The sequence below is a fragment of the Gymnodraco acuticeps genome, unplaced genomic scaffold (assembly GCF_902827175.1).
Source record: "Gymnodraco acuticeps unplaced genomic scaffold, fGymAcu1.1, whole genome shotgun sequence".
Lineage (NCBI taxonomy): Eukaryota > Metazoa > Chordata > Actinopteri > Perciformes > Bathydraconidae > Gymnodraco > Gymnodraco acuticeps.
Genome location: NW_022990316.1, coordinates 13270 through 85358, shown reverse-complemented (window position 1 = coordinate 85358; position 72089 = coordinate 13270). Strand labels below are relative to the sequence as shown.

At 42.7% G+C, this 72089-nt stretch overlaps 1 protein-coding gene and 2 long non-coding RNA genes across 4 annotated transcripts; 1 reads left to right on the top strand and 2 right to left on the bottom strand.

The window, feature by feature from the left end:
- Positions 1–31102: 31102 nt before the first annotated feature.
- LOC117550613 (general transcription factor II-I repeat domain-containing protein 2B-like) lies at positions 31103–33238 on the bottom strand. The gene is given in 3 exon segments (XM_034223046.1): positions 31103–31352; positions 31466–32649; positions 32651–33238. Coding segments are annotated over 3 exon segments (1773 nt in total). The 3' UTR covers positions 31103–31351.
- An 829-nt stretch (positions 33239–34067) lies between these two features.
- LOC117550609 lies at positions 34068–36316 on the top strand. Of its 2 annotated transcripts, none has more exons than XR_004569662.1 (3): positions 34068–34122; positions 34661–34766; positions 35389–36316. It is a non-coding gene; the product is annotated as an uncharacterized LOC117550609 (long non-coding RNA). The 2 variants fall into 2 exon arrangements; XR_004569663.1 differs by having other exon boundaries at positions 35101–36316.
- A 764-nt stretch (positions 36317–37080) lies between these two features.
- LOC117550610 lies at positions 37081–38330 on the bottom strand. The gene is made up of 3 exons (XR_004569664.1): positions 38033–38330; positions 37706–37817; positions 37081–37592 (listed from the first exon to the last, which is right to left on the bottom strand). It is a non-coding gene; the product is annotated as an uncharacterized LOC117550610 (long non-coding RNA).
- Positions 38331–72089: the final 33759 nt, after the last annotated feature.

The window sequence follows — 72089 nt, the reverse complement described above, 5'->3', positions numbered from 1 at the left end:
AGTGCCATAGTAAGATGTGAGCTGATTCCTCACCAACATTGTTTTTAAATGAGATTTAAAGGTCATCTATTATATTTTTAGGCATCTAGTATATGTCTCAGACAAAATGTTTTGCTCAAAATACCAAACAGATCACCCATTCTAGCCATGCCTCATACCCCTCTATTTCAGCCCTGTTACTAAAGTGCTGTTTCTGGGTCCATAGCTTTAAAAAAAAATAAGAGGAGGGGGAGCTCATGCAGGAGAATTCTATCCAGATACTCAGCTAAATGCTGCCGTGATTAAATGCCATATCATGTTCAAAACAACATATCCTGCTTTTTTACACTTACCGTCTCCAGTACAGCGTTAGCTCTGAGCGTTAGCGATGCTTGCTAATGTAAACAAAGACCATACTACTTCCAAAACACGTCGCACATTGTTTCTGATATTGACTTTTCTGATCGGGCCGTGGGTGTAAAGCCAGCCCACATTTCTGATATTACGTCATATCGGCAGCAAATCTGGATCAGCTCCGTTGTACCCCTGTTTTTAGAGATTGAGTACGGAGGAAAAGAGAGAGGGTTTTGTTTCCTCACACACCGGGGACACATATTTATGTTTAAAAGAAATCAAAAAGTGCATTTTGCATGATAGGAGACCTTTAAATAAACTGAATGTGTTTTGTTCTCCGATTGTTGCTTAGATTGAGTTCCCTATCAACATAAAATATTTGAGGTCACATAAACTACTGATTATGTGTTTGAGGTAGTGCAGTATTCCGTTTCATACCGAATACCGTGAAATGTATACAGCATGTGAAACGAGTCCCCAAATGCATGCTGGGGTACAGTGCCAAGCGTAGAGTGCCTTTTTGATGTTCCTATCGCAGCCATTTTGGATGTTAATGTGTTAAACGTGTGTTAACGTGGGATAATAGTGCAGTGCCAACCAAGTTGTAATAGTTGTATTTGTTTAAATACTTGAATATTGTCTGTGTCGTCTACCTTGGCTTGAAGCAAGGTTTATTAAAGTTTTTAAGTTGCACTTTATTTTTTTATTCTGAAGCTAAGTTTGAAGGTCAATGATAAATCATCAAATACTTAAATATGCATTCTGCAGTTTCAGGGAAGGGGGGGATTTGTTTGTATTTTTCAAACAGTGCTTTTGTTGTTAGTTGTTATGTGGTAAGTTCAAATGGTTTAAATGTTGCAGTTGCTTCAAGACTCATGAGGGCCACCACTGATCTAAGGTTTTTTTTTGTTGTGCCAAAACATATAAATGTAAATACATTTCCAATGATTGAAAAATGTATAGATACTGTGGTATGAGTTGTTTGTCATACCACACAGCCCCAGTCTGAGGGTCTCATTTTGAATGAACTAATGGATCAAACTTCAGCTCCACTGCACAGTAAGTACTCTATTGGCTACTAACAATATCAGTTAATCTTTTTATGTATTTATCATATTGCACATGACAGGGAATAGGAATATAAAAATGTTTACAATGTCTAAATATTTATTTGCAAAACACCTTTTTTTTCTAAAAGCAAATTTGTTCACCGAGAGCTAGCAAGTATTTCATTGAATCTCAACATTCAAAAAGGTGTTTTCATAAAGATCTTCTTTCAAAAATGTTTAATTAAATTTCTCCAACACGTTGTTAACATGGTTATGTACTTGTATGAACATGCCAGGAGGTTGCACACATGATTTCAGCACCAAGGACAGCTCCTTCAGTAGTCTGCTCTCAGGAACGTGGATTTAGGATTGTGTGATAACCTCAACGCTGCTTTTGAGAAATGCTTTATGTCAAGAGGCCTCGATGATTAACATTCAAATTTACAGTCTATTTAGCCGCGATAAAATCACCTTGAATATCAGCGGTGCTCTCCGTGATGTTGGGAGTTTTGGCACAGCATATAGGAGCCACTTAATTCTTAATTTCCTCTGCAGGTTCATTACTCATTTCCCAAGACGCTTGTCAGAGCTTTTTCAATTTCTTGTGACCCTCAGCTGTCACAAAGAACCTCATAACTATCCACACATCTTGTTACACAACTCACAGCACTGTGGAGTAACACAATTAACTGGAAAATGACTTGCATATGTATTTAATCGCTCTTTTTTCTAAGCTTTTTAAACAGATTGGCCAACTCCTGCCTAACCATTTCTTAATCAATGAATGGTTTGGTCTATAAAAACATCCAAGTTCAACGATGTCTTCAAAATGTTTTGTCTTTCCAAAACATAAAGATATGATGTTGTATCGTCCATCCCATAACGGCACTGACCTCCCCACCTTCAGGACACTGACTAAAACTCACCTTTTCAGACTGACTTTAATGCCATGTGTGTTTAGTGTTATGTCATTAAAGTTTCTACTAGGGGTGTAATGGTACCGTACCAAAATTATTCGGTATGGGCCCTTCGGTTCGGTACACGTGTGTACCGAAGTGTACCGAACGAATATAACGTAAAAAACGTAAAAAATTGAGAACGTGAACAACTTTTTGGAAGTAATCTCAGGTGCTGCGTCGCAGCATTCAGAGTAATTTGCTCACATTGGGTTCAACGCGTCATAGAGTGACCAAGTCATTTCATTGGACGAGAGGCATACTATGAGAGCTGGTCACAGGGATGCGTTCAAATTTAGTCAGTAATTTGAGGAACTGTCGAAATGGCGAACGCAGATAAAGTTGAGCTCGAAAATCCTCCAGCATCATTGAAGTCTCCGGTTTGGGAACATTTTGGTTTCGTAGTTACGTACAAGGATGACGGACAAAGACAGGTGGACCGAACCAAAGCTGTTTGTCGGCATTGTTCAACTAAAATTGGTTACGCGGCTGGCAATAGGCCTACATCAAACTTGCACACTCATTTGAAAAGGCATCACCCGAACGTGAATATCACCGGTACCAAAAGAAAAAAGACTGAAGTGCAAACCCAACTCCCGCTAGCATTTAAGCCTCCACCACACGCAAAGAGTTCAGACCGAGCCAAAGCTATTACAAATGCCAAATATCCTTATGTTGCCATGTTAACAAAGCGCTACCTGGCTGTATCTGCTACCTCTGTCCCTAGCGAGAGGGTGTTCTCCACAGCAGGAGACATTGTTAGTGCCAGCAGATCTGCCCTTTCAGCAAGCAATGTGGATAAGTTCATCTTTCTTTAAAAAAACATGAAAATTCAATGACAAGCAAGTCATAATGTCAAACTGGCTGCTTAGGAACTAGTACAGTACAGTTCAAATACAGATTATTTCAGTTCATCGAAATGCTGCACCTTAACGTTTATTTTATTTTGTATTTATTTGAGTGAATACATTATTCACAGTTTAATAATAATACAAAAAAAATAAAAAATATGTTATGTTTTGTGATCATTTGTTCTGCTGTACCGAAAACGTACCGAACCGAACCGTGACCTAAAAACCGAGGTACGTACCGTACCGAAATGTTTGTGAACCGTTACACCCCTAGTTTCTATTAACTCGATGTAAATGTATTTATATTTCTAATTTCTTTAAAGTGTCTTCGAGTACCTTATAAAGCGTTTGATGAATATAATTACATTACATTACATTGCATTTAGCTGACGCTTTTATCCAAAGCGACTTACAATAAGTACATTCGACCAGGAAGACACAACCTTGAAGAAAACAGAATCATATAAGTACATCAGGTTTCATAGAGCCAAACATTTCAAGTGCTACTCAACTGGCTTTAGATAAGCCAGTCCTTTATTAGTATATAAGTGCTTTGTTAATAAATCTATCGCTCGAAGTGGAGTCGAAAGAGATGAGTTTTCAGTTTGCGCCGGAAGATGTGCAAGCTATCTGCCGTCCTGATGTCAATGGGGAGCTCATTCCACCATCTTGGAGCCAGGACAGCAAACCCACGTGTTTTCGCCGATGGGAACTTGGGTCCCCCTCGCAGCGAGGGCGCAACGAGTCGTTTGGCTGATGCAGAGCGTAGTGCACGCGCTGGGGTGTACGGTTTAACCATGTCCTGGATGTAGGAAGGGCCAGATCCATTCGCAGCACGGTAAGCAAGTACCAGTGTCTTGAAGTGGATTCTAGCAGTTACCGGAAGCCAGTGAAGGGAGCGGAGGAGCGGAGTGGTGTGGGAGAATTTAGGAAGGTTGAAGACCAGACGAGCCGCTGCATTCTGGATGAGCTGCAGAGGTCGGATGGCACATGCAGGTAGACCAGCCAGGAGGGAGTTGCAGTAGTCTAGGCGTGAGATGACGAGAGCCTGGACCAGAACCTGAGTCGCTTTCTGAGTCAGCTGGGGACGTATCTTCCTGATGTTGTAAAGCGTGTATCTGCAGCAACGGGTTGTAGCAGCTATGTTTGCAGTGAAGGACAGGTTGTTATCTAGGGTCACACCCAGATTCCTTGCAGTCTGAGTCGGGGAAACAACTGAGGTGCCGATGTTGATTGTTAGGTCAAGAGTGGGACAATCTTTTCCCGGGAGGAAGAGCAGCTCAGTCTTGTCAAAGTTGAGCTTGAGGTGGTGAGCAGACATCCACTGAGAGATGTCAGCTAGACAAGCAGAGATGCGTGCCACGACCTGGGTCTCTGAGCGGGGAAAGGACAGAATTAATTGGGTGTCGTCAGCGTAGCAGTGGTAAGAAAAACCATGCGGGCTAATGACTGATCCGAGCGAGTTTGTGTACAGGGAGAAGAGGAGGGGACCAAGAACAGAGCCCTGAGGGACCCCCGTAGTTAATTGACAAGGGTGGGACTCAGACCCTCTCCAAGTCACCCTGTAGGTACAGTCTTTCAGGTATGAGGTGAGGAGGGAAAGTGCAGAGCCTGAAACTCCAAGTTTTTGGAGAGTGCGAAGGAGGATCTGATGATTCACCGTGTCGAATGTAGCAGACAGGTCCAACAGGATGATGACAGAGGAGAGGGATGCAGTTTTGGCAGTGTGCAGTTCCTCCGTGACAGCAATGAGAGCAGTTTCTGTGGAGTGACCTGCCTTGAAACCAGACTGGTGCGGATCCAGAAGGTTGTTCTGATGGAGATAGCAGGAGAGTTGTCTAAAGACAGCGCGTTCAAGTGATTTAGACAGGAACGGGAGGAGAGAGACAGGCCTGTAGTTTATAACATCAGACGGGTTGAGAGTGGGTTTCTTTAGGAGAGGGTTTACTCTTGCCTCCTTGAGACTGTTTGGAAAGTGACCAGAAGTTAGAGAAGTGTTGATGAAATGGGTGAGAAACGGTAGAATATCAGGAGCAATAGTCTGAAGGAGGTTTGAAGGGATAGGGTCCAGAGGACAGGTGGTAGGGCGGGCAGAGGTAATGAGGGTAAGAACCTCACTTGGAGAGAGAGGGGAAAGGAGGTTAGTGTGTGGGTGAAAGGAGGGTCTGGTGACCCAGCGGTGAGTAAAGGTGAGTCAGAAAAAGAAGAGCGAATATCATCAACCTTTTTTTCAAAGTGGGTAACAAAGTCGCTTGACAGAAGTGAGGAGGGGGGAGGAGCTTTTGGAGGGTCCAAGAGGGTGGAGAAGATGGAAAATAGTTTTTTAGGATTGGAATAGGAAGATTGGATCTTATCTTGAAAGAAAGTGCTTTTTGCCTGAGAGATCGAAGCAGAGAAAGAGGAGAGGAGAGCCTGATAGGTTAGGAGGTCGTCACGGTGTTTGGATTTCCACCATTTCCGCTCTGCTGCCCTAAGGACGGTTCTATTAGCACGCAGTAATGTATGATACATATTATTTGTATTATTAATATGAATCCAAATTAAAACAGAGAATGGTTTAGAATATCTGAATTTTTTCAAGAAGATTCATCTATTATCAAAATAGTTTGTGATTATTTTCAGACAATTCACTGGATTAATGGACTAACTGTTGAAGCTCCAATTTGAGTTATTCTTTATGATCAAACAACTCAATAAGCGCTGATATCACACTGGAAATTGAAAATAAGCACATTTCTTTCTTTGGTGTGGGGGTCATAGACGTATACAAACACTTTATCAATAAGTAGCTCTTGAATCTCAAGTATCAGCTAGTTGAAAAGCAGGCTTAACAGCATCCCACAGGAATCTCATTAAGTCTAAATAAGTATACATGTGACACCACGTCTTCTTTCTTTTTTTAAATCAAATATAGATTGCAGATCCTCATGCAACATATAGCCCAGCTTTCTGTTCAACATTGCAATGTAAAAGCAAAAAAAAAAAATAGCTTATACACAACCATTTATTCTGTATTTGTCCAAAAATGCAGCTATTTTTGACGGCAGTATTTAAAACCAGACTATGTGATAGATTAAGATGAAAGCAATCATATATTTAACTTGTGCAATCTGCCGTTAAGAATACCTTTAGCGTACGGTATGAGGGGGTTATAACTGAGAGAAACGTTGAACAGCTAGGACAGCGAGGATATGCAAATATCATTTTTTATATAAAAAAAAACACCAATTAGTCTATCACAATGCACACTTGTTGTACATTGTGATAGACTTGTAACCAAATAATTTCTTTAATGCAAATTAACATAACTAAAAGGCAAACAATTATATTTGTTGAGCCATTAGACTCAAAAAGGAAAATAAATCACCTACAGTATAGCTTGCACAGTTTTAGGGATTAGTGACAAGTGAAAGTAAACTTGATGGTGTTCTGCTCCACCGCCCAACTGCATTACCCAGATCCCAGATTGATGACAAGCAGCATTTACTGCCTGTTTGTGTCGGAGACCCATTGCATCTCATTATTGCCTGCCGTAATAAAGGCATCAACTAAGTTAAATATAGGTTCAGCTCTGAAGTTTGTAGCACAGCCATGGTAATTAACTAGACAATAAGAGTTATTTTTACAAGAGCTATTGCTGGCATTTCACTCCTGTCTTCTTACACACCTGCTCAGATAGAGACTCCTTTCTGAACTCCAATTAGTGCAGAATAAAAGAGAAAGGTCAGAAATCCAGTGCGTTGGCTGTTCGGGGGTGAGTGCTATTAACTGTGCTATCTGCAAATGTGTGATCATTTGTTTTTCATCTGATGCTGAGAATGACATCAATTCAATGTCTTCCCATATCTACAGAAAGCCGTTTGATTAGAGGAATGGTAAGCAAGATATCATCTGCTCTGTTGCAGATTAACTCTCATCATTCAGAAGACATTACTTTCCAGGTGTAAACCACTTTTTCGCATACTACAAAGTTATATTCTCTTTCATCCCAGGCTGAGAGTCTTCACATTAAGAACCTCGAGTCAAACGGAAATCAAAGCTTAAAAAAACAAAACATGAGGACTGTAGAAGCAGTGCTGCTTTTTTCCCATGATGCATCCCATAATTCACCATCATCGTGGTGGGAGTAGCATGTTTGTTACGCCGACATTTCGATGATGTTTACAAGAACAACAAAACAAAACAGTGTTGCTTGAGAGGTTTCTTTGCAGCGAGATATATATTATATAATTTCACAAGGTTCATTACACACAGATATTGTGTAACAATGCAGAAGTGCAATGCCACTGATAATCTACACGCACACAATGGCTATAAGGATATTATTTGAAATGTATTTCGTTTTTCTTTTAAAATATAGAAAACCTCTGAAACGTGCGCCATTTGTTGAACCAGTTTGCATCAGAGTCTAATCAAAAACACATCTATGCTGTCCGAGTTGTGTAACAATCTCACGAGAATATATCCAGTGTGATATCAGCCATGATGGATCTCAGTTAGAGTGTTTGCTCATTTGGAGAATCTCTCAGAACTCATTTTATGATACATTTTTAAGTTGTGGCACGCACGGTTTTAGGAAATGTAATCCTGTTCTTCCAACAGAGACTGACTGATTGTCTTGGGCAGGTTTCTGTTGATTTAAACCGCATAGTTCGCTTTGCTTCTCGACCTCAGAATAACCGGACTGCGGCTGAATACACTTCATAATTCATTACCTTTTTTCTGCTGTTATATTTAACCAACCTGATTGTATTTGATCTCATTTCCTCTCTGATTTTGTTTGTTGTAATTAAGTGACATGTGAAGTGATTTGTGGTTAAATAATTTAACATCATTATTTTTTATAATTGTAGCTGTTGTCATTATGGCCTCAGCTTGTTCTTTCTCCGCGGCTTAGCTATTGGTTTTTACACCATTGAGTATTCACTTCATCACCCTGACAGTCCTTTGCACTTATTTACCGCCAAATCACAAGCAACCTCTCAAATAAAGTACCATTTCACACTCTTCTCATATCCCTTTTTTATTCTGCTACTTTAGAGCACCGATTTACACTCCGGATCTTCAGCAATCATCAGATGTTGTTGTCGACGGCCATAAGGCAATCTCATCTGCCTGTCGTCTGCTGCCCTAGTCGTGTATTCAATTCAATTTCACAAACTTAAAACAAAACTAAGCACATAAGACAGAGTGGAGAGTTGTGAAATGGAACACATTTCAACAAGCTATCTGAAGCATTATGCTCTGGCAGTCGCCCTCTCCAATTCATTGTAGATTTCCCGGCAATTTACATTTGTAACGCTTTTGTCAGTGTTTATGTCATTGTTTTGAGGATTGTTGTTGGTGTTGTTAATGCTATCATTGTTTGTGGGGTCTTCATCTTTATTATAGTTATTATCGTCATGTTGCTATTTATCTTGTTGCTTTTGCTGTTGGTAATGTACCATTGATATTGTCATTATTGCTGTGAGATGGCAAGTAGGTTATAATTTGTTGGTGAGTTGAAAATGTCCACTTTGTACTTGTCACAATTTCCAACACTTGACTTTAAACAAACAAAAGAGACCATTTATTTTCCCTTTCTTCCACTTCTTTACAAGTAGTAAGTATAACGTTTAACTGCTCTAGCTAGAGGTAAGACACATTAATTGGAACACACTCTGTGCACACCAACATGAGTGAATATTGGTCCCAATCTTCACAAACTGCCTCATTAGTATCATACACCACAGAGGCATAGCGGGACCAAAGTGACACCCTGAGGCATGCCAAAAACATTGCCCACATGAAAAGCTTATACATATGCTGCAGTATACAACACAAGTCTAACTGGTGAACAGAATATTATACAAAACCCTAATCTTATACATAGTTCCTGCCTTTCTCAATAATGCATCACCTAGCCTAATTAATTCAGGAACAGCAAGGAAAATAGGATTTCTATGTTTATGAGCTTTATAGGGGGTGAATTTCTTCACATTCAAGTTACTTTTTCGTAATGATGGACTACTATAATGGTCACATTATGGAAACTGAAGCAAAATGATAAACATCAGAGAACGCCCCCAGGGTAATATATATTCCATTGTGTTACTGCAAAATAGGTTGTCTCTCTTCTCGTTGACTTTGCACTCTAAACTGGAGATGAAGTCGCATGTGTCGCACACGTATTCAGGGTGTGTGACTGAGGCCTGCCATGCTTGCAAAGCAGGTAGCACCAGCTCCTCACAGGGAGACGAAACAAAATAGAATTATTTATAGGGGTGAAATATTTATTTGGGATCCATCTCTGCCCCCATTGCTAAAATATAGCCTAACATAGGTTATTTAGCAGAAGACCCTGTGGGCTTGAACATTCACAGATTAATTTCTCCTCATATAAGTGCCAACATGAAAACATAGTTGATGGTGTTGGCCACGTATAACCACAAGTAATTAAATTAAAGGTGTCATTTATGTAAATAAGTGTGTGGTACTTACTGTGTCAAAGCCAAGAAGGGTTACTATTATTAACATCTAAGGAACATAGTAAATGACACTGCTAGACACTTTTGAATATACGTACATATTCAAAAGTAAATATTCATATAATGGCCTTGTTCTTGAAAAGCCTACCGCTGTGTAGAGCGAATACATAGCACTCTCCTAGAAGTTCCAGAGGAGATTTATCAAGGGGTTCATAGGAGCTACTAAAAAGTGAGACATCAGTATGGTATTTTATGTTCCACTAAAAGGGCACTGGACTTTTCTGTATGACAACCTCTATGTCAAAGCAATTGTATGACAGAGTAACACATTGAACATCCTAATAAGTATTTTGTACTCTCTATTTAAGTATGTGGGCCTCACACAAAAGCAATTGATTATGTAAATATGAGTATTGTGCAGTTAAAGAGGCCCACTGTGCTTTTGGGGCTTTTCCCTTTACTGTAGTCTGTTATAGAATTTTTAGTCAAGGTTAAAATCCTAGAGTTCCCCCCCCCCCCCCTGTCTGAAACATTTCTGTTGGACTCTATGTTTACTTATGTAACATAATAACATCACAAAGTAACACTTGTGCTTCTATTGGCTAGCGCTCTAACACATTGTACGTGACAGGCCCGTCCACACAGCGGCATGCGTTGACGCTTGGAGTCAGCTCGCCCACTCTGTTCTGATGAGTCCACCTCCGTTCCAGCGGAACATCAGTGATTATGTGTTACAATGGCGTTAGCAACCAGAAAATGACACCAGTAAGGACAAACAGATGAGAATGCTGCGTGGGGTCTGGGTGCCGTGTTGGCGGGACGTTGCGCGGCTCGCTGCGGCGAGGAGCGGACAGTTTGAGCTGGGTTCATTTCCTGCTTATTGCGTGGGGTCTGCGAGACAGCGAGACATCGCGAATGGACGCGGGAAGGAGGGGATGCTGAGGGGGATGCAGCACCCCCATCTGCGAGGCTCCACTAGCACCCGCACCCCCAAACGCGGCGCACCTACAGTGTAAGCCTTTTCAGTTCATGTACCACCTTTTAGTGAGGTTTTTGTTTCCCTTTTGTACTGATTATTACTGTGTATAATCTGTTAAACTCTCTTTTGGAGTCTCTTTATTTTGGTTGTTGTCAACCAGCATTTGGCCCTTTGTTTGTGCCAAGCTTGCCTTATTATTTTGTTTCACGACTATAGTTATAATTAGGGATGCACGATATTGGTTTTTTGAAACCGATACCGATAACTTCCTGCTTCTCAAGACCTATACCGATAATAAAAAAAAATGTACGCCACTAATTATTTTAACGCGATTAACGCATGTGTATTTTTTTTCCTTGGCCGCCCCGTAGTTTCAGAGCGCATCGAGTTTAAAATACCATCTACAAGCTGATGCTGACAGCCCCGCTCCTGCCGCCCGCTTGCGGCAGACCACACTTCCACGCTCACCGGCAGGCACCGACCATAGACTGTATATATAAAGGCACCGACTGGCCATCTGGAGGACCGGGAGGGTGTGTGTATGTGTGGCCCGAGCGAGCGAGAGACCTTACGTGCATTGTTGTTGTTAGCATCTGGTGCTAGCTAGCTGCGCTAACGGATAAGGAGCTGTTTAAATGAAAACAGAGGAGCGGCATTTCGCCACAACTGCGTCGAGCACTTGACTTTATGCAGGAAGCCAGACAGTGGGACATTGTACGAAAAGACAGCACACTCAGCACGGATAGTGCGCAACATGATTGCAGCGTCCAGGCAGCTCCGGTTCGAGCATATGCCTTGAGTTGCACATAGCTCCAACGCCCATACCACCGACAACATGTTTGTTTACTGTCCTGGCTTCACGGCCGCACACCATTTACGTCACAGCCAGGCATGAGTTAGGGAGCGCTGGATTTGTGAAGAACTCCCCTCTTCCTAAACCACTAATACCACAGTACTGGCAAAACGGGAGGAGCCGAGTGAAAAACAAGCTCCACTCATCCCAATCCACCCACACCGCAGTATTTTTTTCTTTTTTTTTTACCCAAAAAATATATTGTATATTATCGGGGCTATTAATACTGGTATCGGGTTTATCGGGATGACGTCATAATTCCTAATATCGGACCGATAATTATCGGGCCGATAATTATCGTGCATCCCTAGTTATAATAAAACCACTTATAACTTTTACCAATTCCACTCTGGTTTGTGTTGCTTCCCTTTGGTTCCCCTAGCCCAGTAGGGAACGTAATACATGGGGGGTCGTCCGGGATATTTAAATTAATTCCTGGGGTTATGGGTGGTTTTCTTATAGCTGTAAACATTTTGTAAAACGTGTGGGCGGTACACCTGAGAATGGCATCCTTCACCTTAGAGTCGTTCTTAGTTTGGCCGTCCTATGCGGAGCTGGACCGGTGTAATAAGGACGAGTTGATGGAGATAGCGCGGCACTTCAGTCTTGTGGTGAGTCGGCAGATGTTAAAAAAAGAGTTGAAGGCATTGGTAGGGGATGAGATGGTGAGAAGGGAATTACTAGTACTGGCTGTACCTGCTGAGCTCCCAGTGTCCAATGTTTTAACTGAAGACCCATTAAGTCAGAGGCAGGCGGCGGAGTTTACATTTACCCAAGAAAAGAGTGGTGGCAGCGAGGGGGGCGAGCCGTGTGAAGCACTGCTCATGGCGCCTCGCAAATGTTCACCCTCTCCTGTTGGCAGTACAGATTCCCGGGAAGGGCATAAACTCAAAGTCTGTCTCGCCCGGCTTCAGTTGGAAGCTAAAGACAGGGAGCAAGAGAGGCAGTTTCAGTTAGAGATAAGGAAAATCGAGGCAGATAAGGAAGTCCGGATCCGGATACGGCAGATGGAGCTAGACTCCGAACTGCGCGCATCCGGTGTTGTTGGCAATACTAGAGAAAGCTTTCCACTTCCTTCTCATCCACCTGCCTTCAATGTAGGGACAAATATTACATTAGTGCCGGTTTTCTGTGAGACTGAAGTGGATGCATATTTTGGTGCGTTTGGACGCATTGCGGCGGCACTACAGTGGCCGGCTGAGGCCTGGGCTCTGTTAGTGCAGTGCAAACTTCACGGGAGAGCTCAGGAGGCGGTTGCTGCTCTTTCGCTAGAGGACAGCCTAAGTTACAACCTGGTAAAGCGTGCCATACGAGCTAGTTCCCGAAGCTTATCGGCAAAAAATGTAGGAACCACAGGAAGGGTCTTAATCAGACACATGTCGAGTTCGCCAGGGAGAAGGGAATGATGTTCACTAAGTGGGTTGCTTCATGTAAAGGGGCGGATTATGCTGCTCTGAGGGAACTGATCATGTTGGAGGAGTTCAAGAGATGTTTGCCTGATCGTATTGTGGTATACTTGAATGAACAGAAGGTAAACTCTCTCTCTGCTGCCGCTGTGTTAGCTGATGAATATGTGCTTACGCAAAAATCTGTGTTTTCTCCTGTTTATACTGAGAGGTCCCGCCGGGTGTCCGATGCCCCAGTTACTGGGCCGGTGAATGTGCATGACGTAACTACAGAGGAGAGAGAGTGCTATTATTGTCACTGTGAAGGTAAACTTCTGTTGTTGCAATGTTGAGGTAGAATGAAGGAGTCTGGAACGTTGATTAGCCAAAGCACTGAGAGTTTATTGATCACAGTACATTAATTACATACGGCCGGGAGATCATCTTAGTTTCCCACCGTCCCGTGGTCCACCTTGCTTATCTCTGCCCCCAAAGCCACACACATCGCTGCTACACGAGGAGAGGCCGGCCCACAGAAAGCCCGCATATACCTAATTAGCTATTAAATGCGAGACAATAATCTCCTTGTCTCAAAGAGATGCAGCTAGGTCTCAACCCTCCCCCACGGATATAGGAGAAGCGTTTGACCTGTGACCTCAACTTACAGAGGAGTCCTTGAGTGACTACAAGCAGATGTTTGCAGTATCACAGATTCTAAGAAACAATAAGAAGCTCTATAAACAGATCAGATTAAAATATTCTCTTACAGATTCACTCTTTTTATCAATCTATTGATAACCAATTAACATTAGTCTAAGAATATTTCAGTCAATACTTAAAATCAATAGGCGTCTTCAGAGTTGGGTGGGCTCAGATACATTCATTACATTAAAAAGTAGAACAAGATTGAAAACATTTCAATCACCATGATTGAACACAGTCAATCATAATAAAAATCATCACTCTTCAGTGCTTGGCATCTTTTGTGAAAAGGCACAATAATAAACACATGGGATACAAAATATTACAGCAAAATATATGTTTCAAAAATAAGATCTTTTATCATTTATCACTCAGTTAATCTCATTCATCAAACACAAATTCTAAATCAGCTTACATCTCAAAGATTTACTTTAAGGCAATTACTTATTAAAAACACAATTAGAATTTAGGATTATAAGAAATCACTTGAGGTATAATTTAGGATTATGAGAAATCCAATTGAGGTATAAATCAGAATCATGAGAGATCCAGCTAAGGTTCCTAGTTTAAGGTATAAATTCACAGTGATGAATCGATCAATCTGTAATCTGTAAAGTTACAGTGTCCTCAATCTTTAACATTACTTTACGTTTACTTCATTACGCTTTATTCAAGAGTAAGGCACTTAGTAATACATTTATTTCATTCAAATACATTTGTTCAAAATCTGAAAAGGAAAATCAGACATTTTATTTGTATAACAACCTGAAAAGGAAAAAATCAGACATTTGTCCTTTAATCCAGTGTATCAACTGTAATCAATTATCAAAACATCTGTTCTTTATTCAGAATATCAACTTTAAACAACATCTCAATCGCTGAATGGAGGTACCCACGGGTCGGAGATCACGATGGAGACCCAGAGGTCCGGAAGCTCGGCATTGTACATTAATATTGTGTCCTTTACAGTCGAATGTCCAACTAGCCTTTGTGGGGCCTGGAGGGCAGTCTTAGCAACCCTTCGTATGGCTAATTTAACCACAGTGATCAAACAGATCACTAGGATCAGCACAACCAAGATAAACACTGAAACAGTAACAACACATTTAACCAGCCCCGCTCCCCAAGATCCAAAAGTTCCACTTAATTCCCCAAATGTAAACCCATGAGTTTCATGCAATTCTTTTATTCCCCTGGCAGTATCATGAGCCATGTCCATAACTTCAGGTGTGGCATCAGATATGAAAGAACAGCACTCACTTCCTATCACCTTGCATGTTCCTCCTTGGGCAGCTAAGAGGAGGTCAAGCGCCATACGATTCTGTAGTGCTACTGTCCTAACTTCCTGCAATTCTTTGTGTTCAGCTAACATCGCTATGTTGGATACATTTAAATGATGTTCTACCACTTTAGACAATGCGACAATTTCCTGCTGAGTAACATAAATACCGTACCAAGGCAAGAATAGGCTAGCTATCTGTTGTCCTTGTGTAATTGACCTGCTGTTCCTGTGTAGAGAGGGAAGTATTGCTGCAATCTCAGTAGCCTCTACTTTACGGATTAAAGGTATTAGGTAGGCTAGATAACAGGTACCATAAAAAACATCATATGGCACACAGCCATAGGCCCGGTCCCCACAAACTAAGTAAACTCTCTGTGGGAGGGGAATTCTGGCTAAATTTACTCTCACTATGGCGTTACAGTCGCTGTGTCCCACATCAGGAGAGGTGTGAGATCCTACTGCATTCTGGAAACAGATGGACACATTCTTCCATTCATGCACAACAATTGGGGGAACATATACTGAGCAGTCACGTGTAGGGGGCTTGCCTAAGGGTATTGGCTGCGTACAGTCATGTATTTTAACCTCAACGGAGTCCACTGTCCTAGAGCCGAACCAGGGCACCACTGTTACCAACGCTTCAACTAACAAAGCGGGTGTGTGTGGTTGCATTGTACATGTTGGACTTGTAAAGTTAGCTGAACAATTAGTCTGAGCTAGAGCTAACTGGAATCTGTATTCAAAAGCTAGGTTAACGTATTTCTTCATATATATTAGTTTTAAAAACATCAAACGTTTGAAACCGTCAGGCAGGTAATCTTTATTTACTGTATCAACAATGAGAGAGACTAAGCCCTTGTACTGTAAAGGTTTTTCAGAGTCTATGGGGTAGGAAGGAGTATAACAATCCTCAGCCTCATCGCTAATTCTAGATGCTATGTCATTCCAGTTTACTAAACCGTAATCAGCTTTTGTGAAAGGAATTGGGCTAAACATAGGAGAATGCATTGATTCTGGCATATTTTGGCACAACCAACAGTTGCTAACATTAGGTTCATGTGCGTAGTCTAACATTAAACTTACTGCAGAATTAGTTTTAGTTTGTTTAAAAGGAGTAATTAAGGCCTTTTTTGAAGAATCTACCTCGCCTCCTGATTGTTTAAGTGGAGTAGATGGAACATTTGTTTTGCTATTTGGTCCAGTAAATGTGCATGCAGTATCCCCTAGATTGGGAACGCGGTAATCTGGCTTCCGCACTGTACATTTTACCTCATTCCTTATCAGTGTCTCGAACTGTTCTACCGTGCTACACCACAGTTCTGGGGGCATTTCTTCGATGGTGTTAAGAGCCATCCTTACCCACCCGGTGGTGCGAACCTGAACCAAAGTACTGGCTTTTTGGATATATCTCCCATGTTGGGTAAACTGAGGACACAGGAAACACAATAATACAGTTAGATGAGTCACATATTGAACTTGGGCAGTTAAAGGCAATATTAGTCTCTGACTTATGATCAGGGAGGGAGACAATCCTCCTTATTCTCCCTCCTTTTCTCTCTCTTTGTGTCTCTTGCACCATACTGAATGTCTGTGTGGTGTTTGGATACAACCTGTCCTTGTCGCTAGGCACTTCTTTGCCCGTTGGTGTTGTTTTGCCCTCAGGGTCTGGACCCTGAGTGGTCAAGTCGTCTGCGCTCTTAGATAAGAGCACCTTATTTTCTCCCTCAGACGGGAGGGACCTGTCGTTGGGATTTTCACAGCTTCATCTAGCAGGGCGTTCTTGGCCAGGTACAGTAAACCCAGAATGACGATGATGGTGACTGCCTTCACACGCCAGCATCCGGTAGAGGAGAGAGACGACATCTTGAAGCGTGAATCCACTCCGCTCTACCTTGTACTCTCAGGGCTGTTCTGGTCACTATTAATACCTGGAAAGGACCTTTATACCTGGGAGACAAAGAATCTTTTCAAGCGATTTGATTAGTACATTATCACCAATCTGAAAAGGGTGGGTGGGCTCCTCACCAGGCTGGGGGAGCCTGTCAGCCCTATGTCAGATATTTGACATAGTTAGTCATGTAATCCTCTGTCCACAAAAGAGTGAGTCTGTGGGGCCTTACTGGAGGACTAGATCCTGTGAACATTGGTCTTCCCATCAATACTTCGTGTGGGCTGAGCCCTGTCGTTGCATTTGGTGAGTTTCTGATTGAGCACAGAACTAGCGGCAGCGCGTCTACCCATTTTAGTCCTGTGGTCAACATTGTTTTAGTGAGTTTTTCCTTTATAGTCAAGTTCATTCTCTCAACCTGGCCTGAGCTCTGTGGATGATAGAGAACATGCAATTGCCATTTGAACCCTAACACTGTAGCTAGACTCTGGGTTATCTTAGAAATGAATGCTGGACCTCTGTCACTGTTAATCCCTGCTGGAACACCAAATCTAGGGACAACATCTTTGAGAAGACACTTTACAACTGTTCTGGCGTCTTCTTTTCTGGTAGGGTAGGCCTCTACCCATTTGGAGAACTGGCACACTATTACCAAAATATATTTGAATCCTTGGCATGGTGGCATGTGCGAAAAGTCAATTTGCATATTTACAAAGGGCCCCGAGGGGGGCGGTAAATGTTCATGCTGAACTGGACCTTTTCTTCTTCTTGTCTGCTGGCATATCATGCATCTATCTACAAGGGTCTGTGTAGCTAGTGTAATGCCTGGAGCAAACCATTGTGACTTTATAATCCCATTCATCCCTCCTTTTTGTGAAGGTAAACTTCTGTTGTTGCAATGTTGAGGTAGAATGAAGGAGTCTGGAACCGTTGTTAGCCAAGAGCACTGAAGAGTTTTATTGATCACAGTACAGACAATAACGGCCGGGGAGATCATCTAAGTTTCACACATGCCCAGTGCTCCACCAGCGATCTCTGCCCCCAAAAGACACAAAACATCTAACCAACACGAGGAGAGGCGGGCTTCCAGAAAGCCTGCGTATAATCAATTAGCCGATGCAAGACAATGATCTGCTTGTCTCAAAGAGATGCTGCCAGGTCAACCCTCGGACATAGGAGACGCGTTTGACCTGTGACCTCAACCCACAGAGAAGTCTCTGACTGACTACAAGCAGATGTTTGCAGTATCACAGACTCTAAGGAACCATAAAAGACTCTATAAACAGATCAGATGAAAATATTCTCTTACACTTTTCCTACATGTGATTTGCCATGTGCAACATGGAGGAATGAACGGGGACAGACCATCCGGCCGTCTGGGTGGAGCCACAAGCTGGACTCAGCGTCAAGTGTACAACCTCATCTTAGCCATAAATCTTTCTCCCTAACATCAGCGCGGGCTTGCATGTCCGCGACATCATTAAAGGAAGGCAAACAAATGGTTTCTGCGGGTTGTGTCGAGGGGCATTGGAGCACCATAGAAGAGGAGGAAACTGCTGCTTGTTTAGCCGCGGTGTCGGCTAACGCATTTCCACGCGAAATAGGATCATTAGAATTTGTGTGAGCAGCACATTTAACTACTGCTAGCTGTGCAGGGAGCAGGATAGCGTCTAATAGCTCAGCTACTAACGCATGATGTTGAATAGGCTTACCAACCGATGTTAAGAAACTGCGCATTTTCCACAAGACACCAAAATCATGGCACACACCAAATGCATACCTGGAGTCTGTGAAAATGGTTGCAACTCTACCTTGAGCCAAAATACACGCCCTGAGCAGAGCATACAACTCTGCAGCCTGAGCTGACGTGCCATTTGGCAAGGCCCGGCTTTCTAAAACTTCCCAGTCATTCACAACAGCGTAGCCTGCTAAGTGTACTGTGTCAGACGGCCTGCTTGCAGACCCGTCTGTGTTTAGAATCATATCTGAATTAGGGATAGGAGTTTGCAACATATCAGCTCTGGGGGAGGAAGACATGTCAATCGTTGTGACGCAGTCATGTGTTATTTCAAAATCTGGAATTGGCACCAGTGTAGCTGGGTTTAGGGGGGGGGAACGTTTAAGAGTGATGTGTGGACTTGAAAGAATTACCGCTTCATAACCAGATCGCCTTGCTGCCGTCATATGCTGAGTAGCAGAGGTGTTCAGAATATGCAAAACTGCATGTGGGACATGTACTACACAGTCACTGGCCAGTACAATGGGAGAGGATTGTTTTACAACTATCGCAACTGCGGCCACAGCCCGCAGGCATGAAGGCATACCAAGCACCACAGGGGAGAGTCGGGATGAGTAGTATGCAACAGGCCGGAAATTAGAGCCATGCTTCTGCACCAAGATGCCCGTTGCAAAGCCCCCCTTCTCATGGACGTGTAGATGAAAAAGTTGATGGTAGTCAGGGAGCCCCAGGGCAGGAGCAGATGTGAGGGCCTGCTTTAAGTCCTGAAAAGCTGTGTGCATGTCCTCAGACCATTGAACAATGTTAGGGGCAGCCTGCAGAGTGGCAGCACGCAGGACAGAATCCATTGCAGCGTACTCAAAAATCCAGTGTCTGCAATAATTTGCCATGCCCAAGAAGGAAAGCATGTCCTTCTTTGTGCGAGGTGGTAGTACTTTGTTCAACAGACAAATCCTTGCTGGCGAGAGGAGACGGTGTCCATCCCTCAGAATGTGACCCAAATACGTGACCTCAGTCTGGCAGTATTGCAACTTGGCCAGGGATGCTCTGTGTCCGCATTCAGAAAGTATTTTCATGAGCAGAATGGAGTCGATGCGACAGGCGTCTTTATTGGGAGAAGCTAACAACAGGTCATCTGCGTACTGAAGCAAGGTACTACCTCCTGTCAGGACCAAAGTGTCCAGATCTCTCCTCACAGCTGCTGCATACACTGTCGGAGATTCAACAAACCCCTGTGGGAGGCGCGTGTATGTGATTTGTTTACCTTTAAAAGTAAATGCAAACAGATACTGGCTGTCTGGATGCAGAGGAACAGAGAAAAATGCTGAACATAAATCAATCACTGTGTAGTACTTAGAGTCCGGGGGCAGAGAAGCTAAAATCGAATTGGTGTCCGGCACAATTGGAGCTGTCGGAATGACAATAGCATTAATAGCTTGCAAATCTTGGACAAAGCGCCACTCATCAGGGCGATTGTGTTTAGGTATGGGTAGAATTGGAGTATTACAGGGACTAGTTGTGTAAATTAACACGCCCTGATCAAGCAAAGATTGGATTACTCCTTCAATCCCCAAAATGGCTCTATGGGGCAAATTGTACTGTCTGATAGCTGGCAATCTGGCGTTGGCTTTAAGTGTTACTCGATGTGGAGGCGCTGAGGCAACAAAACCCACATGATTCTTGTGTTTTGCCCATAATGTAGCCGGGACTTCTGAAAAATCTGAGGGGGGGCCATACTCTGTGGGGGGGTTTGGTTGTAAATGAAGGAAGGTGCTTTGGGAAAGAGCAATCGGCTCCGCGAGACGCAGCAGGAAATGCGCCTCTCCAAAGTTAATTACGTTAGGTGCCTGTGTGTGTGTGTGTGAGAGAGGGGAAAGTGAGGCTTCCAGCTGGGCCTGGCAGCGGGCTGCCATGGCCCCCACCTCCTTTGGGTTACTGCCTGGCGTAACAGCCACCGTTATGTAGGAGAGGGTTTCTTCAATATGATAGCCGTGTTGTGATTGTGTCAGCCTTAGTGGTAATACACATCCTTGTCGGGAAATGAACAAATATTGTTCACTTGTCAACCGATCTGATTTGTTGCAAAAACCTCTTACTGATTGCGCGTAGTCATCTAACGGATTAAAAGCTGCTGTGCAATGACAATTCAACACAGGTCGCATAAGAGACATTAAAGACGCACAAACCGGAGAAATGCTAGCAATCTTCTGAATCCCTGTTGTGGAGAAAACAGAAATCATGTTGAAATCTGGAAATGACCAACAATAAAGGTTGTCTCGCGATGATTGAATAAATTGGACTTTCTGATAGACCTTACTGTCAGGAATTGTCAAAAACAATCCGTCTGAAGTGCAATGTATTGTTGCCTGTAATTTACATAGTAAGTCCCTGCCCATTAAATTAATAGGACTTCCATCTGAAATAATGAAAGAGTGTTGCACATTTGATCCATTAATTGAAACATTAGTGGTCTCTGAAATGGGTTCGGACATAGAAATTCCTGCAACACCGATAGTTGTGACAAATGTATTGGTTGCTTCACACACTTTCTCCTTAGTACGCACGGCAGACAAGGTGGCTCCGCTGTCAATCAAAATATCTACAGCCGTACCACTAAAATCAACGGGCATAATCGGATCTTCACGCGGGTTATTGGAAAGGCGAATTGTTGCTGCTTGAATGGGGAAATGCTGTGAATCTGATCCTATATCTTCCTGGCACCCCTATCTTCTATTAAATCCACTTTGTTGAGCGTTCTGCTCCTGCTGAGTTTGTCTGTCATACCGTGGAGGCTGCGTTAATGCCAGATGTCCGGACTGCTGGGGAAAGTTAGGAGGAAGTGCGGGCTGGGAAAAGGGGGGCTGGGTGAGGGGGGGCTGTGTGTGCTGCTGGACCCCCCACCGCTTACCACACTGTCCTGCCCAGTGATCCGTTGCTCCGCAAACATGACATGGCATCAACTTTTTGGGATTTTTGTTCTGCTGCTGTCTGCTCTTATTATGATAATCCTGTGATCTCCCCTGATTTTGATACTGCTGTGTGTGGTTTTGTTCCTGAGTTTGATAAGCCTGGGTGTTTTGAGGAAATTGTTGAAGCAGTTGTGAAATTCTGGGAGTAAGAAATATTTGGCTCCTATGCAACGCACGCATTGTGGCGATAGTCATTTTCCAAGATTTAATTTGCCAATCCGGAGTTGACATCATGTAGGCTTGAGCTGTCTCTGGGATTAAATTATGTAACAAGGTCTGTATGGCAAACAAATCATTACCCTCTCTTTTAATTCCCGCATTATTGTCCCATACTGTCATGAAACGCTGGATAAATTCTGGGACATTTTCTGCTGGGTCTTGTACACAAGCCGTCACTTGGGAGAAATCTGTGTGAGTTTTAGCGCATGCTCTGATAGCCAATGCATCGACGCTTTGTATCCACATGTCTCGCGTCTGTGTCGGGGGCCAGTCCCCTGCGGCTGTACACTCAGGAAATTTAAACTCGTCTCTGCACGTGGGCCAATCTGCTTTGTATGTTAAGATTATCAGCTGTTTAACATCATGAACCAAACAGTTATAAACTGAACAAACATTAGTCAACCATGACAGATACTCATCTGGACTTTTAGTGGGACTGGGAGCGTGGTTAGTGACATCAATGACCTCAGCGGGTGTCCAGGGTTTGCAAACTGGAACATCTCCTATCAGAATTTTCGGGGCGGTCACACTTTCTTCAGAATTATTATCCTGAGATGTTTGCTTTGTCGTGTACATTTTACGCTGGACATGTTTTGGAAAACTGGTGCCGTACGGCGAACCTGTGTAATCTTGTAAACGGAGTGGCGGAGTGCCAGGAGTGGGGGTCAATAGCGGACTGCCATGTGAAACATTCCCCTCCCCCGCTGCTGCACTCTGCTCGGCGTGTGCCGAATCTAATTCGCTATATTGTTCTGTGTGATATCTCAAACCATTTTTATTCATGATAGCTGCAGCTGTCATTAACAGATCATCATCGGAGTTTCTCGCAACGGGATTTGAGAGTTCTGTCGCGGGAATTATTTTCGTACAGAGAGATACAGCCTGCTCTCCGTCCAACAGCCCTGCGTCTGTCAAAATACAAATGAGCTGAGATGGGGTTGGAGTTTTACCACATCTTTTAATCCAATCAAAAAATATTGATTTTGCAATGTCTGGAACATTCTCACCGTGTCTTTCCCTGAATCTGGACATGTTTTCTGATCTTACATCAAAAGCAGCCTCTAGGCTAAGCAAATGACAACTTTTTGCACATTGAGAAACGTTATCAATCAGCGCCTTGAGCTCAATGGAGCCTCGCTCGCTGCTAACAGATTTTGCATTCTTCCTTTCTTCATAACCTCTTTTTTCTGCCAAAGTCATCCAGGCTTTCACACATTCTGTCATGTATTTCTGATCCCATGAACAATTTGAATTATCTTCCACCAGTTTAAATGCCTGACACAACACGGCCATATCAAAACTACCTGTCAGAGGCCAATCAAATTGAATAAATCCTTTCTGATTAATCTGTTGTGAGTGTTCACAAAGTAACGATGTAAACGGCATAACTTTAGACCAATCCAAAGTTCTTCCGACAATTCCAGACGGCATGTTTGGAGAAAACAAATGCGTGTAGTGCACTGGCGGCACATATCAGACCCGGGCCGGGGGGCGGGGCCACATGACCGGGCCCTTTAAACCCAATAAAGCTTGACAAAAATATCGGGAGTCCGGGGTGGTAATCTGACGCTCATGCGTAAAAAGTCGCTCAGTCAGTAAGATTACAATTTAAAACAATGTTTGAAAGAAAAGTAACTAAAGAAAAAGGTGTAATATTTAAAGGGATAGTGGAAATCCGCGAATTTTGGGTTTAACTTATGTATTTTTATTAAAAAGAAGCATATTAAACAATTTTTTTTAATTTCATGCGCCTAGTTTCATTTTATTTTCAATTTTACTGCGCCCTCTCAATGAAACGAAATACTTCGGGAATCGTCGGGAATCTTCGGGTGATGACGAGAGCTCAGGAAGACGGGCACAAACAATAGCGGACATTCAATAGCATTTGCATGTGAATAGCCGACCTTTATTATGGTGAATAGATGTGTTTTGTATGGCTGTAGTGCGACAGAAAAATTCTACGTGACACAACGACATTGGATTAACCTTGAGATGCGTTTTTATTCCGTTGAACACAACTTTTGATCACAAATCAAAAAAGGTAAGACATAATTATTGTAATATTTTTGGAACCGGATGTTGTTTACTTTCTCTTTTCTGGCTGATAGCTCCAGGAATTCGAGGTCTTACAGTGATGACATTACATGTGTGGAATCTGTGGAGTCTCAGCTTTAAATCGTATATCTTGTTTGTGCAGTTAAGATAGTAATAAGGGCATTTCTACCGTGTGTTGTGTGTAAAAAAGCGTTAGCATTAGTTAGCATTGTTTCGCTCAATGCTAATTCAAAGGCTTGGTATTACTCTTGTGTTTTTTCTAGCTAACAATTGTTCTTATTGTCAGTTAGCGGAGTTTCTTACCTTTAAAAGGGTATGAAACATTAATAGTTTCATAAATGTTAAGAAGCCCTGAGACATGTGAGAGAAAAAAAAAACGGTGGGAGGGGTCCACTGGGGGGACCTTCGGCCTTAACTGGTTAACAATGATTAATATTTGTAAAGGCTACAGGTGATCTTAAGATGCGTGAGCTATGCTTAGGGACCTACCAGTCAAGATTATTTGTGCGTAGGGGTGCATCATCTGGCGCCTGGTCCTGGTCATCCTCGCCATTGCCCATGCCGTGAACCATCACCTCGGGCTCGGGCTCGAACAAATAAGGACGTAATGGTCCATCTTCTGGCTCAATATTGTCACCATCGTCGCTTACTGAACCGGATTCAGATTCAGTTCCTAAAACGACATTTTCGTAGGAAAGCCGAGAGGATGTTTCTGACTCGCTATCATCACTGGATACCTCGTACAATCCTTCTTCTTTGTCTGGTATATTTGCCCTTCCACGTTCATTCTGCATAGACGCCATGGTTTGTTATCATATCGTCTTCCTGAGTTTTCGTCACTTCCGGTTAGGCTGAGAAACATTTCGTTTCTAAAAAACTTCGGGGAAGCTGCAATAAAGTGCTTCTAACATGCGTAAGGCAATTATTATATTTTTTTAATCAGGTGTGATTGTTTTGGTACGTAATTATGCTTGCATATAAGTTAAAACGAAACTATTTGAGGTTCCATTTCCACTATCCCTTTAAGATTTCGTTTTTACAAAGGGTATAGAAACGAAATATATAACAGAGATAATAATGATATAACATGACATAAAGTCCAACAAACCACAAGGACAATGAAAACATAGCCTAATAAAATGACTACATTTCTGACACACCATTCACCATGGACAGCCACCATGAGAGCAGAGCAGTGTAAAATTGGCACGGCGGCCCATACATTCACGTACAAGTAGGCTACTGTACAAATTAAATGTGAAGTGTACTCACCACTACTTGAAGGGTACTCGGCGAGCCTTGCGCTCCGCGAACTTGTCCACAATACGCTGTATGTCCAATTTCTTGGCTCGGTCACTTTCGATGGACAGCAAGAACAGTCCACTCAGTCTCTCCTGTCCCATCGTGCTCCTCAAATAGTTTTTGACGAGTTTTAATTTGGAGAAAGAGCGCTCGGCGGTTGCCACGGTGACAGGAAGAGTCAGAAATAAGATGAAGGCTGTGCAAACCTCACTGAATGTAGATGTTACTGCTGGGTTGTAAACAATGACCATTTTTACCAGATCCGCGACAGATTTTAGTTTTTGTATTTGGTCCCTGAAACAGGTTCTGAAAGAAAGCAGCTGGCCAGGGAAGCTGGCGGCGATGTCCCGACTGTAGTGCTCTCTAAGCCGCTGAGCAGCTTGGTGTAAATCCTCATCCTTTGCTTGCAGTAGTGTGTTGGGGTGAATTACCTCAAACATGTTCACAGTTTCATTTAAACTGGTGAATCTTTGGGACAGTTGCTGGATGATTATATCGAGACATGCATTGAAAACGGTCACCCGAAAGTTGCTCTCTGCGTCAGTGAGGCGGCTGTCTTCAGAAAGTTCATCAAAGTGTCTCTTAACTTTCCTGGCCCTGGTTGTTTCAAACTGTGTTTGACTTCCCCATTTAGTAGCCAGGGCAAGAGTGTCCGGTACTTCTTCACCTTGCGGCGCAGCCAGTAAGGAGCCGGAGGGGGAGGGGTGCGGCTGGTCAAGCGTCAGGCCTGGCTCTCCTCTAGACGAGCAGCTAGCAGCTAGCAGCTGCTGAGTCGTCCCTATTATTATTATTACTATTATCATCATCACTACAGCCGAGAGACAGAAAAGTAAATAAGCTAGGCGGCCGAGCTACACGAAGTAACAACAACCATATGATATCAACATTTACCACAAACTCACATTTTCTTGTTGACAGTGTGTGGCCGTGATTGTAGCCTACCTGTAAATCTGGCTAACCCCCACTAACGTTGTTGGCGGGCTGGGGCTCGGGGATGAAACACGGCTGGCGAAAAAAATATCCATCGAGCTTGGACAATTTGGCTTTTCCTTGGTCCTCCTTTTTTATCTTTTTCTTTGCATTTTGTAGCTCCACTTTTGTGTTTATAACTGCTCATGCTTAGGCAGTGCTCTGTTGAATGACAAGTGATTGATGATGACGTTGACGTTCATTTACGTATGGTGTTGATGGACGGCTGTTGATGACGATTTTACCCAAAATACATTTGGAGACAATAGAAGGGATTCACTTGCCATTTTTCATGTTTTAATGTTAAATGTGAGTGTGAAAATAGCAGAACAAGTTCAACTCATATTATAGGCTACAATGCTTTATACCTAATATGACCACGAACGTCAGTGCACTCAGTGGCGCGAGGCAGCAGGGCCCGCCCGAATATCTCGGGGGCGGAGCCTGCTGCCTCGGCGACGGGCCCCCATTGGGTCCCGACCATCCAGGGCCCGGGGAGCCCTGCCCCTACAGCCCCCCCTGAAGCCCCGCCCCTGGTGTAGTGGTTTTCTGCAATTGGGTGTTTTTTAAGTGTCTTTGTGCGTGAAATGGTTTTCCTCTTACCAACTGAATCGTTTGTGGAGGCAGTATTACCCATGTTTAACGGTTAGTACAATAAAACAAACACTGCAATTAGACAAACAAACATGTACTCGCAACAAAATCAGCGCCCTGGCCAAAAAAAATCATCCAGTTTAATTTAGTCCGAAATTACGGAAACGTCAACGGGAGCACTGAAATATCTGTTTAATATGGGCTCTTCTCAGCCATATTTACTAGTAATCTGTTGATGAGCAATAAACTACCTTATTCTCAATCAAAACCACTATGCAAATGTAGTGGTAAAACTGCTCAACCGACTGAGAGCAGAGATTGTTTTAATTAATTCAGTACTTTTTTTTTTTTAATTATTTTTTTTTTTAAACAACAGCCAATTCAATAATCCGTTAGTTTATTAAACACAGTGTGAATGTAATATTCTGCCACCACCCTTCCCATTTAATAGCTCAATTTAGTTATTGAGCTTATGGTGTGATTAACAGAAAATACAAGTCTGTGTTCTTAAACATTCCTCGTGTGCCGTTCACCACAGGGGGGAGGGGAATTCGCCCTCCCTCGTGCAGGACTGAGCAGACACCCGAAAACGGATTGGTCTGATTTAAACCCGTTGAAATCTCCAGAATTCGGCAATTTGTTTCAATTACAAATCCTCACATTGCTTTTTGAAACAGAGGTTCCACCTTGCTGATGCTTTCCTTAAGGTCTCTCCGAATATTTGCAGTGTGTGATTGTCCAGTAATTTAATTCTAGAAACCACACACAGCGGAAATCGTTAAAAGTCGATGTTCCGAGGTTATTTATTAGCCCCAAATATTCTTATTGTTTTATACATGAGCTGTGCTTGCTTTTGTTGGCACTTGCCCCAGCAGCAATCACAGGAAAAACCGGCCAGGATAGAATCCCCCTTAGACACCGATTCCTCAGGTTATGATTAAGCCTTCAAATGTACAGTGGAGAGACCAAAACAAATTGCACTCGCGCAGTTTCACAAGTAATTTTGATACCGTCAATCACAGAGTCTGGTAAGGCAGTTGTTCAAATAGATTTGAAAAAAAGCACTTACCAGTCTTCTGAAGAAATCTCGGTATCCTGTTCCGTGACGCCAAATTGTGAAGGTAAACTTCTGTTGTTGCAATGTTGAGGTAGAATGAAGGAGTCTGGAACGTCGATTAGCCAAAGCACTGAGAGTTTATTGATCACAGTACATTAATTACATACGGCCGGGAGATCATCTTAGTTTCCCACCGTCCCGTGGTCCACCTTGCTTATCTCTGCCCCCAAAGCCACAAACATCGCTGCTACACGAGGAGAGGCCGGCCCACAGAAAGCCCGCGTATACCTAATTAGCTATTAAATGCGAGACAATAATCTCCTTGTCTCAAAGAGATGCAGCTAGGTCTCAACCCTCCCCCACGGATATAGGAGAAGCGTTTGACCTGTGACCTCAACTTACAGAGGAGTCCTTAAGTGACTACAAGCAGATGTTTGCAGTATCACAGATTCTAAGAAACAATAAGAAGCTCTATAAACAGATCAGATTAAAATATTCTCTTACAGTCACCAACCTGAACATGTCATCGCCAACTGGGCAGTTCTGAAGCATAAAGAGCAGCCACAAAACATGTCCCCTCCAAAAGGCATCGGTCTGATTAAAGCAGAGTCATCCCTTTTCCCTGCATCTGACCGTGACGATGGTGAGATAGATCCCTGTTTTAAGCCTTTTGTGTTCGAGGGGTTAATATCCTTAACTGGGGAGTGTGCCGATCAGAGACCTGTGCGCATATTACGAGACACCGGAGGCGCACAGTCTGTGATTGTTGCCTCCACACTGCCATTTTCTGAACAGTCAGCCTGTGGTTATGGTTCCACATTATGCGGCATTGAGATGGGTTATATCCCACGGCCCGTACACAAGGTACATATACAGTCAGACCTAGTAACCGGTTTCTACCCAGTCGCTGTATGTCCAGCATTAGCGTTGAAAGGGATAGTGTTTTTAATGGGAAATGACATTGCGGGTAGTAAGGTGACCCCTGCTCTCGGAAATGATTCTGAAGCTTCCTTGTTTAATCCTGTGATTGTTGCCGGTGCTTTTGGATAAAGATGTGCCCGAGGGAAAGCCAGGAATTGTGGCTTCCCCTCCTCATGAGGATGTCGCGAGCACGGCGCAACTCGCCAGCTCAGACAAGCCTCTCGACTTTCCGACTCTCTCAGCAACCCGAGAGTGTCTGCTAATTTATCGGATACTCATCCTAGTTTTGGTGCTAGTTCTACAGCACGTTGAGATCTGTGTAGGACTCAGCCTTTGGCCAATCATGGTCGTGTTCCTCTGTTATTATCCATACGTAGCCTGTCTTAGCGTACACAAGCACGATCAGCGTCTCATGCGATGGGCTCTGATTGTGCGGGATTACAAAATAAGACATCCGTCTTAAGCAGGGCTCAGAGAATGTGTTGGCCAATGTATTGTCCAGGTTGGTTGAGTGATGTTCTTGTGTGTTATTAGGTAGATTTGTTAGTGTGTTTTGTTCACAAACCTATAGGTTTGTGTCTTAAGGGGGGGGTGTTACGGCTGCTGTTTCTGCCTGCTCGGTAACCTGTCTGGGATTGTCTGCAGCTGTGCGTGTGATCATGTATGAACTGTGTGGTTGCCCCAATGTCATTGGCTGTCATCTCCTGGTCCACTTCCGAGGACACTGATTGGAGCACACCAGATCTGTGTACTTGCTACAGGGTGTACTTTGAGGGTTTGTGACTCTGCAGACCGTTTACATGCATACAAATCTACATAACACACAAGGGGACAGGTAATAACCGGAAAATAATGACATGGGACCTTTAAGCAAACTCTAGGCTATGTGTTGGCAAGCATCATCTGCCGTTTCCAAGTAAAGCACCTCTGATCATTACAATACATCTGCTGTCCAGTGAATTGAGATACATACAAACCCAGCCATGCACCTGCTATGCAGAGCAGCAGGCTAAGACGTGTCAGCTATGCAGAAGATATTTACACACATTTAAAAACAGAAGAATCATGGCAGGAGCAGAACTCATGCTGTGCCGGGGAGCCCAGCAGTGTCTGAATAGTGTGCAGCATAATAAAGCAAGCTTTCAGATAAGTCAGGTTGAGTTTTCCATAAAATCAATATAACAGGGAAATAATGACTGGTATGCGAATGGACCGTGTACAAGCCAACAGCAACCAGTAGCATACACGCCTGTGTTACAGTGAACTACAGAACATTAAACCAAAAGGCAGCAACCAGCAGGGATATGTGATGCAAAACCAATTTAATGCAGAACAACATTTAAACATGACCATATATTAATTACCACTTCACACAAAAACAACAGTGTAGACTACTGGACATTGCCAAACAGTAAGCTCAAAAAAGCAAACTGCTAGCAAGCAACGGGCCACCAGCAACAGCGGATAGTGCAAACATCCTAAAACAGCAAAAAACATAATAACTCACAATAAATAGGCAGAAGCAGCTCACGTACCTTGCTGAAGTGTATCCCAGCGGGAGTTTTAGAGGATTGTTTTGCTTCCAAACTCCCAAAAGTAAACTCCGCGGCGCGAAGGTGGAAGGCCTTTAAACAGGTGCGAACTTCATGGTTTCCTCCAAAGATGCTTGTCAAAGCTAAACAATCGGACTGTAGGATTCCGGCTTGTTTATTAAAAATGTAACGAGCTGAAACAGTAGCTAAAGGTGCCCTAACTTATCAGAGTTACATCAGAGTCGGGTACACTCACTGCGACGTGCACGGAGCAAGCCGGAGGGATGTCTGTTCACATGTTTCGTGTGTTTAACCACTGAAACAAACTACAACACTGTTTTGAACCATCAAAGAAAATTATTTTGTAACTGCTTCTCTGTGATGAACCCTATTGCCCCCTGGGACTACTATTTTTATTTCCATAAAAGTAAAACACTTTTAAGCAGTTTTTTTTAGAACTGTGGACAAGTGTATGGTGGCTGACAGGTGCAAACGCGCTGCATCTGCCCAAAGTACTTCCATTAGGGCAGGGGTGTCAAACTAATTTTCACCAAGGGCCACATCAGCATAATCATTGTCCTCAAAGGGCCAGATGTAACTTATAAATGTAACTAAATGCAATGTAACTAAATGCAATGTAAAATAAATGTAACTACTCCTTAATGTTAAATAACTCTGAATTTATTACTTATTCAAATTACAAATATTACATATATATTTGCATAGATGTAAAAAATATGTTTGCTTGTTGCTTTGTTATTATAACATAAATCCTTTTAATTTGTCAGGTTATGAAACCCACATTACTCCATCAATCAACGATCAAACTATCCAAGTGAATAAAGAAAAATAACATCAAACACAAGTTATGACATTAACTTTGTTCAAACCTTGAAATAACAAATCACTGTAAAACCAACAATTGTGAGCTGCTAAGAACATGTGTGACAGATGTAGCATTTTACAAAAACAAATGGCTGCACACAGCCTTGCAGGGGGCATACATCCAACTAATGAGAGATGGTTTGATTACAGTAAACATTTGTCTGCATAAACACATAAAACCTGCAAACACTAAATACATTGCTACACATATAAAGTAGTATATGTAATAAACTCAAAATAAGGGTTGTCTCAGTCCAGAACTATATTGGTCAAGTTTTTAGGTTAGTTTTTGATGAGGAGATGCTGCCTGTCCTTGAACACACCATGTGGATCCCCTCTCCACCATCCTCATCCATTGATCATGTTCTGAAAATAACAAACACAAAACAAAATGCAAGCACAATCATTACATTGCACATAGTTTAACTATTCTTCTTCTTGGTTGAATTGCATTTTATTAGGATTTTTAAAATGCTTACCAATGTGTTTTCTGACCAGATGTCTGACACCGTTTTTCCGTGGCCAGTGTGTCAATGTCTGGTTTTAGGTCGTGTGCTGTAGCAATCCGTAGAACAGCGTGGAGGTTGCCGTCAGTGATGCGGGATCTGTGCTTGTTTTTGTTTAGATTCATTATTGAAAACATCTGTTCGCACAGATAGGTGCTCCCAAACATAGACAGAACACGGGCAGCATGAAGTTGAAGCTGTGGCATGAAAGCAGGGGGCAGTAGACGGTAAAAGTCCTGGATTGTAGCATCCTGGAACTTTGCTCTCAGGCCACTATCGCTTTGAAGCTCTATTAACTCCATCTGAAGGTGTTGGGGTGCAGTGCACACGTCGGTGGTGAAAGGACTAGCAAAGATGGCAAATCCAGAGTGCTGTGCTCTGAAGTCAGAGAAGCGCCGATCAAACTCATTCATCAAGAGGCTCAGTTTGGTAGCTAACTGAGCACATGAGAAAGTACCGGAACATGAGGCTGAGATGCTCTGACACACAGGAAAGTGGGCAAGATTGTCCTGTTTCACTTGGCACATCCATAGGTCAAGTTTACGCTGGAAAGCCGTGATCGTGTCGGACATCTGCGTGATGACTTGTTTGCGTCCCTGCAGCTTCTGATTCAGTTGGGCGAGATGCTCGGTTATGTCACACAACACAGCAAAGTCACACAGCCAGTTTGGATCTGGCAGTTCAGACAATGTCTTCCCTAAGCTCAAAAAATCGTTTGAGGACTTACTCAGCCACCTTACTTCTGTATGGTACGGCACGTCTCCGTGCTCCGAGCCCATCTCCTGCAAGAACAGCTGGAACTGACGATGATTCAGGCCACGCGCCCGAATGAAGTTCACTGTCTTCATGACCGTGGTCACTATATCATCCATCCCCAGCACCTTCCCGCACAAAGCTTCTTGATGGATAATGCAATGATACGTTATCAGAGGCGTGTGACAGTTACTTTCTTGCATTTTCTCCTTCATTAGTCCAACCAAGCCCACTTTTCTTCCACACATTGCAGGTGCACCGTCTGTAGTTAATCCCACCAAGTTTTCCCAGGGCAATGCGTTTTTAATGACGGACTTCTCCACCGCATCAAAAATGTCCCGTCCCGTTGTGGTCCCATGCATGGCAGCCACATCCAACAGCTCCACAGTGACAGAGAGGTCCGACATTCACGCCTCTAATAAAAATAGATAGCTGCGTTGTATCCGTGTTGTCTGTGCTTTCATCAACAGCTAATGAAAAAGCTATGTAGCTGCGTGTCTCTTCGGCCAGCTGTGTTGCCAGGTTTCCTGCTAGTTCCTTAACTCGGCTAGTGTTTCTTGATAAACTGACATTTTTAAAAGTCTGTATCTGGTCGGGACACACCTGCTCACAGACCTTCAGCATGCACTGCTTCAAAAACGTTCCCTCTGAAAAAGACTTTGAAGCGCGTGTGATTTCTTCAGCCACAACAAACCTAGCTTTCACTGCCGCATTGTTTTTGGTTCTGGCTTTCGCGAACACATTCTGCTGCGATCGCAGTTTGCCTTTTAATTCTTGGGCAATTTGTTGTTTTTCTTGATGGCTAATTTTGGCATACTTAGCTCCGTGTTTGGTCTCAAAATGCCGACGTAGATTGTACTCTTTGACAACCGCCACCGCCTCATAACACAAAAGACATACCGGTTTTTCTCCTTGAAGCACAAACATGTATTTACCTTCCCATCTTTCTTGAAACACCCTTCCATCTGCATCATTTTTTCTCTTCCTTGACATTTTGGGATCATTATTTGTATTTCTCAATTCCACTTGTTGGGAAAATCGCATCGATGTGGAAACACTGCAGTCTAGTGGCGGGATGCCGTCACTTCGCAGGTAACATAATCGGCATGTATTGTGGGAAATGTAGTTTTTGGTCACTGCACGCATTTGACTTATTTATTTTTAGACAATCAGACCTTTTAAGCTCTCGCGGGCCACATAAAATGACGTGGCGGGCCACATTTGGCCCGTGGGCCTTGAGTTTGACACGTCTGCATTAGGGGAAACGCACTGCACCTTCAAAAAGGATCCAAAATATAAACACAAATATGCCAAAACACATGCAGATGAAGAAATATATTCACTCACTTGAACAAGTGCAGCTTTTGGAAAAACCTTCGCCGACTTGACAATCCATGTGCAGTGTTTACAAGAAGCGCCGCTGTTTTGTTCATTTGCATGTGTTTTGGCAATTGTGGTTTTTATTTGCAATGTACGGTGGCCGGCAGGTGCAAACGCTAAACAACGGCCAAAAACACACACATAAGCAGGAAACACCTGCAAATAATGAAATGAAAAACCAACAAACCCCGAAAACACATACAACAGAAAAACGCTGCATTTACAGAAACGATGCAAGCTAAACCTACAACACACAAACCCCGATAACAAACGCAACAGAAAAACGCTGCAAATACAAAAACGATATGTAAAGTCAAAAGCACATACAACCGAAAAACACATTACAAAAAAAAAAGACATTACAAAAAAAAAACATTCCGGAAGTGCTTCAGGCCTCTAGGGGGCGCGCTACGTGGAACAGATTGATGTAAGACCAGACATAGAGAGAACGAACAAGAGGAAAGAAAGTTCATTTAAGTGGAGAAAGATATAAGTAGGTAAGTTTTGTTTTTTTATACATAGAGCGTCATATTTATATAGCTAGCGTTAGCGTGCCTAACTACTACACCAGCTGAGGAGAGGAGAGCTTCACGTGAAGAGAAGATAAAGTGAGGGAAGAACATTGTAAAGAGATGACAAATCAAGTGCAGGCAAATAACACGGGCCATAGTGGGTACCGCGGAAAAAGGACATTTGAATTCTTAGCAGTTTGTTTATATTTATGTATTTGTGTATAGACATTGCAACTATACAGAGCTTTAGCAATTGCCTGTAACTATGGTCATGCTAATAAAGCTATTGAATTGAATTGAGAGAGAAAGAGAGAGAGAGAGAGAGAAAGTGACAAAATGTGAAGAGGGACAAAGTAATGACAGGATAGTAGTGTGCATTAGACATTCAAGGAGAGAGAGAGACAAATCACAGATTCAACGGTGAACATGATGTATCTATTTATTTAGCTAACCACTATTTAGACTGTGTGTTTTTGATTGACTTGATTACATGGATTTACTACATCAATGTATGTCTTTTCAGGCTGCCATATTTTGTCCTTTCTGTGGCCAGCATCTGGGGACAGTTCAAGTGTTCTGTGGCTCCTGTGGCAACAATGTACAGTTTTTGGCAGAAGTTGAACACAACAGTAAGTTCACTTTTTGTATTGTATCTGTTTCAAATGCAAGAAATAAGGATTCAACACACTACTTTGTTTAGAATACTAATTGCAGATGCATACACTAGTTATCAGCATGAAGGACACATTTTTTCATTGTCTGTTTATGTGAAATATGTAGAAGCCATCATTAAATTGTAGACCAACGCATGATTAAATACACAAAACAGCTTATATTATACATTCATAATTGTGTATTAGTTATATCTTTATAAAGAACATTATACATTTAGAATCAGATTTTGAGACAGTGAGCCATGACATGATGTTTTCTTCTTTTTCTCCTTGTGTTTTTGAACTATAGAAGTTGCAATCATCCTCCCAGCATGAAAGTATTCGTCATCTTTTGCAGCTGTTGATATTTTTTGTTAAATTATTATCACGTTAACCAACAGTTGCCACGTTATCATAAAGATATACAGTATAAGATAATTTAATTGTCACGTAAATCAAGCTGCAAAATCCATAAGCAGCTCCTATATTTACAGTACAGTATTGAACATAAGACAGATTTGCGAACATCATTACCTGCATTGTCGAACTTGAGGAATTTCCTGTCCTGTGGACCATCAAATATTCTTCTCATTCTCAGGCATTCCATTAGGAGGGTCAGGAACTCACGCTTGGGACCACCAGTGTCCACTCCATCCTCAGTTTGTCCCTCAACGTCAGTAAACTTAACCTGCATCTGATGAGAGGGGTCGAATGAGGCCCCTTTGAAGCCGCGGATTGCTCCATCCCATACATTGGCTCTATTAATATTGAACCTGCTGCAAGAGGTATTTTTAATTTTTGCAGAGAGTTCTGCAACAACGTCTGGCGCAGTCAGGTATTCTGTGCTGGGAAAGACAAAGTGATGTATTGTAATATTAAATGATGAAGCTAGTAATAAGATTTACAGTACAGAATAAAAAAATTAAGTGATAAAAGTAACATTTAATACATTTCCTCTGCAGTTTGCTCCGTTTCCTCTTCTGGCTCAGACTGGCTGTCAATAATGATAGGTGCATACACATTTGTGTAGTTGCTGCAGTGAGAAGACAGTTGAATAATTACTTTCAAATACATAATATATGCATGATAGTCATATTTGCAAAAGGATGTCGATCCTCTTCCTGGTTTTTTCAATACATTGGGTTCTAAACTGACAACAGCACTTTGTCCTACTCCTGCACAATCCTCGTAAACATTTGAAATGGATGCAACAAACAATATCTGACCTTTGAAAAATATTTGTGGGTGTTTTTTGTATCGTCTTCACTAAGATGTTGTGGTTGTCCTTTGGAAATGTATGAAAGTATAATTGTTCTTCTTCCTGGCAATGTTACCCACTGTGATTGGATGCTATGCAAACAACCAAATATACAAATAAAGATACACACCACACAACTGTGTCACGATGCAACTGTCAACATCGTTTACCTATAGAAGGTGTTCTGACCCGGGGCAGACTGGACATCTTCCTGGAATGGGGTTGGTTCTCCATCCTATTTTTACCCAATAAATAATGATGCAGTTTATCTAATGACCGTGTCATTAGCACACAAAGGTATTTATTGATTTCATGTTTACAAATTCAAACCTACATGGTATAATTACATTTGTAATTAGTCTTACCCGATCAGACGCTGGTTGTGGGTGCCTGAGAGGTCTGATAAAGGTAAACAAAAAATATATTCAAACTACTGTACTGTTAAAACATTCTGCTTCTTGTGGCACAAAATAACATGTTGACAATGTTTTATTTGACCCTGGCAAACTGTTGTCCATTCTGGGAGTGCTCTGTTCATTTGGAAAGTCCCACACCTGCATATAACACACAAATGACTGACTGAAATAAAATAAATTCACTTTAATTAAGAATAAATGCCACGATAGATCCAAACTGACCACGGTGTCAGCAAGACTGTCTCCAGATGGCAACTTTAAAACAACCACACTGTCCTCGTCACTTGAAGAGGTTGTTCCAGTGTAACCTAAGAAAATAAAAGTGTCATGATTAATACTATACAAATAATTGTTCCCCTACGTCTGTACCTATCATCAAATGTTGGTTTGAATCCTGAATTATTGGATTGACATCAATCAGAAAGGATTCAATCGAAACACAACATGTTTGTGAAATGTACATTATATTGTTGACCGTCTTTTTCACTCTCACATTAGGATTTACATTGGGGCACAACAAACCAACATTGTTGTGAGAATTTTTTTTAATTTAGAATTAGAATCCTTAAGAGGGAATTTATATTTGATTTGAACAGAAGGAAAGTTTGGAAGCTTTTGTTGATACTTAAATTCCATTTCTTCTGCCACTATTCATAAAAGACCATTTGACGTCATAAGTTCAACCACGAAGAGAAAGGAATGATGGGTGGAATGAATTGTGTTAAGAAATATAGACAGAACAACTGTTATGTTTACATTTGAACTATTATACAGTTTAGTGCTTTAAACAAGGGGGAATATATGTCAGAAGCACTTACAACTGTTTTCAACGGCTTCAAGAGTACAGATGTACAACGTAATTCATTAGTAGGGCTTTCCAATGGCTTCTTTGTACATCTGTACTGTGAAAGGGGTGTCCGTTCCGGGGATATTTGTTATCACCTTCGCATCAGGGTACAACAAGACATGGGCACCATCTTCCAAGTCCTGGTTAAAGGCTTTCTGCTTGTTTATGGCAGCAGCCAACAGTTCTTCACATGCCCATTGAGGTTCAACATGAAGGGGAAGTGTCCTCCCTCTCACAGGTTTAAGGCAGCCATCCATCCTCCTCATTACTCCAACAGAAATCTGCAAAAAGACAATAATATGCAAATGAATAAAACATTTTTTCGGACATTATATAAGAGTGTGGTGAGCAGATTTGAATTACAGATGTATTCATAATAGAAAACGTTCCATACCTTCACCAATTTCTGTTTATTTTTGGAGTTATGCCGTCCCTTTGTAAAAAAGGTCTCTCCCTCTTTTTTATTTCCCTATATTTCTGAAAGGACTCTACAGCTGAGCTTCCTGCTACAAAAAAACAGGAATAAAACATTCATTACTCTTCATTATGTTCAATAGGAGTCTCATCCTCAATCCCTTCTGAGGAACATCTTATAACACATTCAACAGTAGGTAAGCCACATAGTTTAGAGATGTATTTGTATAATAACAGAATTCGAACTTTTAAACCAAGTTTTCTATAAATATTTATTGTTTGGTAATAAAACGAACAACCTATTTACCTGCACTGGTGCTAGGCTGTGCACTTAGATGCACACTAGTGGTGGGCATCTCCTCAGGGACTTTGTTAGCCACATCTTTTAGAAATGTGATGTCTCTGCCACAGACACCACAAAAGCCATGCGAATATGTCACGCTGGCACCACAGAATGGACAGTACATCTGTGGAGAAATAAAATGTAGGACAGCTAGGTTAAGTCAAAAAGAGTGGATATTTTTCAGCTACCTAAATATTATAATAGTATTAAAGAACGGTCTTTCAATTAACTCATCAGAAGCCAACCTCCTGTCTATCCCCACACAAACCAAGCACCGAACCTGGGGGGACAGAGCTTTCTCCATCGATGCCCCCTCCCTCTGGAACTCACTCCCATTAAACATCAGAGACTGCACCGACCCCCCACCTTCAAAACACAGCTCTTCAGACTGGCTTTTAATGTGGGAATAATGTTGTGTTGCTGTTTTAATATTTTAATTCAACTTTTGACATTTTATTTCCTTTTTATCACCGCATCGCATTTGCGGCTCAGTTGAGGCCCCCTCCACGAGGTGAGGGCGTGAGACCCAGGGTCGGCGTCATGGGGGGTCATTCGCGGGCCATGCCCCCCCAAATGAGTCACTGTGCCCCCCCAACGCAGGGTGGGCAAGCCTTGTCACTTTGCCGATTTTTTCTTTTTTTTATCATATAGGCTAAGTGAAAACGTTTCCACTAAAGGTTTTTTGTGTGAAATACATCAGAAATAAATAATACAATTATAAAACACAGCCTGAGGTGTGCTCACTGCTGCTCTCTGATTGGTGTGTTGCTTGACCAATGACCCCCGACCTTTTTTTTGTTATCATTACGTGGCTGAGTGTTTAGATGAAAGCCCAGTGGCGATCTGTTAATCTGTTACACTGATTATACAGTAAAGCCATCAAAAATAATATGATATACAGTACAGTACAAGTACATGGGTCTCTGTGTTTCATTCAAGCTCTGTGTGTGTGTGGCACGAGCGCATTTTGTGAGTGCGCGAGCGGTAACGTGGAATGTTGTGGTTAGCATCTGGTTAGCTAGCTATGCTAACGGATATAAAGAGCTGTTTCTACACCAAGGTGGAGGACAGTCCTCTCCTGTCAGACTGAGAGGATCTTATAACGTCAGCTCAGTGAGGTAAGGACTCTCTCAGTGTTTAGATAGTTCACTTTAGTGTAAGTTATCTCAGTGGGTCTCAAACGGTTTGGTCACCATTTATGTAAGTATTTTCGAGGAATACCTTTATATGATCATTATAGTTATTAAAGAGAGAATACATGAAAAACGGGTATGAAATACTATAGGACAGTAACACAAGAATACAGTTTAAAAGGGGAATGATTAGTGAAATATCCATAAAGAAAAAGTAAATCTGTGTACAGTTCTGTTTCATATGGATGCTGAGAGATGTAGGCTATCCATAGATCTCTTCACTTTGCTCTCAAAGTGCACCAGATTGATGCATTTAACTTCAATATTTTAAAAATAATCTTCCCGGGGGAGCATGCCCCCAGACCCTCCTAGAGGAGGTTAGGTCCACCCCCACCTAAAACATGTTCACATGGATAGGATACTAAATACATTTGCACACTTTTTATATGATGGCCTATGTCCATATCAAATAAAATCAAGTTTTATTTATATAGCACATTTTTCAACGATTTTTGGTCGAGCCAAAGTGCTGTATATACAGTATAATACAAAAATAACCTACAGTAAAGACACTTTACAGCAAATACAACAGCACAGTTTGTGCAGAATATCAGTATGAGAAAACGACACCCTCTGTCCTTATATGTTTCTGTTTTGGTGGTCGTGCCACAACCGTGGATGTATGCACAAGTCATAGGTGCGCTATACAATAGCACTACACCCCTGCAATGTGTGTGAAAGACAATAGACTTTACAGCATGTTTTTTTAAATTGAAGTTGGTGTTTGTGTGTTGGTTGTTGACGGCAGTGTGTGCCCCCCCTTGGTAAATGATTGCCCCCCCATTCAAGTTGTTCTAGAGCCGACCCTGGTGAGACCCCACCCAGTCTGTTTGATCTGCGTGTAGGGAGGGGCGTCCCGGTTCTATACTATACATCTATATGTCAAGAGTTACATTTAGGTGCTCAATGGCTCTTGCAATCTCTTTGATCAAACACGCTAACGCTAGCTACGTAAATATGACGCTCTATGTATAAAAAAACAAAACGTACCTTCTTATATCTTTCTCCACTTAAATGAACTTTCTTTCCTCTTGTTCGTTCTCTCTATGTCTGGTCATACATCAATCTGTTCCACGCAGCGCGCCCCCTAGAGGCCTGGAGCACTTCCGGAATGTTTTTTTGTTGTAATGTCTTTTTTTTTTGTAACGTGTTATTTGGTTGTATGTGCTTTTGACTTTGCATATCGTTTTTGTATTTGCAGCGTTTTTCTGTTGCGTTTGTTTTCAGGGTTTGTGTGTTGTAGGTTTAGTTTGCATAATTTCTGTAAATGCAGCGTTTTTCTGTTGTATGTGTTTTCAGGGTTTGTTGGTTTTTCATTTAATTATTTGCAGGTGTTTCCTGCTTATGTGTGTGTTTTTGGCCGTTGTTTAGCGTTTGCACCTGCTGGCCACCGTAGCATCGCCTCCAAAACTGCTGCACCTTTCTCCTAATGCAGGCGAACTTTTTTGACCAAAATAGCCATTTTTCCCCCTTATCCACCAATTTTGTTTGTCTGGAGCCGCAACACATAATATTTGATAGCTTATACAGTTGTATATATTGTTATATCATAGACAAAAACTACAGTTTTTTGCATTTATTATTTATTACATTATAGAAAACGGTTTACTTCTAATAATAAACAAAGAACTCTCATAAGGAGAATACAAAAAAAATACACAGGCCTACTTTAAAATTAATTTAACAGCACTTGGGGAGTCCTCTGCAAATTTGAATATAATTCAAATGGGCCCACTTTGAAATAAATAAAACATATAGCTGCACCCTAAAAAGAGTTAACGGATTGAATTATGACTGAAGATCGTCAGCTGTCTTCCTCTTCCGTGTTTTTCCTCGATACGTAAAGGCTGCAGCACCTTTGACAATTCCTCTCCACATATCAAACATACCGGTAAACCAGCATCGTTTGCTGTGAAAGCATATAACTGTCCACGCAGAATTAAATATTGTGTTCCTACGATACTTTTCTTTGATTTATCCATTGATTTATCCCGGCTCATCGAGCCGGGGGTCAGGTTATTCACCTGCAAGAAAAGGCGCTGGCGCGGGACCGTAGCAGGATGTGACGCATATTTTAGTTGACCTAATTAAAACCGTTTTTTATTTATGTGTCTCAGTATCACCTCAAAATACCAAACATTTGCAACCATGCAATTAAATATAAATAGTCCTACAAATATTTTTATTTTATTTCCTGCTTATTTTTGTCTAAGCTCAAGGGAGCCAGAGCAAAGGGCTTAAAGAGCCGCATGCGGCTCCGGAGACGCGGGTTGCCGACCCCTGTCCTAATGGAATTGTTTTTTTCGGCCATTGTACTTCAAATTAAACTCAATTGAGTGATATTTTCTGCTTCTATTCTATTGTGTTTGATTTGATACGGTTGTCAAACTTTTTGACTTTTTCAATGTCACTACTTTTTCTTAGTAGCCTCAGCTAACCAGACCAACATTTCCCTAAGGGAGCTATGCTTTAGTTTCACTTCTTCCAGTGTAATATTATTGGTATATTGCCAAGTTATCCTTAGCTTCCCACTCACTGGTCAGGTTTGTGTGTGGCAGCACTGTGTAGCTGTAAACAGGCCTACATTAAGCTTTGTTTAGGATAATGATACATTACAATATGATACAATCATCATCTCAATAGACTAATTTCACAGCAGACATTTCAGGATGTCAAAAGAGGGAAAGCACAAGTTTCATTTCCATTTAGACAAGGTTTTTTTACAGCAGCCGTCATAGCAGCGTAAACAGCGGTGTAATTGTAAAATATAAAAATAAATCATCCTGGTCCTTTCTATTTAGTGAGGAGTAGCCATCCCGATGAACCAAAATGTACAATACTTTAGGGGCATTATGTACTTAATTGCACCAGCATTTACCATGCCATTAAAAATGAGATTGGCTGCTGGGAAAAATAGCATATTGTCCATGTTTCCTTACTGGCACATCTTACTGGAAAACATAATGGAATTGAGCCATTGTTAACACAATGTGGTTTTGTGCTTTTATTGCTCCAACAAAATGTTTGCTGTAGAAAAAGATCTGCAAGGTTACAAGACTTGCTTCATCACAATTAGTTCACTGTAACTCTCCAAGCTCAAACAGTGAGACTATAGTAGAATCAGATGACATTTTGAAGATGACATTATATTAATTTTGATCAGAGGTTTTAAATGAGTGGCAGTTCTCCCCAAGGGGTCTCCAGACGTTTTCAAAGAAGGCTCGGTAAATGGAAGTGGAGCAATGTTACATTACTAATCAACAGAAAAGCTTACATGTATAAAACTATGGTTAAACCTGTTAAGCCCCATAGCCCCCCGGGGCTACAGGCTTCTTTTTTTCATGAAACTGTGTCAGGGCTTCTTAACATTTAACAACCTATTAATGTGTCATACCCACTTAACGGGAAGAAACTCAGCTAACTGACGGGTAATACCATGTTAGGAACTCAGACACTTAGGATGTAGGACCCAATTGCACGACCCGGGAGACAGGTAAAGTATTGGTAAGATACTTTATTTTTCCAAAATACAGCAAGATGAACAAAAAAATGGTCACTAGCAAATCTCAAGTTGAGATGACAAAAAATGAGAACAAAATGAAAGCGCTCACGTAGTGAGGAACAAAACTTTTCAAGAGCACAGAGAGCATAGACCTGACCATGGCAAGAGACAAGACGAACTGACCCTGAACACTGGGAGACAGGGGAATTTAAACACAGGGTAACAAGACACAGGTGGGAGCAATCAGGGGCGGGGCTGGTGATGATGAGCACAGGAGCAACACACTCTCACTCCATAATCGTCCAGGAGCGACGTTTGGTCAGTGTCCGTGGCGTGCAGTTGTGACGCTCCTAGGCTCCTTCAGCTTCATAAAGGGACGCAAATAGCTTTCAACTGATTGCAATGTATTCCCATCTGCGGCGGGATTTGACGCTCATGGAAGCACGGCATTCGTTTGTGTCGGCTGCCCTTAAAGGCAATGTGAGCGTCCATTCTCATTGGATAACGGAGAATTGTACACCCGGAAGTAAGTATTCCCCTTACTGTCGATTGATTTTACAGTGATATCTGCACTACTCATTGACTAAAAAACACCAGATTATCCTTGTTAATTACACAACATTGATTGGTTTAAATTGTGTGCAATGCTTTTGTATTTTTCCCCTTCGATTCGGAGAAACAAATATTTGTTCGGAGTAAAGGATGGCAGAAGACACTATACTACCCAGAATCCCCAGCTATCGTTTGGACTACACCAGCCTAGGAGCGTCACAACTGCACGCCACGGACACTGACCAAACGTCGCTCCTGGACGATTATGGAGTGAGAAGGCTTGTTTGAGACGCGTTGCGGCTCGCCTCGAAAGTAGACGAGAATAGCCGATCGCAGCCGGGGGAGGTCTCAAAAAGCTCGCCTGAAGTCGGACAGCTCGGAGTCGGCTTCGTCTTCTTCTTCTTCTTCTCTCGGTTTTTTGGCGGATTGCAAACAACTTTAAGGTGCATACCGCCACCTCCGGAGTCGGCTTGACTCGGTTTGCATTTATAAAGAATGCACACATGTGTTTAATCGTTAATGTCAGATATGTACTAAGTAAATACATTTGTTCCTGCTCAAGATTAGATTCAACTTTATTGTTATTGCACATATTACAGGTACTGAGACAACGAAATGCAGTTTAGCTTCTCACCAGGTGCAACAAGCAGTGAAGTGAAAAGTAATGTACACAATCTACAGAATAAAATATAGAATGAATTGAATGATGAATAAACAGTGAGGGGTATGAATACACTAGATATACACAGCAGCCTGAGAGCAGTATGAACAGTGTGTATGAATATGCTAAGATATATAAAGTATGAAAACGGTAAGCAGTGCAAGTATAGTATAAAATATATGGATATTAATTTAATGATGATAATTATTGTGGAACAATGATGAAAAATGTGAATGGAAGTGGCGACGTAAAACTGACACAAAACAACAACAAACTTTTGCCGAGCCAATTGGAGAGTTTCATCACCAGCACGTGGAAAAAACCACCAATGAGCGCTCAGCTCGAGATACCAGCGAGTCGTTTCCCATCAAGCATTTCGCTTCCGCAACCCGTGGAGAGGAACTGCGCCGCCTCGCCGCGCCTCGCTCTCAAGGCTGCGGGCGTCTTTGTCCCGCGAGATTTCAACGTCTCATGTAGGCGCAGGTCTCGCTTGTTTCAAACAAGCCTACTGTGTGTTGACAGGAGACACACAAGGGCAACAGGTGAACACAATCAGACAATTAGACACACCAGGGAAACTAACGACAGGGAGGAAAACACAGGGGCCCTTTCTCATTTGATCAAATCCCCCTCCTCGGTCCTCCGGTAGTGACCCAGAAATGAATTTTAGCGCGCCATGTTGAATGACATCTCATTTCTCTAAATGCACGTCGAGGACCGAGCATCGAGGAGGCTCTCTGGAGGAGCTCTAACTGAGGATACACTGATGGGTCCTCCACGGTCCTTCGCGGATGCATTTCCAGGAACAGAGATGTTTCAAAGAGTCGTGACGCACGGCCGGACTTATCTCAGCCAATGACAGCTCTGCATGCATCTCATATATTATTTTAGAAACTGCTTTCATCGCGAGGCGATGCTTACAGTGAGAACAGCTGTGAGGTCCGTGCAGAAAGCAGAGCAGTGTGTAAAATATATATCACTCAGTATAACAGGCCTACTCTCTTTATTTGGTTTAGTTTAGTCTACAAACAAAGAGTCGATATTTTTCTAAAACCATTTAGTGCTTCACATAATAAAATACACAACGGCTGTAGCCTGATTATATGCTTTAGGAGCTGTGCGTGTGGTACAGTGTGTAGGTGTGTGTGTTGTATAGGGGTGCAACAACTATTCGACTTAATCGAATAAAATTGATTACCAAATTAGTTGCCAACTAATTCAGTAGTCGATTCGTTGGTGACGTCATCACGTGTGTTTTACGCGCCGTAAACTCCAACGTTATTGGTCTTTTTATCGGTACCGGAGACATTTAAAAAATACATGTCATGTATTATTGTTACATAAGCATTACATCGCAGTCTTAGTGTCGCCAACTCGTTTCTAATATGCAAAAAGACAAAAAAAATGCGTCAATTATGTATTTTCGATCTTTCCAATCCAGACCAGAGATCTTTCTCTCCCCCGTCTGTGTGCGAGGGGGCGGGGCAGTTTACACACACGCAGCTGCTACATCATGCATGCAACGAACACACTGCGGAGATGGCGGAGAGAACTCGCTCCGAGGCAGGGTCGGCGTCATGGGGGGTCATTCGCGGGCCATGCCCCCCCAAATGAGTCACTGTGCCCCCCCCAACGCAGGGTGGGCAAGCCTTGCCACTTTGCCGTTTTTTAAAAATGTTAAATCATATAAGTGAAAACGTTTCCACTAAAGTTTTTTTGTGTGAAATACATTAGAAATAAATAATACAAATATAAAACACAGCCTGAGGTGTGCTCACTGCTGCTCTCTGATTGGTGTGTTGCTTGACCAATGACCCCCGACCTTTGTTTTGTTATCATTACAACACATCCTCACTCCCAGGTCGGCCTATGTTGACGTTATGTCAAGTCCCCTGTCGGCTTATTCCAACGCAAGGGGGGGGCCTTAGCGTCCATTTTCAACGCAAGGGGGGGCCCTTAGCGTCCATTTTCAGCTTTCCGGGATGTCCATATGCTTCTATAGACGCTCATGGAAGCACGGCATTCGTTTGTGTCGGCTGCCCTTAAAGGCAATGTGAGCGTCCATTCTCATTGGATACTCGTTGTACACCCGGAAGTAAGTATTCCCCTTACTGTCGATTGATTTTACAGTGATATCTGCACTACTCATCGACTAAAAAACACCAGATTATCCTTGTTAATTACACAACATTGATTGGTTTAAATTGTGTGCAATGCTTTTGTATTTTTCCCCTTCGATTCGGAGAAACAAATGTGTTTTCGGAGTAAAGGATGGCAGAAGACACTACACTACCCAGAATCCCCAGCTATCGTTTGGACTACACCATGTGCTCTGTTTGACGTCACGTGATCTTCAAATTTCTCCCTGAAGAAAAAAAAAACATGGCCGAACTTCGTTTTATTCTCGATGGAAAATGCCTATTTTAAAGTTAGTTTGGCCATTAAAATGCGTTTTGATGTCATTTGATGCGAGTTGTTATTTCAGATTATGTGTGCAGTGGATGTACATGATCTTTAGTTTGCTAGTTATTACGAAGATTACTTCAGGAAATTGCGTCCATAACGTTTTCATTGTTACCAAGGTGGTTGCTAGGGACGCTGCTATCGATATTATTTCTGTTATGTTGTGTAACTGTTTAATGGTGTTATCTTTATTGCTACCCCCTTCCCCGTCAATGTATAGTGTTGGTCCACAGCGAAAACATATTAGTTTAACAAAATCCGCATCTAAAGATAGCCTACGTTATTTCCCCCTGTGCAATTCCAGTCTCACATCTCACAGCACATCGTCATTAACAAATAACGGAAACAGACCGAAAACATTAAAAAAAAAATACAATAATACTTTATTCCGAGTGTGCTTGCTTTTCTCTTTGGAAGTCATCACATAACGGCATTGTAATACACGGTTCGGCTGTATTAAATATTACATATCTGCCGTAGTTCTGTATTTATAGAGCCCTGATGAGAAGACTTCTAGACAAACATGAGGAACTGAAAACGTGACGTTGATCATAAATATATCAGCCATTAAACAACATCTTACATTTCTTTTCACACAATACGTCTCCTTGCAGTATCAACACTAATTCGGCTGACTTTTATATTTGATCCAATTGGTAGATAGGCTGTATTTACACCATAAAGGTGCACACCTGATATAAAGGGACACCTAGTGGTTAAAGCATGTTATTGAATTTCATTATTTGTATCATTAGATATTAATAGGATCCCTATAAAGTATATTAATTACTCGGTATTCTCTACTAATAGTTCATTAAAGACTGTATATAATGACTATTTTGCACATCCCTTTCAAGATTTCAAGATTTTCTAAGGTTTATTTACATATCATATAGGCCTACACAACTATGGTGTAGTTATGCATTGAATGAAAAACTTGGGTAGCATGGTTCCTCAATAGTGCATTACAAGACATCTATCAATATTTGTGCGTACCTCCAGCAATGTATGTTGAAGCACTTATTTTAACTGATATTATACATAATGTATTATACTCTTATAACTCTTATATATGTATGTAGATATTTCATCTCCGACCTTGTCAGGTATTGAACAATCAATAAATAAAGAACACAGAATTGTTGAATATAAAACACAGAATTTGTGTGATTATACTAAATGATTTACAAATAAACACCACTGCATATTTAACTGTTACACATGCTGATGTAACGCAAATGTTCCAACTTGAGATCAATAAAGTATATCTTATCTTAAGCTGATCGATGGCTATACTGCCATATTTGCAAAATGTGCCTCTGAACCTTAACAAGTGCATGTTTCAGGCTTATCAATTAATGTAATGTAATGTAATGTTATCAATTAACAACAGGGGTCACAAACATAAGACCAGCTGTTAAATAAAGCTCTTCTGACCTTAGCTGGCATGTGTGTATATATATATATTAATGCTGCCCATTATGGGCACAAGCAATTTTCACCCATTTATTAATTATATGTTTTAAATGTGAGTGTTTCGTATCCCCTAAACCTCCAGGGATGTACACAGTTTAATACTGGCAACTTCTTATTATGGGAAATACGAAAACGTCGAGACGTGCCATAGATACAGAACATGTTGCGAAACAGAATAGCCAGCATTTGTAGTTCTGGGGACAGGGTGGGGGAGGGGGGACGCGGTGGACCCGTTCAAATCCAGTTTTGGACAGTCTGCGTGGTTCCATCCCATTTCAAGTGCTGTTCGAGGCTCGGCGTAACCCTCGGAGCACACTCTCCAATCACAGAGCTTGAGGACTATCACTAGCAAAAGCATTGCACACAATTTAAACCAATCAATGTTGTGTAATTAACAAGGATAATCTGGTGTTTTTTAGTCGATGAGTAGTGCAGATATCACTGTAAAATCAATCGACAGTAAGGGGAATACTTACTTCCGGGTGTACAATTCTCCGTTATCCAATGAGAATGGACGCTCACATTGCCTTTAAGGGCAGTCGACACAAACGAACGCCGTGCTTCCATGAGCGTCCATAGAAGCATATGGACATCCCGGAAAGCTGAAAATGGACGCTAAGGGCCCCCCCCCTTGCGTTGAAAATTGACGCTAAGGCCCCCCCCCTTGCGTTGGAAAAAGCCGACAGGGGACTTGACATAACGTCAACATAGGCCGACCTGGGAGTGAGGATGTGTTGATCATTACGTGGCTGTGTGTTTAGATGAAAGCCCAGTGGCGATCTGTTCATCTGTTACACTGATTATACAGTAAAGCCATCGAAAATAATATGATATACAGTACAGTACAAGTAGCCTACTTCTGGGTCTCTGTGTTTCATTCAAGCTCGGCTCTGTGTGTGTGTGGCAAGAGCGCATTTTGTGAGTGCGCGAGCGTTAACGTGAAATGTTGTTGTTAGCATCTGGTTCGCTAACTATGCTAACGGATATAAAGGGCTGTTTCTACACCAAGGTGGAGGAGAGTCCTCTCCTGTCAGACTGAGAGGCTCTTATAACGTCAGCTCAGTGAGGTAAGGACTCTCTCAGTGTTTAGATAGTTAACTTTATTGTAGGTTAACTTATCTCAGTGGGTCTCAAACTGTTTGGTCACCATTTATGTAAACAAGTATTTGCGGGGAATACCTTTATATGATCATTATAGTTATTAAAGAATAAGAGAATAAATGAAAAACCGGTATGAAATACTATAGGACAGTAACAAAAAAATACAGTTTAATAAAAGGGGAGTGATTAGTAAAATATCCATAAAGAAAAAGTAAATCTGTTTACAGTTGTGTTTCATATGGATGCTGAGAGATGTAGGCTAACCATAGATCTCTTCATTTTGCTCTCAAAGTGCACCACATTGATGCATTTAACTTCAATATTTTAAAAAATAATGTTCCCGGGGGAGCATGCCCCCAGACCCTCCTAGAGGAGGTTAGGTCCACCCCCATCTAAAACATGTTCACATGGATAGGATACTAAATACATTTGCACACTTTTTATATGGTGGCCTATGTCCATATGTTTCTGTTTTGGTGGTCGTGCCACAACCGTGCATGTCTGCACAAGTCATAGGTGCGCTATACAATAGCACTACACGCCTGCAATGTGTGTGAAAGACAATAGACTTTACAGCATGTTTTTAGAAGTTACGTTGGTGTTTGTGTGTTGGTTGTTGACGGCAGTGTGTGCCCCCCCCTTGGTAAATGATTGCCCCCCCATTCGATTTGTTCTAGAGCCGACCCTGCTCCGAGGTGTGGTTAAACTTTACCCGTCTCGATGCTCGTTGCCAAAAGTGCAATAAGAGTTTAGCATGTAAGGGCGGTAACACGAGCAATTTGTCTAAACATTTAGCAAAAGTGCACCACATTCAGACGGAGGAATGCACCGGGTTCGATTGTATTTCTAGTAGCTCTGTAGCCCCCCCCCATCCCTGAGTAACGTTTCCACGTCAGGTGTTATGTTTGCTAGCAGCAACACACGGAGTTAACTCAATGATACAAACACGGGTTAATGATTAGAGGTAACAGAGTTATTTATTTTGTTAAAGTTTCAGCTATTCTGTTTACAGTTCTGTCATCACATTATTTAATATGATTTGTTAAAACACTTGTTTCTTTTGATGTGAAATATTATGTATTTAATTTAAATAAAAAGCAATGTTAATTTTGTTCAAAATGTGTTTAATTTAATAATAGTATTTTTGAATCAAGTATTCATCTTTATTGTCTTCATTGTTAGTTTCCACATGCCTAAAACAACCTCAAGCTAAATCTAAAAGTTTATGGCTAAATAAGAGCGTTTGAGAAATTGTGCAAGGCGTAATAGTCCGAATAGTCGTTTAATCGTTTCATTAATCGATAGATTAATCGATTATCAAATTAGTCGTTTGTTGCAGCCCTAGTGTTGTAGCCTACAGTGTGTAGGTATGTGTGTTGTACAGTGCGTAGATGCAGCGGACAGACAGGTCTCAGTTGGTTTGGTGTCCTCTGCTTACTTTTAATACTTGTAAATAAAACGTTTGGCCCGTAATTTATTTTCCTCATTGTAGCGACCAGAGAGGGGTGGATATATCCAGTCTCTGATAGTGTTACGTTATTATGAGTGCTCTGTTTGATTCTGAAATTGTATATATTTATATAAATATATACGTGTGTGTGTGTGTGTGTGTGTGTGTCCGCATCTGTAGCCTGTTATTGTCTCATTATACCGCACTCTGAATGAATCAAAGTAAATATATAAGTCGTCATGAACACATCTGTCCATCAGACAGAGGGCTGCTGTGCCTCCTGTCATCATTAATGGACGTCTCTTTAAAATGACCGCTCAGAGGAGAGGAGTTCTCATTTCTCTAACCGCCTGCTGCTTCCCATCCTCTCTCCTCGGCTCCCCTACTAGGCTCCTCCGCTCGCATCTCCTGTGGGCGGGACTAAGTCTCGAGGATAGGAGTCGAGGAGGGGAGTCGAGGAGGGGAGTTAGAGAAATGAGAAAGGGCCAGGGAGAAGGACCAGACACAAGGAGGAAAACATGACAGGGAGAACAGCAAAACACCCATAACAAGACATACAAAACTAAAAACGTGACATAACACAAGAATCGTGATATACCAAGCCTCTGAATTAACCCTAAGCGAAAAAATACTAACGCACTCAGCACAGAACTCACAAAACTCGCGGCAGTTTAGGCAAACCCAGACAACACACATATAGCTTTACTGAGCCAAAACGGCAAATATGTCTTACCTTTGCTGTTTTTCTGATCAAAAGTTGTGTTCAATGGCATCAAAATGCAAAAAATGCTGCTGAAGGTTAATCCAATGTGTCTGTGTCACTTTGAAATGATTACTGATAATCCATCATTCAATTTGTCAAAAATGGAGATTGCATATTAACTGCTATTAGAGCTACAACTCAGTTTAAGGTTTTGGGCAAACTGCGTGCGCATCACTCTCACTCCTCAATGGAAATGTTTAGATGGATTTAGGAACTTCCCCTCGAAAGCTCAAAGGTAGGGTATAGGTAATTCACTTCAAAAACACTTTTTGTTATATTCCATGGAATGCTCTTAACATCCTGATAGCAATGAATACATTAAATGCTTACAATAAATATATACAAATATTTCATCTGTGGAAGCCGTGGCACTGTAAAAAGCACGACCAATTATCTGAGCAGGCCGATTGTCGAACCTCAGATTGAGGAGGAACAATGCGGATTCCGTCCTGGTCGTGGAACGACGAATCAGCTTTTTACTCTCGCAAGAATCCTGGAGAGGGCCTGGGAGTACGCTTATCCGGTCTACATGTGTTTTGTAGACTTGGAGAAGGCGTATGACCGAGTTCCCAAGGAGTTACTGTGGGAGGCGCTGCGGGAGTATGGGGTGAGGGGGTCTCTACTCAGGGCCATCCAATCTCTGTACTCCCAAAGCGAGAGCTGTGTCCGGGTCCTCGGCAGTAAGTCGGACCCATTTCCGGTGAGGGTTGGCCTCCGCCAGGGCTGCGCTTTGTCACCAATCCTGTTTGTAATATACATGGATCGGATTTCGAGGCGTAGTCATGGGGGAGGGGATCTGCAGTTCGGTGGACTAAGGATTGCACCACTGCTTTTTGCAGATGATGTGGTTCTAATGGCTTCATCGGTCTGCGACCTTCAGCACTCACTGGATCGGTTCGCAACCGAGTGTGAAGCGGCTGGGATGAGGATCAGCACCTCCAAATCTGAGGCCATGGTTCTCAGCAGGAAACCGATGGACTGTCCACTCCAAGTAGGGAATGAGTCCTTACCCCAAGTGAAGGAGTTCAAGTATCTCGGGGTCTTGTTCTCGAGTGAGGGAACAATGGAGCGTGAGATGGGCCGGAGAATCGGAGCAGCGGGAGCGGTACTGCAGTCGCTTTACCGCACCGTTGTGACGAAAAGGGAGCTGAGCCAGAAGGCAAAGCTCTCTGTCTACCGGGCCATTTTCGTTCCTACCCTCACCTATGGTCATGAAGGATGGGTTATGACCGAAAGAACGAGATCGCGGATACAAGCGGCCGAGATGGGTTTTCTCCGCAGGGTGGCTGGTGTCTCTAAGGTGAGAAGTTCGGTCATCCGGGAGGGACTCAGAGTTGAGCCGCTCCTCCTTCGCGTCGAAAGAAGCCAGTTGAAATAATGAGCAGGTGCTCCTTTGTAGAATAGCACTGTGTGTAAGTCATTTAATTATCCCTTCTTGTGTCTTTACCCAGCCAGGTTTGTCCATTTGTTAAGACGACCTTTTCTTTATTGACTGTAGCCATTATTCTGCTGTTTCTGTCCACTCCGGATGCCTACGGGTAACTACAATCATTAGAAGAAAATGCAGCATTGACAGCTCTTTAGTGCACATTTTTCACAGCTGCAACGAGTCCACTTCATTTGTATTAATAATGAAAGAACCCAGAGGCACAGACTTTGGAATACAGAAGCTCATATGATAATGTCACTGCCCTTATATCACTCAGGATCTATATTTTACTAAATTAGTTGATTAATCCCAATAGTACACAAAGACATATTTGTAATCATGAATGATCTTTACAGCTTCCCAACACATGAATATGGCATCATACATATCCCATAACTCATTAAATGAGAAAAACAACAAGGAGAGAATGCACCGTTTTACGCTGCATGAATTGTAGAATAACGTGCCCTTTATAATCTAATATTCATATTGCCTTATCCTTTTCCTTTTCTTATATATGCCCTACATTCAGTATGATAAATAATAGTGTTCCTTTTCATAAATTATTCATCTCTGTACACTATACGTCCATCTTAAATGTAGTGGATTTCTGGAAGCGTGTTTAGTGAAAATGGGTAAACCAAAAGGGAGCTCTGTTTGAATGACTGCTGCTGTCAATTCCACCCCCCCCCTTCCTGGTAGCGTATTACCTTGCAATGCCCCCCCCCCACAAACAGCACCACTACCAGCACAGCCCCCTCACTCCAGCTGTGTGCTTCCTGGGTCTGTCTGCATCCTGTCTCCTTAGGCTCTAAACAACCATTAACAGGCAGAATTAGCTGTAGTCTCTCCTGTCCCCTCCTCTCCTTCTCTCCATGGTTTCATATAAACGCCAGTCTCCTATGCCAGGCCTCGTATTCTTAAAATGTCAGGAGAATTGTCCCAAGGCTTTCCGGCTTGTTAAATTAAGCCAGACATAAAAAACTGAACCTCTAATGAAGTACATTAACTTGACTCATAGTTTCGTGCTGTTTGCTTACAAGCCACCACAGAAAAAAAAGAGAAAAGAGAGTGAGGAGGAAGTAAACTAAAAGAAGACATACTTGACAAGCATCTTATTGAGGGGTCTGCACTGACTTAATGTCTGGAATATACTGATACATTGCAGAATCTCCTTAAAGGATAGAAAATATTAAACGCTTTGACCAACATCACTGGAACAGCTGAGGAGTGAAAACAGAAGTCTCTAAGGGCCACATTTGTCTGGCCTGCATTAAGTGAGATTATAGCTGTCATATGCACAGGAATGGCCATTATATATCTGTGAGGATCTGCAATGTTTGGACGTGAGGCTAAACAATATCAATGGCTTCCATTATGTACCTGCAGGAAGAGCAATGTGTGATGGTTCCATACTAATACAGTTCATTTAACTTGCATAAAGTAAAACTTAAATAAAAAAATATGCTTTCTCTGATTCTCTAAATAAAAAAACAATGCATTCCCACACATATGCTTTTATTTCTGGACACACAATAACCCTCATTAAGTCAACAGTAACCAGTCAATTGTGTTTCATTTGCAGCTCCGTGGGCAAAGGTAATTGCAGGCTACCATGAAATGCAACAAGAGGCTTGTTGAAATTGTTTCATTTCCTTTGTTGCCAATAGATACTGACACTAATGCAGACACAGAGGGACTGCGTAGGCCTGAACCAAGAGACTTGCGACCATGAATTATTTATTCTACAGGAACATACAGGATGACCTGTCACCTTGTTTATACTGGCCATGCTGCATGAGGGAATGTGTCCTTCCACAGGGAGTGAAGCTCCTGGATCAAACGTACACTGACACACAATATGGATGAATTCCTTTACAGAGATCAAAAAGCAGGGTTGACACAGGTGGAGTGCTCGTGGAGGTCAGCGAGCTGCCAAGGGGATTTCAACACTAGAGTCATGCGCCATTGGAATGACATATATTATCTATTTGATATGTTGACAAGGGAAATACTGTATATCCAGAATATACTAGTAAAACAATTAATGATCATTTTATGATAAATAGACATGTTGCCATTTGTAGATAAACTTACAGGGTTCATAGAGAGACAAATATAAATAAATAAAACAAAGCCAGGCTTTATTAACTCGTGCGCACGAGATGTAATTCGTGACCTCAATTTAAATAAAACGAGGCCACGCTTTATTAACTTGTGCGCACGAGATGTAATTCGTGGCCTCAATTTAAATAAAACAAGGCACGATATACTTTCTCATTCGCACAAGATACTTTCCTATGGTAAAACACATCGAACTGCCCGATTATTACGCCATATTATTAGTTTTATGAAGAACATGTCCGGTCGTGTGTGTGTGTGTGTGTGTGTGTGTGTGTGTGTGTGTGTGTGTGTGTCTGTGTGTGTGTGTGTGTCTGTGTGTGTGTGTGTGTGTGTGTGTGTGTGTGTGTGTGTGTGTGTGTGTGTGTGTGTGTGTGTGTGTGTGTGTGTGTGTGTGTGTGTGTGTGTGTGTGTGTGTGTGTGTGGGCATTTGTTTATGATAGTGTCGTTCGTTCCGGTGCACTCCGGCAGGACTATAGCACTACATCGAGATTAAGATTAAACACATTTCTTTCACTTGGGAATACACATATAACTATGGAGAACCAGATTTGTGTAAATTACTGTTCATGGTAATTTGAAAACAAATGCGGGTGGGGTATGGGATTAGTTTTGTATCATAAAGATAAAGCAACACTTTCTCAGAATAAAACAAAACTATGAGTTTAAAAGAAAAAAAAACTGAGTCAAGCAAAATAAAATACATTTCAAAAATAAAACTATAAATAGCAAACAAATCATTTATGTAATCATGTAAACTATAAGTCTTTTTTCTTTGTTTTAACATAGGTTTTTGTTTGCAGTTCTTGTTTCTTCTTTCTCAATTTGCTCTCGGTGCAGCTCTTCTCTACGGAGCCCCCCTGGTGACATTGGTGAGAAAAATATTAATACGTGGCCACGTATTAATAATGCGTGGCCACGAGTTAATAATGCGTGGCCACGAATTAGTTATTATGTTCCCACGCATTAATAATTCCTGGGAACACAATAATTATTACGCAATAACTAAATCCAGATAGTCTATAGAAACTCATGACTGAGTGACAACAAGTCGAGTAAAGTTGGAACGATATTGGCAGATTCAGATTTCACGGATCAATAACTCATGAACAGAGATGGGGTCGTTACTAAAAAAATGTAATATATTACATATTACATATTACTTTAAAAAAAAGTAATATATTACACTACTTCGTTACTCTCTACATAAAGTAACTCGTTACTTTACTCGTTACTTTACTTGCCGAGCACGTACGAACTGCGCATTCGTGAGTGGCAATAACTCTCCTTACCAGCAGGCGGCGGTAGTGTGTATTCGTCATTCAAAACAGGCAACAACCGGAAGACAGAGAAGAAGAACAGACTACGTGATATAAACACACAACAAATAGCGTTAGCTTCACCTTAGCATGTGTTCTTTGCAGGTGTTTGTTGAGGTTTGATGTGGTGTTTACAGCAGTGGGTAACAGCTTCTGGCCTGGGGCCTCATTTATAAAGGGATATACGCTCAAAAAATGGCGTACGCCAGTTTCTACGCAATGTTTGCGATTTATAAAATACTAACGACGGGAAAATGTGCGGTCCTCCACGCAAACTCTAACCCATGCGTACGCACTAAGCACAACAACGGGAGAGACGAGAAACTGCGACACCGTTGGCAGAAGGAAGAATGGAGAGAAATATGTGGAAATAATACCATAAATAAAATGTTACCTCTCATTTATCATATATGAAGAATTCATTTTCAAACATTGATTAAAGCCAATCTTAAAATGATTAAACAAACGCCTGTTTGCGACTCCTCAGTGCACACAAAAACATAACATGGAGAAATAAATAAATACGGATATGTTATTTAAAACCACCTCGAATATGTTGTGTTAATGTTATGAAATGTTTTATCATAAATGATGCGGTAAGCAGGAGGACAGAATTACGTCTAAACCAAGCGGCAAACTGTGGGGTAGAGCCGGGAAGCCAATACGGAAGTGCCACACACTGCAGTTCATACATGGGCCGCTAGGGACTGGCTGCAGAAAGGAGCAATTTCCATAGCCCCCATGTTAAAATGCCCAACTTTACAGCAGAAAAAAACATGTTTCTACCCATGGATGTGTAAGGTAACAGCCTTGACAGGCCACTAGGTGTTGCTGTTGCGCAGCAAATTGTTGTTTTTTGTCCATTGTGGGACACCGTATTTCTCTTGTTTTTCTGGGTGCGGCCGCGATCTTGGCGCTAATGTTTGCATTCACTCCGCAAAAGGTGAGCAGTGTTAATGGCGGGAAATAATTGTACACATTATTTGCCGCCATTAACACTGCTCACCTTTTGCGGAGTAGAGTTTACATGATTACACAAATGATTTGTTTGCAACTTATAGTTTTATTTTTGAAATGTATTTTATTTTGCTTGACTCAGTTTTTTTTTCTTTTAAACTCATAGTTTTGCTTTATTCTGAGAAAGTGTTGCTTTATCTTTATGATACAAAACTAATCCCATAGTGGTGTCGGACACACAAACACACCGAACACACACACACAGAGCGGAGGTGAGCACAAACACACACACATCATGCGCCCTGGTGACCGGACATCTCCTTCATAAAACGAGTAATAGGGGGAATACTCTGGTAGTTCGATGTGTAGAGGTGTGTGTGGTTAAACGTAGCAGCCTCGATCTCTATTCAGCTGTTCTAATGAGGGGAAACACAGTGAAGTAAACAGTAAAAGGCACAGCTCTTTGCACAGATTCTGCTGAGTTACACGTCACTGCCTCCAGTGCCCTGTACGACGAAGCCAGTTCAACAGACCCTGGGTATGTTTGATTTACCCGGCTTAACTAACCCTAAAAAACGCGATGTCGCTAAACCGTCCTACGAAGCTGGTTATCAACTCAGTAAATCAACCAGGGTTTCTCTATCCGGCTGAGAGCGCGATTAGACAGATAACAGACAGATAACTTCTGTTAGACAGCTATATGCCATACATTTGTGCATACATTCACAGTAAATATTTATTCAGTATGATAGCTGTCTAACAGAAGTTAAATTCATTTCTCACTTATTCTGACAATGTACTTAACCCCAAATAAAAGAACCCAATAAAAAGAGTTGTTAAATAATAGTGAAGTCACGTTGTAATAACAATAACTCATCTCTCTCGAGTTTTCTTTTTGAGCTTTGCCAAAAGCCACAAGTGTCAAGTGTCCTACTTGGGTTGCCGTACGGGGGTTGTCCAATATGACGGATCATCTTGCACATGCACTGCAGATCGGGCAGGGCTGCAGATCGGGTAGTGACAGTTAGTGATGGGAATTCCGGCTCTTCTTGGTGAGCCGGATCATTTGGCTGGGCTCACCAAGAAGAGCCGGCTCTTTCGGCTCCCAAACGGCTCTTCAGTTTACCACATACCTTTTAATTAAATCAAATGTAGCCCTGTTTTGACTAATGATTTATATGTGTACACATATCACTTAAATTATTCAATACATCCTTTGTACTGAAGTATTCAAAAGTAAAAATTACATGTTTAATATAAATGATTTGCTGTGGCCAATTGTTTTCATTGCATTTACAAACCCGTGTAACTTGATACCACCCAATGAATGCATTGACTTGCTTGTAGAACCACGCTACACAAAAAAGATAGCAACACCTATAAAAACAATTTAAAAAAAGGGGCTACTGTATCGACCAAAAAAAGTATATAAATATAGTTTTTTTTTCAAAATACCAAAAAGATCCGCATTTTAGCCATGCCTCATTTCGCTATTTGCTCTTTCCAGCACTGTTTTTGCAGGGGGCTGATTCTGTGAGCTGCAGCTGACCACGCCCCCCTGCAGGAGAGGGGAGCGTGCTCTGAGATCAGCTGCTGGGCTGTCAGAAGAGGGGGAGAAAAAGAGATCTCCATCCTCCGTGTTTTATTCTTATAGAAGTAAGAAGAGAAGTAATGGGGCAGAAACCCTCCTTTTTACGCAGCGGTCCAGACATATCAAACGGCGACACATATTCATTACATTACATTGCATTTAGCTGACGCTTTTATCCAAAGCGACGTACAATAAGTGCGTTCGACCAACAAAATACAAACTTGAAGAAAACAGAATCATATAAGTACATCAGGTTTCATAGAGCAAAAACATTTCAAGTGCTACTCAACTGGCTTTAGATAAGCCAGTCCTTTATTAGTATATAAGTGCTTTGTTAATAGTTATTTTGCTCGAAGTGGAGTCGAAAGAGATGAGTTTTCAGTCTGTGCCGGAAGGTGTGTAAGCTATCTGCTGTCCTGATGTCAATGGGGAGCTCATTCCACCATTTTGGAGCCAGGATAGCAAACCCACATGTTTTTGCTGATGGGAACTTGGGTCCCCTTCGCAGCGAGGGTGCAGCGAGCCGTTTGGTTGATGCAGAGCGGAGTGCACGTGCTGGGGTGTACGGTTTAACCATGTCCTGGATGTACGAAGGGCCAGATCCATTCGCAGCATGGTACGCAAGTACCATTGTCTTGAAGTGGATTCTAGCAGTTACCGGAAGCCAGTGGAGGGAGCGGAGGAGCGGCGTGGTGTGGGAGAATTTAGGAAGGTTGAAGACCAGACGAGCCGCTGCATTCTGGATGAGCTGCAGAGGTCGGATGGCACATGCAGGTAGACCAGCCAGGAGGGAGTTGCAGTAGTCTAGGCGTGAGATGACGAGAGCCTGGACCAGAACCTGCGTGGCTTTCTGGGTCAGCTGGGGACGTATCCTCCTGATATTCAGTTGCCAGTTCCTTTGGCATTAGGGCAGGGACATCTAGATACTTTCCAAGGTTTGACATAATGAATTGTGCTACTTGTAAAGCAAGCAACGATGTTTTCAAATCTGTAATCAAAAAGCTCCTTAAAAACACTATTGAAGCAGTTCCTTGCTACGTTAGTTCAAACAGTAACAACGGACTACTTTTCTTAGCGGATGCATGTCAATTTAAATCAATACATAAAACTATTTTTTAAATCAATAAAATCATTTTCTAAATCCATAAAAGCATTTAAATTAATATTGGGAGTCATGTCATTACTTTGTTGAGAATGTGGCCATGTGTAATAAGCGGGATAATGTGCACATTGCACAATGTGCCTTCATGCCGATCTAGATCCCTCCGCAAAAAAAAGAAAGAAAAAACGGCTCGTTCGCGGGCGAGAGCCGGCTCACGTCGTTCGCGACCGACACATCACTATTCCTCTGTGCTCCACTTCCTACTTGGCGCACCGGTAACTTTCTCGTGCGAACGAGAAACTAACAAAATACTTTCTCGTTCGCACAAAATACTATCTCGTGCGCACAAAATAGTATTTTGTGCGAACGAGAAAGTATATCGTGCGCACGAGATACTTTTTTTCTTCTTCTCCATGACCCTTAGGGGCTCCGTATAAACTAGCAGCATTATTGGCTAGTTGTTTGGTTTGATATATCACTTGGGTCCAGACTGAAATATCTAAACAACTAATATAAGGACTATCATAATATTTAGTATAAGCATTCATGGTCCCCAGTGGAAGAATCAAACTGATTTGGGTGTCTCCCTGACTACTACTGACTACTTCTAGCATGAGTTAAATGTTGTGGTTTTTTGGTAAAATGTATTTTAACAGCAACTGGATTGATCCCTGTGACATTTGGTTCACACATCCATGTTCAAGTTGTGTAACTTCGGACATGTCCTAACTTAACTTGTTTTATGACCAAATATCTCAAAAACGATGACATTGGAATCGATCTTGACTGTAATGTCAGCATACAAACACACACAGGTAAACACTTCTTCAGCATGTCAGCATTGTGAGTGCAAGCCTCGAAGAATGCTGACAGCATTTAGCCCAAGGCCTTGCTGTGACTACGTAAAGCCTCGGGGAGCTATATGGTGCATTATCCAATTAACCAAAAGAAAAAATGAAATGTATACAGTAGGGCTGTGCAATTAATCGTATTTTAATCGTATTTTAATCGCGATTACGATTATGGTTTGCGACGATTAGGAAAACAGCATAATTGACAAAATACGATTATTTTGCTGGGTGCGCTTTCGCCCCTCCCTAAAAGCCCACTCGGCCACGTGGGAGTGACATGTGTTGTGAGTGTTCAGCGCAAGCGAAGATGTCAGAACAAGAGCAGCAACTAGTTAAAAAGAAGGGTCGCGGGGAGATTCCCAGTCGATCGCGAGATGTGTCTAAAAATAGAACAACAATATTCTGTTTTATCGTTAATGTCCTGTAACATAATGTTCCCGTGCCAGAATAATGCACTTGAACGCATCAAAGCTTTGTGATTGGCCGGCCTCACCCCATGTGTCCGGGCGTGGCTGGTGAGCAGTGCACTAGTTCACTGACGTTGTCCGTGTCAACAGCATGGATGGTCAACAGGAGTGACAGTCCGCACACACACAAGACCGCAATTATGGCAGAAGCAAAAAAGCCCAAAATATATAATTTGCACTCCAAGTGGGAGGATCATTATTTTTGTATCTATTCCAATTCAAAGTCCATCTGTCTCATCTGCAATGCGAGCGTGGCTTTATCGAAGAAGGGTAATTTAGGAGCGGCATTTCAAAACAGTGCACAAACGCTACGAGACGGAATTCCCTCCTAATTCTGCCCTACGCTCCAAAAGGGGAGGGGCCTGAGAGCACAGCTAAATGCACAGCAGTCCATTTCACCAGGCCCAACAACAAGAGCAAGGCTGCTACCAGAGCATCTTATCGTGTCAGTCATGTTCTTGCGAAACACATGAAGTCTTTCGAAGATGGCGAAGTTATGAAAGAAGCTTTCCTGGAGGCTGCGACGCGCTTTTGTGGGACAGTAAAAATAACAGCAGCATTTCAACAGGTTTTTGATATAATAAAAACTCAATTTAGATACCGTTATTAATCTGCTGTAAGTTTTAGTTTGTTTGAATTTATTCATGATAATTATTGTACAAAATGGTATAAGAATGCAAACATTAAGATCTGTTCTGTTTAAATTGATTATAGTCTATCAGTTCAGAAACTAGTGTTGCTTGCATCCTATTTTAAAAGGCATTTATTTTTATACTCTAATAAAATGCAACAAAAAATGGGTTTGATTCTATTAATGTTGTCTTTTTTATTGCACTGTTGCTGCAGCAGATTACTGTGTAGCTTCAGATCTGAGTTGTCTTATTAGTAAGCCTAATTTATACTTTTGTAGCAACACTATTTTTATATAATGGCAAAGAAAGGGTTCTTCAGAGTCTTTTCTTTTTTTCCTGTGTCATGTGGCAGCACTGCCACAAGTTCCTCTTCAGAGAGGGTCTTCAGTACAGGTGGCAATATCGTCACCTGCCTGCGCTCATCTCTGAAACCAGACCATGTAAACAGGCTGGTATTTCTTGCAAAAAATCTTTAAGAGATGACATGAGCAGCCCTACCAGCATTTGCCATGGTGGCCTAAACATTTTAATTTGGTCTTAAATTGTAGTTCAACATTTATTTCCTGTTACTTCTGGACCATGACGGTGGGCCAGCCTTCAACGTTTAACTGAGTGGAATATGTTGAATATGTTTTACCAAAATGTTGGCTATGTTAAGGAGTTTTCAGTAGGTTGTGACAGTGCACTGTAACATATTTGATTTAATTTATTTTGGTCTAATTTATTTTTATTTATCATATTAATATATGTTTAGTATGGTTTTGGAAGTGCGCTCCAACACATTTATTGATCTTGTTTATTGGTAAAATATTATTTGTTTTAAAGTTCAATAAATGGTCAATGAATAATCGTCAAAATAATCGTGATATCAATTATTGACCAAATAATCGTGATTATGATTGTTGCCATAATCGCACAGCCCTAGTATACAGACAGTAAACTGTGCCTTAGTATTCTGATGATATGAATTATCAACTGTTTCTTTCATCAACACACAACCCAAAGCCCTTGTTATCCCATTTTGTGAATGTTTCTATCAACACTGGCTACTTAAAAATGTAGAGACACATGTGACAATAATCATATTATTACAGCATGGACCTACATCTCACAAGACAATTGGGGGTTATTCAAATGGATCCAGCGAGAAAGAGTTTGCCCAACATGAGTTAGAGAATACTTTGCGACAATTATTATGAATCTGGTCAAATTGCTATTGATTACAGTTGAATTTAATGAATTTAAATGAAGTGGTAACTGACAAAAGTTCAGGATATGCCATTTCATATTGTAGCCAGTTTCGGCTTAATTTATGCTTACAGACCAACACTTTGTCATGTGATGCCTAGCCACTGCAGCCAGAAAAGTTAGGCATGTTCTGCTCTCTGACTGTCCTTGTAGGCAACTGGATTCAGTCCAGACTCTCCTCACTATGCTGGAGAGCTTCCCAGTCTCCATCCTCTCCTTTCATTTGCAGAGGATGGAGGTGAGTGCCACAGGCGTGAAATCCTCCATGTCTACTTCCATGCCTTCAGGAGAAATGGACAATAAAGTATGCCAATTTGAGGCCCACACGCTATTGTTAGGGCCCACATGGACACTCTGGCTGTATGTTGAATCCCTGCTTCTATAATAAAACTATTTAAAAACACAAAAATGTGGGCCTTAAAAGTACAAAATGTGCTTCGGCTTTGTTCCAATGAGTGCTTTGTACATGAACGTTTGAACACATATTTCTCACTTTCTAACATACAGTTATTATTTCTAAATTCTAATCAGCTTAATCTCCTGTCCAATTGCATTCCTATTCTGCATTTAAAATAACCACGATAATGGTTATAACCAGTACTCAAGTTGTAAAAAAAAATCAGGGGGGATGGTGGATTTTTATCATATGGGGACATCATTTGTGCTGATAACCCGCAGAGGGTGGGAGACCAACCAGCATAAAGATAATTATTATACTCCTAAAACAACATGCATGTTATGGATGTTCAGATACTCCTTTCATTGCTCTTGACCAAGGCACCTCAGAATTAGAGTCGGTCCCCGGGCTGCCATGGCACCACTAACATTTAGGGTCAAATGCAGAGGACAATTAGTGCAAAATCTTTTTTTCACTTTAATTTAAAGGGGGGGAGGGAATACAAAAATGTGGTTATAATGGAAGTCTATGGTACAAATCTTGTAGGTTAACAGTCCCTCATTTATTATTCAGATGGATCAACTGATTATACTAATAATAAAGTCAAAATAGTTCTCATTCATAACACTCCGTTCGATGTCTCACTATGGGATGCGCCTCATCGCGGAGCAAACAGAAGCATCAATCTCATTACGCCAATCCTGATTGGCTGGTGATCTTGACGTCAGCGTCAGGGAATTCACCCCCTATAAGTAGCTTGCGCCACGACGCATGCGTCATTCAAACACCTCTTCTCGCTTCAGAGCACATCTCTATAGTAGCCGGACAAGCTTAACGGTCCACAGACTGAACCCAAATAACCATTTCGGTCGACGGGCGCTCGCCGGCTACTCCTTCTGCTTCGCAGGAAGACGGTAATACTAACGCCAGTTAGTATTGAAATTGACCTCGCCGTTCTCTTTCCCCGGAAAGTAAGGTAGGTCTGATTTTTTCAAGCTAGCGTTAGCTCGCTCCCTCACTATCGACACCACGGTAGCGAGGAAGCTCTTTCTTTTCTCTTCCCCACGGAGGAGGAAAGGATTAAAGGAGCATACTGTCACACCAGTCAGTATTCTCCGGGAATAAAAGACCCACACCGTCCTTTTCTCCGGATTAAGGACAGGGTGGTAACACCTTTTTTTCTCTCCCAACCTACCTGTTGAGAGCGGGTCCTCTCCACGCCACGAGGCGAACAAGATGGACGCCTCTCTCCCTCACACCAGAGGAGTCAGGGACTCGGTGGCTCGACTCTGTGGCTGCGGGTTGAAGATCTCGGGCACAGACACACACCAGGTCTGCTCGTCCTGCCTCGGGCTGGAACACGCCCGAGGCGCTATCGACAACCCCGGCTCGTGCGGACATTTTGTCCGCTTCATCGTGAAGAGCCTCCGCCGACGGCTAGCACGCCAAGCTAGCCTGTCGGAGCAGGACCCCCCCATGTCCACTGACCTGCCGGCCGGCAGTCAAGACGCAGGGGCGTCCGCCGCAGAAAGTGAACCCCTCTCCGTGTCGGTCTGGGGCTCATTATCTGCGATGGCTGCAGAACCGGAATCCCGCGCCCTGGCAGGCCGGGACCCGGTAACGGCAAGACACGCGGGAACGGGACCCCACGCTTTACCGAGCTGGGGCTCCCGGTTAGACCTCACCATGGTCTCACCCGCGGAGGATGTCCTCGAGCTGGACTACGATGAGGACGAAGAGGACGCCTCGGTGTTCCTCCTGTCCGAGTCGGATGAACATGAAGAGGACATCTTCATGTCATCGGCTCAGGCTGCAAAGCCTGGAGCGAGGGCTGCTCTCCCGGGCGATAGCACACCAGCTTCGCCCTGTCTGAGCATGGACCTGCAGGCCGTGTGTAAACGCGCCGCGGCCAGACTCGACATCCCGTGGCCTGAAATGGCCAAGGAGACCTCCGGGTCCCGCTACGAAGGGAAACATTTTCCCCAAGCAGCGCGGACGAAGAGGCAACTCCTTCCGGTCTTCCCGGAGATGTTGGATGAGGTGTCGGTCTCGTGGAGAGACCGGCCCTTCAGCAACAAGGTCCCAATCCAGGGTGCCTCCTCCCTAGACTGTGACGGAATGGAGAAGCTCGGCCTGCTCCGCATACCGCCCATGGAACCGCTGGTAGCGGCCCACCTCCTACCGAGGATGGGCCCGTCACCAAGCAGGAACCCCACGCTGCCAGCAAAGTCGGACCGATTTCAGTCGACAATGACTGAACGGTCCTACAAAGCCGCAGCGTTGTCCGCCAGGGCCCTGAATGTGTCCTCGCTGCTAACCGCTTACCAAGCGGAGCTCTGCGAGGACTTGTCGGGTAACCCGGGGGCAGCCACTCTGGACGAGATGGCTGCGGTCCCGGACATTTGTCTTCGTGTCCAACGCTGCGCCGTCCAGGCCACGGGCAAGGCAATGGGGATCATGGTGGTGCAGGAAAGAGCGAGATGGCTCAACCTCACCAACCTCCCAGACCGGGAAAAGGAAGATGTGCTGGATATGCCCATCGTTCCCGAGGGAATTTTCGGCTCCGCTCTTGCTTCCATGCAAAAGACGTGTGAGTCGAAAAAGAAGGAGGACGAGGCACTCCACCTCTGCCTCCCTCGAAGGGTCCAGCCGCTGCCTTCGCAGCAGCAGTCCTTCGCCCAAGCTGCCTCGAACCCTGCTCGGTTTAAAACACCGAAAACGCAGAGGTCGCAGCCCGCCCGAGTCCCCAGCCCAGGCTGGAGACGAGGGCGAGCTGGCCTAGAAAATCTCCGGTTCCGGCTGCAGCTCAGGCGCAGCCAACCCAGAATTTCGGCCAGCAGTCGAGGAAGAAGAAGCGAGCGGCGTGACAGCCCCTCCTTCTCCCCTCTGTGACAGAGCTGGAAGTCCACGGTTCCCCAACTCTAAATGTGTTCCCGCCGCCTCGAGAGATGCCTCAACACCATCCTCAAGTCCGCACAAACACATGTCACACATTTGTTGATTTTTCTGTCATAAAACATTTGCCGCTGATGCATCCAGGCTTCAGGCCGAGGGCGCAGCTCAAAAAAATGATAAGTAAAACAATAAAACCAATAAACAGCCCGTCAACTGTTCCCCTTCTGAGAGCAGCTACGGCATCTCTCAAAAGGCGGATTACAGGCGGGTCTGTGAAGGCACCACCGTCACGCGCATGCGCAGTGCCGGCTGGGGCTTTAAAGGCACCACCGCCACGCGCATGCGCAGTGCCGGCTGGGGTTGTGAAGGCACCACCGTCATGTGCATGCGCAGTGTCGGTGGGGATTGTCGAAAAGGGGCACCACTGTGTTCAGACACTAGAGAGCCCCATAACACAACACATAGAGACTCAGAGGGGAAGAGACGTGACATCTCCACTGGCTCTAAGGAGCATGCAGTGGAAGATGCTCACATCATCTGCTTGGGTTTTCAAGACAGTAACACGGGGCTACAGACTCCAATTCACTGTCACCCCCCCTCGCTTCTCGGGCATTCTGCATTCGCAGGCCCGAGGAGAGTCAGCCCATATTCTGGAGAGAGAGATTCTCTCTCTCCTAGAAAAGAGGGCTATATCTATTGTACCCGCCGAGCAGAGTCAGGGCGGCTTCTATTCCAAGTACTTCCTCGTTCCCAAACAGGGAGGGAATGGAATTCGGCCAATAATTGATTTGAGGGCTCTGAACAAATATCTAAAAAGATATAAGTTCAGAATGCTCACTCACACATCTCTGCTGCGGCTCGTGCGACAAGACGACTGGTTTACATCAGTCGACCTGAAAGATGCGTATTTTCACATCCCAGTATATTACCCACACAGGAAATATCTGAGATTCGCATTTGAGGGGATCTGTTATGAATACAGAGTACTCCCCTTCGGTCTGTCTCTCAGTCCAAGGGTGTTTGTACGATGTACGGAAGCCGCGATAGCCCCGTTAAGACAACAGGGTATTCGCCTGGCGACCTACCTGGACGACTGGCTGCTTCTCGCACAGTCGGAGCAGGAGGCTGTTACGCAGACAAATGTCCTCGTAAAGCACCCGCTCAACCTGGGTTTCATAATAAACACAGAGAAGAGCATGTTGTGCCCCGCGCAGACTATACTCTTCCTGGGTTTACACCTGAACTCGGTGCTCTTTTCAGCTCGCTTGTCAGCGGATAGAGTGAAAGCTTTCAGAGCTTGTCTCGCTCTTTTCCAGCTGCGCAAACATGTTCTCTTCAGATCATGCCTGCGATTGCTGGGGCTCATGGCGTCAGCCATCCTGGTCGTACGACTGGGACGCTTACACATGAGGGAGTTTCAGCGCTAAGGGGGAGAGACCTCCAGCGGGCGCACATAAATTACCTGGAGCTTTTAGCGGTGTTTCTCACCCTAAAACGCTTTCTGCCTTTCCTCAGGGGACATCACGTCCTTGTGAGGACAGACAATACGACCACAATATCGTATATTAACCGCCAAGGGGGTTTGCGTTCTGATCCTATGGAGCGGTAGACGTCTCCTCTCTCTGAGAGCGACGCACGTACCGGGAGTGATGAACCTCGGGGCAGATCTTTTGTCCAGAGGTATACCACTTTATGCAGACTGGACTCTACATCCAAGGATTGTGAGCCAGCTGTGGGTGCGTTATGGCAGAGCCGCGGTGGATCTGTTCGCATCGAAAGACAACGCTCAGTGTCAGCTGTTCTTTTCGATGCGCGATCTAAATGCACCGTTAGGCGTGGATGCACTCGCGCACAATTGGCCCCCGGGCCTTCTGTACGCGTTCCCACCCCTGGCTCTGATACCCCCAACTCTGGCCAGAGTGAGAGAGCAACGCCACACACTTATCCTGATAGCTCCGCACTGGCCAGCTATGTACTGGCTAGCGGAGATATATCAGCTGCTGTGCGGGCAGCCATGGCAGCTCCCACTACGCAGGGACATACTGTCCCAAGCGGGGGGGGCGATCTTTCACTCACACCCAGAGCACTTGGTTCTATGGGCCTGGCCCGTGAGTGGTACAATCTGAATACAGTGTGACATGAAGCTGACCCTGGCAGCTGCCAAGCGAGCCAGTGGCACTCATGCACTATCTGTACAGTCTTCATGCACTCAGTTCGCCCCAGGGCAAACAGAGTGTGGTTGAAGCCCAACCCTGCCTTTATCTTAAGGCGGTTGGTTCAGGTACCACATTTGACATTAAGGCATCCTCCCCGCCACTGTATTCCTCTGGGGAACAGCGGCCGGATTTGCCGTGTCCAGCCCGTGCTTTACGCACATACAGGGACAGATCAAGGGTGCTTTGTCATAATGACAAACCCCTTGTGTCCTGGGCTAACCCTTATAAGGGCAAGCCTGTTACTAAGCAACGGCTCTCCCACTGGTTTGTGGAAGCAATTGCTTTGGGGCCCATACGAGTCAGAGTTCGCAGGCACCCTCGGGTCCGCGAGCTCTTTCGACACAGGGTCTGGCTGCATCCTGGACTCTGTCCAGGATGTCTCCCATCCAAGACATTGGTGCAGCGGCGAGCTGGTCCTTGCCGCTCACTTTTGTCCGCCTCTTAACAGGCTGGACGTTATGCTCCCAGTGTGACTCAAGCAGTGCTGGGCACCTGGTTGAGTCAGAGCTCTACCTGTTAAGTTTTGGTTGGTTTGGTGATTTTCGAGATAAGCTCGTCTGACAATACGGGAGCTACAATTTCCCATAGTGAGACATCGAACGGAGTGTTATGAATGAGAACTATAGGTTACTTACGTAACCCCAGTTCTCAGAGTAACATGAAGTGAGATGTCTCACCAGACGGCCCTCCTTGCTATGGTGAAGCGAGAAGAGGTGCTTATTTTGAATGACGCATGCGTCGTGGCGCAAGCTACTTATAGGGGGTGATTCCCTGACGCTGACGTCAAGATCACCAGCCAATCAGGATTGGCGTAATGAGATTGATGCTTCTGTTTGCTCCGCGATGAGGCGCATCCCATAGTGAGACATCGAACGGAGTGTTATGAATGAGAACTGGGGTTACGTAAGTAACCTATAGTTTTTAGAATATTGAATTATAGTGTATTTTTTCAAAAAAGCAGTTACTGGTATACGATCAAAACTGGTATCTAAAGGGTTACATTTGTATCGTAATTAATTAAATCATTATGTAAATTCTTCATGAAAAATGTGAGGAAAAAATTTTGAAAAATATTGATCCGTCATCATTTTATTGCAGTTCAAATACAAATATTTTATGTTAACATTCCCAATGTTACTTTTTTTAACAGCGCATTAAGTGCAAATTGAAATTGTTTACAAAATATGAAAATATATTAAAAGATTATACAGATAATACAAAATAGGACCAATGTTGTCAATGGCTGCCTGCTCCACTCTCCCCCATCTCATAGAAGTTTCCAAAGATGTTCATAATCATGTTTTTTGGTCTCAATTTTTCTGGCTCTTGCTTTCGGATTGTTAGCGAAGCAATGGCTTTGAAGCCAAGTCTTGACATATACCTCTGGTCTGAACTTGTTCAGTGGAGGGCCAACACACTTGATGAAAAGCAACCTGACATGCTTTTTACCTCTAGGGAGCTTCTAGTTGTGGTTAAAATGTTCATCTGACTAAACCCATGTTCACACTCAGCTGTGGAGATGACCAAAGTGTTCACTGCTTGAAGGAGGGGTTTCAGCTCTTCTGGTGCTGGTGGTATCATTTCATCAACAGTTTTGAGTCTTACCAGCTAGCTAACACGAGAGAAAAACGTAGCTAAACTCCAAACTAAGTTGTTATTGTGAGTCCATAGATTCCACCTTTGGTGACTAAAGTAGTGAGTAATGACTAAGATTACTGATTCTTGACTTACCTGAAATGTTATTTTTAGTATTTTTAAATATGAAGTCCCTCAGATCGCGTTGTCCTCCTGGTTGCTTGGCCATTGTGATGACCGTTACCTGTTACCTGCGCTTCTGGCATCGATCAAACAGGCGCATCACGGCGCCCTCTAGGGCACTCGCATAGTATAGCGTCAGTGACTTGGTAAAAATGTCATTGCATGTGTGCGTGCTCCATCGCCCACAGTATTTTACTCAATATGTGCAAAATTAATGTTGAAATAGCAGTAATACCAGTGCCACGTTCATTGACAAAATTACATAAGGGATGGAAAGGGGGAATGGCAGTTTTAGAAAGGGGATGATTTTGACCGTTTTTATTTCAGGGGGGATGCCATCCACCCTCATCCCCCCTCAACTCGAGTACTGGTTATAACAGTATTGCAGTCTAACATCAGGTGATAGCTTCTGGTGTCTTTTTGAGCTGCCAGTATTTTGATTTCCTGGAAAAACTAGAAACGCTGCTTTGAGCTTGCTTTTTCCTGTGAGCCATCAGCTGAAAGGGTCTGCCAGTGTTGCTGGCTTGGTGAGTGTGAAATCTAATTCTATGGGCACAAATGACTGAGAGACATTTTGAAAAGACGTTGATTATATTGATTTTGACGTTCTGCTGCTTTACATCACACAAGTGATGTAAAGTCTTACAGATATTCTTGTCTTTTTCAGATTGGACTTTTTTTGTATATGTGGCTGGGAGGAGAGACTGCCAGGCACAAGTCAGGAATAATGAGAAAGGTAACAGCACAGGAGGTGAGCTAACTGACATTAGTTATCTGGGGTGTCACTGTTTTCAGGGTTAGAACTTGTAAGGAGTGAAAAAGCAAAACCTTTATGGGAAAATATAAATATGGGAAAACTATTCAGGGTAAGCCTACGCAGGTAAATAATACAACAACTATTATTTAACTGCATGTACATGGAGATGTGTGATATGGTAGCAGAACAATTATTATATTCAAAACATATTTTCCAATGATGTACTAATGAAGTAATTAAATTCATGGACACAATAGTGTGCAGCCTCACAATTGTCACAAGGTCATCTCTAATGGTCAAAACGTATCCTAAAGTTGTGCTATTCTCTACACTGCTGAACATTTAACATTTGAAAGTTGAAATTACTTGAAAGCTTCTTCTTCACCGTTATCTTCCCTCTTGCTGTGACACTGATGGCACTGAGCTTTAAAAGTTTGGAGAAACGTTGACAGAATCATATTGTGTGACTGGAGTTGTATGCTTCCGCTCACTGAACACTTATTATGAACAGGGTTGCTTGAAATTCACGAAATAACTCCTTGTAGCCGCTTGTCCATCACTCTGAAGTTAGCTGTCAGATACCATAAGTTAGTAATGGGTTCACACTGGGATAATTGGCTCAATTTATTAACTTGATTAATCTGGCTCGTGATGAATTAAGTTTCAAAAAGACTCCTGTCGAGCAGTCCAACTAAAGGGAGAGGCTGTCAGGGGCTCTTTGTCAAGATGTCATCTACAAAGAACGCATCAGAAGGTTTCAAATAATGCGCACACTCACAGTCTTGTCTATGCCAGTTGGCTGTCACCTTATTATTCCTCTACACAGGTTTATATTTAATGTAGAATTATCCTTATTGATTATATACAATGTGCAATATGTGGGAGAACAGTCAATATAAATAGGTTTACATGTAATTTGAGGGTTCACTGATGAATAAAATATGTCTGAATATGTTGCAGAATACATTTAAGTAGGTTATGATTACTCACAATGCTGTTGTATTTTTCATATGGTTAGTTTTATTGTCCATATTATTATAATGGTATTGCTTTTCCAAATAGTTAATTGCATAATAATGTTTGAACAGTCATATCCTGTCACAAAACATGCTGATTATTA